The sequence below is a fragment of the Acinonyx jubatus genome, chromosome C2 (genome assembly GCF_027475565.1).
Source record: "Acinonyx jubatus isolate Ajub_Pintada_27869175 chromosome C2, VMU_Ajub_asm_v1.0, whole genome shotgun sequence".
Taxonomy (NCBI): Eukaryota; Metazoa; Chordata; class Mammalia; order Carnivora; family Felidae; genus Acinonyx; species Acinonyx jubatus.
Genome location: NC_069384.1, coordinates 50,281,725 through 50,353,813, shown reverse-complemented (window position 1 = coordinate 50,353,813; position 72,089 = coordinate 50,281,725). Strand labels below are relative to the sequence as shown.

Below are 72,089 nucleotides of genomic sequence, written 5' to 3'. Positions count from 1 at the left end.
GTTTGATCCAACTCTGCAACACAAATTAAAATATAGTATAAACCTGGAATATATTGTCAATTCAGGTAGCAAAGAACTACCAAGTCCATTTAGGTCATGTCAAAAGGACTCAGGATTCAACTAGAAGACACAACAAAAGTAAAAAATGGGACATTCTTTAGCATTAAAAAATTGTGAATGGTTAAACATATCAGACATGTAAATTTCTGATGTCATAATATGACAAAAAATCTAACTTGTTATAATTTTGTCGCATATGAGGGAATGATTTATTATTTTGAAAACTAGTAATTAATGGGGAAGTATCAAGCATTTATTCCTGCTTTTCCTATACAAATTGTACCACTGTGTAACTAACTAGTGAACATAAAAGGTACTTATTATAGAAATATGCAAGTAAACAAATATAAAAGGAATGATAAAATTAAGGAACATTGTTTTGTAACTCCATTAAACTAATGGAGCAAGGCGTTGATTATCAATAATGATAACAGAAAAAAACACAGTCAAACAGACATTAGTGTTTGCTGGTGGAAGAACATAATACCACCTATAATTTTTTAAAAAAGAATTGAAACAAGAATCAACTCAAGCCTCTAGATCTAATAACAATTTACAGGACATTTCCTCTGTATTTAGAGGGTAATGGAATATATTAAACTATAAAATTGGGAAACATTCAACAGAATACAGGCTATAGAAAATTCTATAGAACAAATGATCTAGTTTCTTCACAATTTGATTTCTAGTGAAAAAATAAATAAAACAGAAGATGAACATATGGATTAAAAGAAAGTTAAAAAGCTTCCAATCGTAATGTGTAGAACCTCTTTAGATCCTGAATCAAAGTAACTATAAAATTAGACTTTTATGAGATAATTGAGAATTTGTCCACTGACTGGATATTTGAAAGTTTATTATTATACATTTTTAAAATATTTTAATGTTTTTTTTAACATTTATTCATTTTTGAGACAGAGAGAGACAGAGCATGAATGGGGGAGGGGCAGAGAGAGAGGGAGACACAGAATTAGAAGCAGGCTCCAGGCTCTGGGCCATCAGCCCAGAGCCTGACGCAGGGCTCAAACTCACGGACCGCGAGATTGTGACCTGAGCTGAAGTTGGATGCTTAACCGACTGAGCCACCCAGGCGCCCCTTTAATGTTTATTTTTGAGAGAGAGAGAGAGAGAGAGAGAGATACAGAGTGTGAGAGAGGGAGGACAGAAAGAGATTGGGAGATACAGACTCTGAAGCAGGCTCCAGGCTCTGAGCTTGTCAGCACAGAGACTGATGTGGGGCTTGAACTCACAAACCACAAGATCATGACCTAAGGCGAAGTCTGACGCTTGACCAACTGAGCCACCCAGGTTGCCCCTATTATACTTTTTTTTTCAATTTTTTAATGTTTATTTATTTTTGAGACAGAGAGAGATAGAGCACGAGTGGGGAGGGACAGAGAGAGAGGGAGACACAGAATCTGAAGCAGGCTACAGGCTCTGAGCTGTCAGGACAGAGCCCAACGCGAGGCTCAAACTCACCGACCGCAAGATCATGACCTGAGCTGAGGTCATACGCTCAACTGACTGAGCCACCCAGGCACCCCATCTACTATACATTTTTATAATAATATTAGGTTTCATTTAAAATATATATTTAGTTTTGTATACATACATACTTAATTATTTTGGGGTAAAGTAATGTCTGAAATTTGCTTCCAAATATTCTGGGAAGGGAAAAAGAGGATGAGGTTATGATTAGGTAGTTGTTGAGGTTAGGTGAAGGTAAATGGAAGTTCAATACACTATTTTTTTCTTTCTTGATGTGTGTTTAAAGTCTCCATGTAAAAAAAAAATAATCAGAGGGGTGCCTGGGTGGCTTAGTTGGTCAGGCATCTGACTCAGGTTGATTTCGCGGTTCGTGAGATTGACACTGCATGGGCCTCTGCACTGGCAGCACAGAGCATGCTTGGGATTCTCTCATTCCCTCTGTCTCTGCCCCTCTCCTGCTTGTGTTCTCTCTCTCTCTCTCTCTGTTTCTCTCTCTCAAAATAAATAAACATTTAAAAAATAATAATCATTGGAATACAAAAGACTAAAAAGAACAGTTATATAATTACTAAGTCAAGCACAAGTTAAAAACAAAAACACAGCAGTATTTAAGAGGTGGTGACCTCGGGCAAGCTTTTTACATGGATAAGTCTAAGTTCTTATATCCATACAATGGTAGGTAATAATATTAAAGTTTTAAGAGACATAAATAAGATAAGATACATAAAGTACCTACAAACAAAGAGGACCTTAGTAAGTGTCAGTTCCCTTCTTAGAAAATGTGACTGCCATTTCTGTCTTTCTGTACGTGTACTTTTTTGTCTCCCATCAAAGAAATGAGATTAAGCATTGTAAGCAGTACTTATTGTATAAAAATATCAAAGTGAATGTCTAGGAGTAAGAAATTAAGGAAAAGTAGCAATGTGAAAATACCTTCTGAAAACCAGATGGGGGTACTTTGAACCTTCTGTTGCTTCATACCTTTTTGCTGGGAAGACCACTACCTCTCATATTAGCTAAGTACTACTTATTTCCCACAATTTACAGCTCAATTAAATCCTCATTTCAGGGTTTCTGGAAGGCTCAGTCAATGATCAAAAGCTCACCTGACTTTTGATTTCAGCCCAAGGCATGATCTCACAGTTCATGGGATCAAGCTCTACACTAGGCTCTGAGCTAATAGTGAAATTCTCTCTCTCCCTCTCTCTATCTCTGCCCCTCTCCCACTCATCTGTGTGCACACTCCCTCTTAACATAAATAAACATTAAAAAAAAAAACCCTGTTCTTAAGCTGCCTCTCCAAGTCATAAAAGTAGAAATCCTTTGGTTTTTGTTTTATTTTTTTTAACATTTATTTATTTTTGAGACAGAGATAGAGCATGAACAGGGGAGGGTCAGAGAAAGAGGGAGACACAGAATCTGAAACAGTCTCCAGGCACTGAGCTGTCAGCACAGAGCCCAATGCGGGGCTCAAACCCACGGACCGCGAGATCATGACCTGAGCCGAAGTCAGACGCTTAACTGACTGAGCCACCCAGGCGCCTCATCCTTTGGTTTTTAACAAAGCCTGGAGGGGAAACGGAGGAGGAGATGATGGGGAGGTGATACAGGTAATTATAGAAAGGAAGAGGGGATTGTCACAGAATTGGTGGTTAATATGAAAGGCACATGGAATAATAAATACTAGTATCTGAAACATCTATTGTCTTTTGAGGAATTGATTATTTTGGCATCTTCCCAAAAGATACATTGGAAGAATTGCTGTTTTGGCTTATTACCATAATAGGCACAAGAGCACTGGTCATAAACTCTAAAATGCAAGCCAATGTATTTTTTTGGTCTTTTCCCAAATCCCTGTCTAATCACCATCTATGTTAAAGGCTGGTAAGGTGGTAAATTCAGGTGCTACTGTGAAAAAAAAGGAAACTTCATTTAAAATGGAGCCAGGAAGGCCTGAAGGGGGAGCTCTCACTTATGCATCACGTATTGCAGCCTGCATAACCAGCAAAGAATTATCTTGACATGGGAGGGCATTTTTCACATAGGAATTTCATCTCCTGCTTTTAAACAAAAGAAGGAAGATCCGTCTCTACCTACTGCACTCTTGTTTTTCTCCAATGAACTTTTCTTTGAAGCAACCCTTTCCCCAATTTTCTCCTAAAACCTAGTAAAAGCTAACCTTCCCTTTGCTTCCTCAGATTTGCCTGTGGTTCACCATAGCTTGCATGTCCCAAATTGCAATTCCTCTGCTATTCTCAAATCAACTCATTTTGCTAGTAAAATAACTAGCTATTTTATTTTTCAGACTGATACTAATAATAAACCTGAACCAGTAGTCCCTCTGATTACTACCATTCAGATATATATTCTTGCATTTACTTACCTGCAGTGACAAACAGCAACTGAAATTTTCCTTAGAGGGAGAAGCCTTGAAGCAAGAGACTAAAATAGTCTTGCTTGTTTTTAGAGTGTTAATTTCTACAACAAAACACAATTGAAAAAAGATCATTTGAAAAACAAAGAAAATGAATGGAGTTAAATAAAAACTGGAGAGTAGTACCATATGGATATGTATGAAAAACTGAGCAGCTGGATGTCACACACACATCCAAATTAAAGTTCGTATTTATCCTGTGAACTGGATTCAAGTCCATCTTTATCCTGTGACTGCCAAATAAAATGTTTTAAGGTAAAAACTTGCTTCTTAAATCCTCAAGCTTCTGGAAATTATGTAAGCCTCCATTTGTACTTTTACCATTAGAATAGAATGGTAAAGAATAAGTGTTGTTTTTTTAAAAGTTAAGATTAACTAGTGAGTGGTATGTGTCAGCTGACTGTTTTATACCCAACTGCCAACAGCACTGAGTGATAAGATGGCATATTTACAAGAGCAGAGCATTCATGGACCACTCAGGAACTAAAGCAGGTAACCGTGGAAATAGCCTTTAATATGGTTAATCAATAACCACTATACACTTATAATGCAAAAAAGTGATATGTGGTATACAGCAAAAAAAAAATCATGATATTTAGCTGCTTGACATTTTAAAGGTGTAATCAGATTATTAATGTGACATTTGTAAAACAGAAATGGTTATCATAAAAAGTAAATTATCAGATGGGGAGATGGGAAACTCAAAGAATTTTGTTGTCTGCTCGAATGTAGAAAAAATGGAAGTAGACACCACATGGGTTTTCTTCAAATGGCATGCCTGTGATAAAGAGCACTGAGGCTTCAAAAGCAGGAAAAAAATCTAGTTTTAGCCATATTTTCAAACTCCATTATTTTTTCTCTTTGTCCTAGAGGCAAACTTTGATTTCAGCTGCTGTTTATAACTGTGGATGAGTAAATATAAAAAAAAAAAAGTGTGTATGTTGTATATTTGAATGGCAGTAATCACCCAGTGAGATTAGTGGCTCAGGTTTATTATCTTGTTAGTATCATGTTCATTTACCAATAATAGTTTGGAAATTCCCCCAGGGCATAAAAATTAGATCAGGTAGCTCATCAACAGTATATCATATAGATTAGGATATCTGGAACTTTCTGTAATACCTGATAGGAGTCATGGAATTCCAATTTATTCTGTCAAAGAAGAATTATAGAGGCTCATCTTCAGCTGGAAGATATCCACAAGAGAACTATAAACTCTTAATTTAAAAGGATGTATTTCTCTTCCCCTTGTATTTATAGGTGCTATGATATCATAATGCTGGGAACCATCATATTTATATGTTTTCTGTAAAGGGATCACTTACAGTAAGACTTACACTATTATACTGACTAAAGTATGGTCACTTTTTAGTGGATCCTCCTATATGGCTAATTTGTTATGTAATGGAGAAATGTCTTTGGGGGTATTGAACATTAGTATGGATTAATTAATCTAATGGACTAGGAAATTGGGAGGAATATTTTCTTAAAGATGTGGTCTGTGTATGCTTTTCTGAGAAATTATATGACCTCCCATCTGTTGTGACACTTACTCATGACAGTATCGTACAGAATTTCCTGAACATATTGACACTCATGATATCAGTGTGAGTCTGCTCCATTTTCCCTGCTTGTAAATATCTATAATTTGCAAAAGTGTTTGTTTTTCCATGCATGTAATAAACTATATGCCATACATTGCAGTTTTGAATGATGCTGTCCATATTCAACAGGAAACAGCAGTTTCAAATTGCAGAAATGAATAAAAGAATAATCCACTTGTATAGGAAATGAGATTTTAATGAAATTGTCATTAATATTTATATTAAATATCATCTAAATCTAAAGAAACATGTTAACATTAGTTTCTGAACACCCCAGGATTTCTTGAAACTACAATTCTGAGGAATTATTTTGTTTTCATTCAAAAGCTCTCTAGTTTCTGCTCAAATGTTTACTGTTTTATTTGAAAATGGTTTCTCATTTTTGCTCCAGATGTTCACAGAGCAAACACAGAACATGGTGGATAAATGGGAGTATACAGCTGTGAGAATAAATTGACTATTTCATTCACTAACAAGTTTCTTCGATAAGGTCTTCTGATACCTGGAAAGCATAGCATTCTCTCCCTGTGGCTCTTCTGGCTCACAGTATCATATACTTGCTCTGCAACATTTCACTTAAATTTCTTCTTCTCCAATAAGCATAGGCTTTACCTTTTATTCTTAAGAGGTTATTTTGGCATTCACTATTTACTGTTTAAGAAATTAAGTTTTTGGAAAATATTATTAAAGTTTAAAATAAAAATGTTTGAAGAATCAGAACAAAATTATAAAATAAGTAATCTTTGAAAAATGGAGGAATGTGATAAAATGCTTGTGGTGAATTGCAATGCAGTATATATGTACAGTATTTGGATATAATTATATGCATCTATCAGATATAATCTATCATATATAATTGACCATGTACTTTTATATTAGTAATTCTCTTTCCCTAAAATGGTAATTCTTTTTATATTCCTTAGTATAATCAAACAAATGTTTCCTTTAGTGTTTTTTTTTCTTTCTCCTAATTCCCTAGTTTTTCTATGTAATCTGAGATGTCAGTAGTCCTTTGCGTTCTTAGGAGTGCCATTATGGAAACTTGCCCAGAATGCTGAGAAGTAATTGCTTTGTCAAATATGGAGAATAAATAAAAAATAATGTGTCCTACTTCTAAATTAACAGAAGAGAACCTACTAAATAGTTTTTTGAAGTATTCATTTTCTCAGTGTTAATGAATTTACTTTAATAGGAATATTATTGCTCAAAATAATTTTAGAACTTTTTCTGTAACTGTCTTCAAAATAAGGCTACTAGACTCATGGAGAAACAGTTATTTCCTTTATATTCATCATTTTCTCACCCAGTTTCTCCTAATAGTCTCTTGATGCTTTTTAAGGAAATGACACTTTGTAGTGAGTTTTTAAAAAACAATCATAAGGAAGCTGTTCTTTCAGTGACCACATTAGTGTGAGGAACCACATGTATCAGGGCAGGTGCATGGAATCCATTTTAGATAATTCCCCAGGTAGTGGATGTTCTAAATACTTCCTAAGCACCATGAAGTATGGAATATAAGTCTTATGCCAAGTATAGCTTGCATTCTATCTAGATTTCTTTTAAAAAGCTTAGAGTAAGAAGTGTATTCCAATTCCCATTTTAATCTAAAAATATAAGAAATATACTTGTTTCAGTCTTTCAAAGGGATATTAAAAATAAATGTGTAAACTCATGTCACAGTCAACCCTTAATAACTATCACACAATAGACAGTGTTAACTTTTCTTTGGAGTACTCCACCTTTCCGTATCACCATTTTTTTTTGTTTGTATGTTTTTGTTTGTTTGTGTTTGTTTTTGGTTTCCCTACCATAAGGCAACAGAGAGAGTGTTATCATGCACAGGCCTTTATCTCAAAATGAACAGTGTAACATGCCACTAACATTTTTTTTTACCCTGACTTTAAAATTAATTGTTGAAAACTCTCTGAGATTTCATGTATCTTGGAAACTAGATCAGGGAAATATTTTAGAATAGATTGACTACCATGTAATATGTCTTCAAAATGACAATGATAACCATCACATTTGCCTTGTGCTGTGCCCTCCTGAAGGAGGATCATTTACATTTTAGGTAAGGTGATAGGAACTGAAGTGGGTAGAATATAAATAGACTTGTCCTATTTCATAGGACAGGGAAGATAGCCTACTATGCAATTGTGTAATTGTGTACAATTTCCTTCATTTTCTCTTTCTTCTTTCTTATTCTGCTCCTTTTCTTCCCTCCCTTTCAGGTTTTAGATGAAGCAGATTTGCTACCTTAGATATCCACTTGGGGAAATAAATGCTATAAAATAATTAAGAATGAGCTATAATCTTTTTTTAATAATTTTTTTATTGTTTATTTTTTTTGAGACAGAACATGAGTGGGGGAGGGGCAGAGAGACAGAGTGAGACACAGAATCCGAAGCAGGCTCCAGGCTCCAGGCTCTGGGCTGTCCGCACAGTGCCCAAGGTGGGGCTCGAACTCATCAACCGTGAGATCATGACCTGAGTCGAAGTCAGACGCTCAACCAACTGAACCACCCAGGCGCCCCAAGAATAAGCTACAATCTTAACCGATAAGTCTTTCTTTGAGCTGAATATAGGTGTAGCTGCAGAAAAAAAAAATTAAGACATACTGGGGAAATAGAACAGAGGTCTTATCTACACTGAACATGAATTTATGAGAGAAAGGACATTTACTGTTCCTTTTATTTATTTATTTTTTGGTTTTTTAAAATGCTTATTTATTTTTGAGAGGCAGAAAGAGAGAGAGAGACAGAGTGCAAGTGGGGGAGGGGCAGAAAGAGAGAGGGAATCACAGAATCTGAAGCTTAAGTCAGACGCTTAACCTATTGAGCCACCCAAGTACTCCTACTCTCCCTTTTAAATGAAATTAATCCTATTATTTTTGAATGCCATAAAGATAAAGTTATTATCTTGATATATATGCAGAGATATATAGATTTACACGTGTGTGTGTGTGCGTGTGTGTGTGTGTGTGTGTATATATATATATACACATATATATATATATACACACACCTATCGTCTAATCTGTCCACGAAAGTGGCCTATATATATTTATATTGCTATCATTTATTTAAATCAAACTGCATTTATAGATTTAAGGAAACTATTTGATTTTAAGTATCTCTTAAAGAGGTATTTTTGTGAAACCTGGGACTTCAAGTTATCTATATAGAGTCAATGGTAAATGATGGGTGGGTCAGCCCCATTTTTTTAATGTTAAATTTATAAGCATGGTGTTTAGTTTTCGAAAGAGAAATCTGGTTTGATCCCTAATAGCACTATATGCATAATAGGATTATAAACGAATTTTTCATTTTGTTTTTCTCAAGTTTGGTCTTCTGAGAATCTCTTTCCAGGTTAAGAGATGTGAAATGATTCTTCTTTTGCTTAACTTTTACTGAACAAAACTAACAGAAGAGTTTATTCTTTAAGTCTGAAACATGGTTGATAGAATTAGGTGCCTGATCAAAGTTTTAGATAATCAGTACAGCACAATTCTAGTGAGAGTTTCAATTAACAATACATATGTGTCAGATGATTTAGTTACTTATATACCTGTGATAATCTGAAATTTTTCTATTCAATATGATATTTCTCTGCATGCTGTCTGTATATTATTATTGACTAGATGTTTGTAATCATATACTTAGTAGATAATAGTATGTACATACTTCTCTAATTCTTTAATTTGTTCTGTTATTATAAAGATTTTATTTTATCCACATAGTACAACTAGCAATATTGATTTCCAATTGTCATGAAGTTTTAACAAGCAGTTGTATGTATCATCATAGCTTTAATGCACCAGTAGTTTCCCAGAAAAACGAAAACAAAAACATATATCAGTTGCTTTTGTTACCATATGTATGTTTTACCTGTAAAGTATTTCAGGTAGCTTAAAAAATTACAATTCATTTCTCTTCTTTATATGTAATTTCCTCATCCTTCTACCTGAGTTTAGTTTTGACTCACTAGAGTAGTTGCAGTGTTTACAATTTGGGCCTATCTAATAGGGAAAGTCTTTAGAAGTAAAGATCCTGGTAATATTGAGAGGAACAGAAATTCCTCAAAAATGGAGAGAAGTGGGGCGAGGGGGTAGAGGAAGAGCAAGGGTAGGAGTACTGAGGGAGAGAAGGGTACTGAACAGATGGGAAGGGAAAGGAAAAGGAAGGCAAGCCATTATCTGCTCTTTAGAGGGGAAGTTCATTTCAGTCATTAGTTGCAAGACCACAAGAAAGTCTTCCCTCTTCTATTAGATTTATATAATGATGTTATCATTACTCTGATACAGGAGCTACCAATGTTGTAACTGTACAAAATTATAAAATGATGACCTCTCCTTCTCCAGAAAAAAACCCAAATGGCATCATTTTCATTTAAAAAGTTCTTCACTACATCCTCAGCTCTATTAAATTTGTTATGCTTTACTTTCTTTGCTTCGTCAGTATCCCAAGGTTAATGTCCCTGAACAAAATGGATATGGATAGTAGCCACATCCTGCAGGCTGTACTTTATAGAAAGAAGGATAAAGAAGAGGCACAATTTACATTCCTTTTGAGTCGTGTGGAATCTTTTCTCCAGGAATCAATTTAATCAATCCTCAGTAATACTAACATAAAGACTAAAATGTTCTCAAAAAGTAAATGCTTAAAAGGATAGCAAGTCAGGTATGGACACACTAAGTGCTGTGATAGCCTTGTCCATAGAGTACTTACTTCACAGAACATGCAACATCTTCCTTTGTGCAAAAATTTTGAATGTCTTAGAATGTGAATTGTTTTAACTCACAGCGAGTCTACTTCATTGTATGTCATTTTGTTATTCATTCTGGCAAGCTAATGCTTTTTGCGTGTGTGCAGTCAGTGGAGCCATCCATTTAAAATATTTATGGATGTAGGATCATTTATTTATTTTTTATAAACATTCTAAAACACAGAGCCACAGCCATTATCTGGTACCAATTATATTTTTAATTCTCAATTTTTCTGAAAATGCAAAGTGATTAATTACTTAAACATTATGGACCGACCTGGGGAAATAAGATATATTTTAATTCTGTGGCCCAAGGATGAATCTCCTTGCTTTTATAAGGGATCTTTAAGTTTATTTGGTTGTCTGAGGGTTAGAACCTCAGTACGAAATATTTCACAACTCATTTCTATCTTAGAAAAGTAGAAAACAAAAAAGTCAAACTAAAAGGAATAATTTGCATGTTTCTCCAATTGTCAATAAACCTAAATACTTGTAAATCATTCTAAGTCCCTTATTTAGATTCAATACTTTCCTGTGCATTCTTATCATTTTATATAAAATTGTAAACAAATTTGGCTCTGTGCAGCTCAAAACATCAAAACAGGGCCACAAACCTTAGTACTGTTAATTCTAATAAAAATATTAAGTACATGATCAACCCAAAGTACATTTTTTTGGACATGGGGATAAAAACCCAGTTTCCTCTGGAAAAATTTCTGACTTCAGATAGAATTACAAATACAAGTACATAACAGTGTGAGCCTCACTAACCAAATTTTGCAATACTTTAGTAATGGGGTTAAAGAGGTAGAGTGAAATGGCAAATGACTTGCAGTACCTAAACCTTCCAAGTACATACAGTTTACATATATAACAGGCCTTTAGTTGTACAAATACCTACAAATGCCAGCCACTACAGCTGGCACATCAGGGACTTTTTTTTTCTGTTTTGTTCATATTATTAATTATGAATGAAATGAAAGTGCAAGACCCATATTTCTTGAATCATTAATTTTAGCCACATGATCAGGGGAGAGTTAACAATCTTAGTAGGTTTTAGAAATTTGATGCATAAGAATAGGGTGGAACAATTTATCACTAAAGTGGATCTCCATGGTTTCTTTTTCTTTATGGCAGGGAGAGGGTGAGATTTAGTAATTATCATTAGAATTATGAATCATTTATAAAAATTTGAATTTTAATGACTGCAAATACCACATTCATCATTCAGGTTGAAAATATTTTATTATTCAATTATTAAACATGTTATGCAGTATTGTATTCAAAATGAGAAATTATCCTGTGTGAACTATTATGCAAGGATATTAGTCCACATGTGTTTATTTATGCTAGATTATACACAGTTTTACGCTTTATTTCCCCAAAATATAAGAATTAAACAAAATGGTTCACATTATGAAAATTCCTGCTGGTTATCCAACATCTGCAGAGTTTTTGTCAGTATATCTACTTCATAAGGATAAATTTAACCATAACTTTTTTTTCTTTAAGAATTACCTGTCATTTCAGATTCATATGCTTTATAATGGAGACCCCTACATCAAGAGGTCATAATACTGAATTTTGGCAGAATTATGGATATATGCTTCAAAATCATGAACTATGTTTACTTCATGGTGTTATTTCAAAGACTCAGTGATGACCTGGTCTTGAAATTACATATTTCTGAGATTTTATAGAGTATCAGTTTACCTGTGGTAGACAAAATAATGGCCGCATAAAGATGCCAACATCCTAATTCCAGAAAACTATGAATATGTTACTTAAAGTAGCAAAAGAAACTTTGCAGATGTGATTAAGAATCTTGAGATGGGAAAACTACCCTGGATTATCCAGATGAGCCTGATGTAATAAAAAAGTTTCTTACAAAAGCGAGGCAGGAGGGTTAGAGTTAAAGAAGGAGGTATGATGATAGAAGCAGAGATTGGAGTGGTGCCATTTCTGGAAGGGACCATGAGTCCAGGAATACATACAGCCTCTAGAAGCCAGACAAGGTAAGGATGGAATCTTCCCTAGAGCCTCTAGAAGGAACATAACCTTGCCAGCATAATTTTAGCTAGTAGGACTCATTTCTGACCATTAGAAATATAATAAATCTGTATTGTTGAAACCACTAAGTTTGTGGTAATTTATGACAGTAGCAATAGAAAATGAATACATCCAAATCCATAAATAATTTTCTCTCTTCTCATTTTCAAGTTAAGTATATATATTTTTAAATATTAATTTACAGATAATTCTTAATTATTAAAAAAAAAACATTTATACAGGTGCCTGGGTAGCTCAGTCAGTTAAGCATCTGACTCTTGACTTTGGCTCAGGTCATGATCTTAGGGTCATGAGATCAAGCCCCATGTCAGGCTTCATGCAAAGCCTGGAGCCTGCTTGGGATTCTCTCTCTCTCTCTCTCTCTCTCTCTCTCTTTCTCTCTCCCCCTGTCTCTGCCCCTGCCCCACTCTCTCTCTCTCTCTTAAAAAATTATAGTTTATGTCATCCAGAAAAGAAAGAAAATACAAGTGGATAAGCAGTATGGTAACTCTGCACATGTTGTTCAGTGTTATACTTTCACATTCTAAGATATTTATCTATAGGAAAGAATGACTTGTTGGCCCAGCTTTTTTTTTTTTTGTAGCTCTACTATGCCTTTGTTTCCTTAACTGTTGCACTTTCATAATATTACTTATGCCTTTTCAGTTACTTGTAGGAATTAATAAAATCAACATCAGTTCAGGCAAATAACTAGTAATGAGAAGATTTTTTTTTTAACTTTGTACATTATTTGCCTTGATCCTTTGCCAATGTGAAGGGAAGAGAGTATTAGGGTAGAAATGATAAAAAATGGGCTCCATTTTCTTTTCATCCCTCAACAACTCTGCAAAAAGTGATAAAACCATTTCTCTTATATTTCAAATTTTAATGTAATTTTAGATTCACATACACTTGTAGGAAATAATACAGAATAACCAGGTATAACCATCCCCATATTGTAACAGCTTGTCAAAGAATTGACATTGGTATAGTCCATCAATCTTAACTAAGATTTTGCCAGTTTTATATGTACCTTTTGTGTGTGTGTGCATTTAGTTCTGCATAATTATATCACATTTGTATATTTGTGTGACAACCACTGCAGTCAAGATGCAGAAAAATTCTATTACAAGGATCCTTTTTGCTACATTTTTGTAGCCACTATTACCATTCTCCCCTCATTTCATAAATCTACCATCAAGTTTTATAACACCCAAACTGCTCAGCAACCTGTTGGACAATACGTCAAGTATTGCTGTAATGTTTTCTATACCTATATAATGTGGCCTGGTAATAAATAGTTAGAAAATAGTCTTTGAATACTGGTCCCAGTGAATTCTCTTAATCTAACCTAACTCCCTTCAAGCCCAGTGGCAAAGCAATGACTAAGGCCATGTGGTGTAATAAAATGATGTGCACATGTTAAACCTAAGAACCTCTCCAAACATTATGGAGTTCCTTAACATAAATTTTAGTGTTCACATATGCATAATCATTGGCATCCCCAGAAGGGTTTTCAGTTATTCTCTTGGGATTGGAGCTATATCAAAGTGGTAGGTCACTAGACACTTTGAGTTCTACCAATTTTGTTAGAAACGTAAGTTTGGGACCCTTAAAGACCATGGTAGAGCTGTGGACATACTGTGAATACAAAATAATTTTCTGTGCTGTGGAATGAGATACCTTTGACATTACATGATTAAAAGGTACTTTCCAGGTGTGAAGATACATAAAATCTGAATATATGAGGATTATCCTAAATCTCTTACATAAGTAAAAAAGATACCTATTCAGTAAATTCAGGGGAAAAAAAAACGAGCAGGCTGAAGCTAGCTTAAGAACATCCAGATGGAGCAGTTGACCCAGCATATCAACAGGACTTGGCCATCACCGACTGTTTCAATAGTATTCAGTTGAGGATTATACTTCTCAGAGGTGTCCAATTTAAGGAAGTCAAAATCAACATATGTAGATAGATTAAATCTATTACTGTTCCTTGAGTCTTTCAGACTTTGTGCTGTATCATGGGAGATTAAATTGGAAAAACAGGTTTTTTTATAAAAATGGTGCTGTTTTACTTCTTTCTAATTTTCTGGTCGTAAAAACACATTGAATTCTATTTTTGTCTTTTATTTTTTATTACAAAAATGAATGGGTTATGAGTAACTACTATTATGATTATAGAATTATAAATATCCATTATCATTTCTAGTAATGATTTTAGTAAAATAGATACAGAAGTAAAAAGAGGCTGAAACATTCCTCAAATACAAGGCTACAGCAATAACAAATGTGAACACTGTGGCATAAAAGTCGAATGGCTGCTTTATCCCTCTCTAGGGGACAAATCCAATGCACAATAAATATGAGGTTAGTTCTAAGAAAGAGTGGGCATAAACTGCAAATATCTGATCATGTTTCTTGGAGGCATTTGATAATATTGCATTTAGAAAATTATTTTGCTGAATACTTTTGATGCCATACTCAATTCTTTAATATAGATACTTAAAAAACATTTATATCAGTGTATATAAGTATGGGGCTTGCTTTATCCATAGTATTATTTTTTAATGACCTGTCTGTCTATCTATCTATCTATCTATCTATCTATCTATCTATCTATCTATCTAGAGAGCAGGTAAAGGACAGAGAGAGGGAGAGGGAGAATCCCAAGCACAGAGGCAGATGCAGAGCTCAATCTCACAACCATGAGATCATGACGTGAGCTGGCAAGAGTCTCACACGTAACTGACTGAGCCACCCAGGTGCCCCTCCATAGAATTATTTTTTAATCTAGCAAAATTTGTCTTAACCAATTAATTCACTAGAATCTGATGAATTATAACTTTATATCCTAACAGTAAATAAAGAAAACTTTAAATAGTAGAAACTGCCGAAGATTTTCATTCTTTCAATACTACTTTTGCCGTCTACAATTTATAAAAATATCTATTTTAGTTATCAATTTTCTGTCTACAACATGGTGAATTTAATGATATACTACACACACATTTATATATGTTATGTAGTTGTAAAACTACTTTTTACTTTTTATTTTTAGTATATGAGATTAAAATAAAGTAAGAGAAAAAAGATGGCAACATGAAGATAAATATGCAAAATTATAGATATTTTAATGTTCTTTTCCAGATAACTAAATTTTTATTATAAATTCAAATACAGTGAACAATCTTGGTTTGTGAGCATAATTCGTTCCAGAAACATGCTTGTAATCCAAAGCACTTGTATATCAAGCAAATTTCCCCGTAAGAAATAATGGAAACTCTGATGATTTGTTCCACAACCCAAAAATATTCATATAAAAATGTTTGCAATACTGTAATATAATACAAAATCATAAATAAAATACAAAATATAAAGAAAAATAAATTAACCTGCACTTACCTTTGAAAACCTTTGTACCTAGTGTGAGGGAGACAAGAGAGAGAAGAGGGTTATTGTGTAGGATGACTTTCACTATCACTAACATAATCACTTCTGTCTATTGACTCAGTGGGATCTTTTTCTTTTCATGGAACTTTAAAAAGGAACCTATCCAATGACCCTTGCTTTTTCCTCCTTTTGAGGATTACGTGGAAATGTGACATTGCATTGTTGTTAAATAGGTTCATTCCTCACACTGCTGCATCCTTATTCAGGTTGTGCTTTTCTATAGAGTTTTACATGGTTTCCCACATTTTACACATTTCCCTAATCTCATTTGAAGTGACGGACTCCTCTGTCTTTTTTCTCCTCCTCCTCTGCAGATGACATGCACATGTAGACTTTTTTTTCTTAAATGTAATTTTGGCCATTTGCATATCTTGTTCATACTTCTCAATGATTTCCTTCTTAACTTCCACCATAATTATCTTTTCCTTACCACCTTTCTTTTCAGCCTTTTTCTGTATGGGGGCTATTATATATGCTTGCACCTATGTTGACTATAATACAATGTTAATAAACTCTGGTCATATACTGTATTTAATGGAACTGGCAATAAGGCAGCAGAGGAAAAGGTCTATATCCGCAGGCAGCCTGACCTAGAATGAAGCAAAGCATTTCTAAGCACACTCGTATGTGGAAAAGCAAAAGACTGTCCATAGGTGCTTTGAAATGACAAAAACACACTAGTGCCAATTAAGGGCACCTTCCAACGTTCTGAAAAATCACTGATTTCTGCCAAACACTGCAGCGTGAGATGAAGCATCCAAGCATGGGAGACAATCACCCATAATCCCAGAGAAAGAGAGAGAGACAGAGAGAGAATCATTGGCTCAGCTGTGATCATGTGACATTTGGCATCGCATACTACTCATATTGCAAGACATCAATAATTATCAAGTTAAAATTTATTAGAGATATTTGCTCATCTTGTATATAACACTTACAGAACAAGTTACTCACAATTCAAGGTTTTACTGTATTATTTCTAACTTTATTAAGAGATTTTGAAACTATATATATATATATATATATATATATACACACACACACATATATATATATACATGTACATATATTTTTTCTCAATTTTTTATTTAAATTCTAGTTAGTTAACATCTAGCCCATGCCTCCATCCACCTCCCTCCATCAACCCTCAGTTTGTTCTCTGTCTTTAAGACTCTCTTATGGTTTGCATCCCTCTCTTTTTTCCCCCTTCCCCTATATTCATCTATTTTGTTTCTTAAATTCCATGTATGAGTGAAATTGTATGGTATTTGTCTTTCTCTGACTTATTTAACTTAACATAATACATTGTACCTCCATCCATGTCATTGCAAATGGCAAGATTTCATTCTTTTTGATGGCTGAGTAATATTCCATTGTATGTTTGCATGTGTGTGTATACACACATGTATATACATATGTATATACCACATCTTATTTACCTATATACATATATTAGTTAACCTGTATATTAACCTGTAAAGGTGTTTTCTTGACTATGTTACCCTCTGTAACTAATATACTGAAGATATTTCAGGCCTGTCTGTTGCTATAATCTACCAAATTGAAAACAATATCTGACTTCCTAAATGTGTATTAATTCTCTGCCCAAATACTAAACTTTAGTAGGCATTTTAATTTCAAATCACTTTAAAATTATCTTACATTTTACTTCTGAAGTCAGTATTAGTAGAACTGTGAAAGACAAGAGTAGGAAACGTTTTTAAAGTTTGTGTGGAGAGTAGAGAACTCTTCTCTAATCTCAGAAAGCATTTAAAATAGGGATCAACTTAAAGACAAAAAAGAAGCAAGTGCTCCAATGCAGCGGAAACCTTAACAGAATAGGAGTAATAGAAAAGAACAGTTAATTCAGCTTATCTGACTATTTTAGCTCTATCCATTAGAAGAGATAAATTCTTAAGAGGATTTTAAAAATTATTATTGCTTTCAAAACACCTAATTATCCCTGCATGATACACGTTTAATAATATACATACAGCACAACCTTATTTTAGTCATTTGGATAGTAGAATGGATCACAGAGAATTCTAAGATACTCTGATTCCTGCTAATGGGCTGGGTATTTAAAGTCACTATACAAAGTTCACTATAATCATATTCAGTTTGGGAGTTTCACCTTTTCATTCCTTTAAATTTCACATTATGCCTTATTCAGCTCATGTTTAAAACTTCTACATCTCAGAAACACATTTCTGAATCATCTTACATATGCCTGAAATGACCCTAATTATAGATATACAATATGGACACTTCTAAATAAAGAGATTGCGAAGATCTTTGCTATCTCCAATAACATGTCTATTTTACAGAAGAGAGTTAAAACATGACACCAAATATGGGAAAGTATTCGATGTAATACACCTAATATTTTGCTAGGGAAATAACCAAGCAGTTTATGGTCTCTAATGAGGCCTAACAGGGTCTTCAGAATTAGGTGACAACATTTTGGTCAGGATAAGTTTTCATTTTGTCAGTCTCTACTACATGTGGGAATGTGCTCAATGTTTCCTGACCCAGAAAACAAATGCCAATAACATTCCCCACGCAAATTACAACTATAAGGTGCCCCTGCATATTTCTGAATTTCTCTGGGGGGATGGGGTTTAAACCTGACTGAAAGCCACTGGATATGAAGGGACACACATATCTTCCAATCTTCAAAGTTTCAAAGATGAAGAGTTCTCCCTGTCTCCCTCATCTCCCTCATCCTTTCCTAATGAAGAAGCGTTTGGAGAAAGAGCTGATCAGGTGTACTCTGTCTCGTGATTCCTTTCTTTAGGAGTAGTTTGTCCTTGCTTAGCCAACTTCTCTACTTCTTTGAGTAGTAAGCTCCTAGGGGGTAGGCTCAAGGCTAGCAAAAGGTCTATATTTGTCTAGATCCATCTGAGACTGGGAGAATAGTTTACTTCTGGGGACAAATGCCAGGGTAAATGGCCACACATTTATATTACTTTAATCTTCATCTCTCTGGCTATTATTCCTCATTCAATTTCAAATTTGGGTGGGGAGAGAAGTAAGTTAGTAATTTCGGCCCTCAAGTCCGCAGAGGGGCTGAGAACCTGGCTATCAGAAATCCATCTTAGAATACGATGTGTCCATTCTGTTAGGAGGGTATGAGCCCATGCCACGTCTTTAGCTTTGCAAGCACAGAGGACACATACACTAATCTTATCCCAGGGCTCTGAGATTCATTGTCATTCCCAGTCTCTATGAATGTCTTCTTTGGTTCTTAAATTCCTAAAGGCATTTTTTTTTCCTAAAGGCATTTATTGCCTTTTGGTTATTAAGAACCAAAAGGCTAGAATCTGACTTCCAAACAAATGAAGTATTTCGGATAACAGTGAATTGATATTTATGTGAGGTTGATGGGAGTTAAGTGTAGCAAGAAATAATTTTAATAACACATCTGGGGACAATGTGAATTTATAAGGAATGAAGAAGAATTTGTAAGTAACTTATGCTTTAGTATAAGTGTCACATTTAGAGATCATAAAATGTAATCTCATTTTTGCTTTATTGTTATTTTTGAAGTAATAAGTGAAATTACCACTTACGTATTTATAGATAAAATACATCACAATATCTGTTCTTTCCTCTCAGTATCTTCTTGTGTTTATTTATATACAGTTCTCCAGATTGGGCTAGCTGGCTTTATTGGCCCCACTTTGTTCAAGACTTTATCACCCCCAGTCTGAATAATCTGCATTCAACCTCTCCCCTCTCCTTTCTACCATGTACACTTCTCCTTGAGTTATCTTCTAAAATATAGAGCTAGTAATGTCACCCCATGCTTGGAAAATGTTCATAACTCCTAATCACCTATAAAATAATATTGAAACTCTGTAGTTTCTTTATGAAGTGGCCCATTGTCCTCTTCTTATTTCACATATGTCCTCTTTATCCTCTCCTTATTTCACAACTGCGGTCTTTGGTTCTAGCCATTCAGAACTGATGTAGTCATTGAGTGTGTCCCCCTACACCCCATTGCTCATGCTCTTTGGTCTGTATTGAATATCTGCTCCCTCTGAACTGCCTGAGAAGGTCTTGAGGATACCACTTAAGCATTCTTTTTTCTATGAAGCATTCCTTGGCTTTCCCCAGGTGAGCTTTAATGTCCCAGTGTTGTGTCCTTCTGCTCCTTGTTGTAGGTTCTGTGCCATATTTTAATCGCATACATGAACCATGAAAATTGAAGTCACTTACATCTTCTTCTTACTTCTTTTTTTTTCCTTATGTAACAAAATTTGTAAGAAAAGGAACAAAAAAGAAAGAAAGAAGAGATATTGAGAAAACTCTTCATGATTAGAGTAATCCGAAGTAAATGAGCATCTTCTTGTAGAAAGTGATTTGGGGTTTTTGCAGAAAGAAACATCATCTCATTACTTCACATCCTCCCATTTATCCACTTGATTCCACTCCATTCATTAATTTATTTTATTCAACAATACTCTGTGCCAAAGAAAAAGAGATGTTGGTCAAAATAGAACTGTGTTACTGTTCTCCATATGGAGAGAATTATCATTTGTGACACTATTTTATATGTAGAATGATTTAACTGTGACCATGACCAGGACTTAGAATTGCACAGTATTGATTTCATTTCTTATGTGGTATTTTAGGAATGCATTTAGGAACACATCCTAAAAACAATATAAGGAAATACTTGAGATCCTGACATGATATGTTGAATATTCAAGAAACACTGAATTTTAAAAGTAATTAGTATGTTCTAAGTGTGAGAGATATATAAATAAGAGTAAGGCACAATTTATGATCACAAAATACTTTTCACTCTAGGTAAACTGGCAAAGAAAAGGAAAGTATAAAATGAGAGCAAAATAAGTCAGATATTTTAAATATTTTTTGTCATACGCATGTCTTTATAAGCACTAGAATGATCAGACTTCTGTTTTGGAAAGATAGATCTGCCAGTAATGTGGAGAATAGACAGAAACACAAAGCTAAAGAGAGAGCTAGAGGCTCATCACACTTATTTAACACAACCAACTAGTTGTTGATTTGTATGGAAATAAATGTCAAGCCAAATTTTGAAGTCCCGCTTATGGATCAAAAGACTTTAAAACCCATCTCTTCTCTGGTTGGTATTTTTAGAAAGGAAAACACATCAGTGGTGCATTTATATATCATAAATAAGATTGGAGTCATGGATTCTGATATCAAAAAGGTGAGCTCCTTGCAAAATATGGATTATATAGCATGAAGATTAGAAACACATTTTGAATAGAAAGGTAAGACATACCCATATTAAAAAAAAACTTTAATGGGTTTCTACACATACATGCATAAAGAAAGGACAATTATTTTTAGTAGTGAAAAGCAGAGAAGAGGGGCTAATAATAGTCATTGTGAGTGTTGAAAGTGCAAGTTTTAAAGTGAGAGGGTGAGTAGGATTTCATAGGTATCACCAAGGTGTAGGGTAATGGTGTTTGTGACTAGGACAGAATATTAAAGAACATCTTATTCAAAGAAACAAATCTATGTTTGAGTCACATACTTAAATGTGATATGCTTAATATGGGTGCATTGTGGAAAGCATATGGATTAATGCAAAATTAAGATTTAGAATTATTTTGGGAGAGTACTTTAGTACCTGTTCTGAAATAATAGCCCAGCTTTTATTTCAGGGGGTATTCTAGAAAAATGCAGGGAGAAAAGCCAAGAGAGCACCTTTATGTTGTAAAGGTAATTAAAAAAAAAAAAAGGATGCAGGGTCCTAAATGGGAAAATACAAGAGATTTTCACGAAAGTTTTAATGAAATTTTGATAATGAAAACAAAGGAGTGGTCATTTTATTTGATATGTGGCTCAAATAATTAATTTGCTATGTTGCCAGAATCTGAGATTAAAAAATGTCTCTATTTTATTGATAGTATAATTAAATGATACTATATTTTAACTCTAAATATATATACTTTGAAAATATATTGAGGACAGTCATATTGGTAAGAAATATATTCTGAATCATCAAAAATGTAGTTTTTGCTTTTATACTACAGTTTTCAAAGTGTTAGTAAGAATAAGATGTCATGTAGACTACACTGTATATTAAAAAACTTGAATTTAAATTTAAAAAATGACAAAAAAAGATGTCATGCAATATTTGGACACAGGAATAAATCCATGGACTTAATAAAACAAAATAAAACAAAACTATATAGGAAAAGGATTACATACAAATAGCTTAAATTTTATTAAAAAAGAAAACATATTCCTAGCATTATTCAAAATAAAAATGTAAATTAGTATATAGAATAAAATTTGGGAGTCTTTTTTTTTTAAAGTAAAAATGAAGTAATTCATTTATTTATTTTTTTTAATAGATGAAATTTATTGTCAAATTGGTTTCTATACAACACCCACTGCTCATCCCAAAAGGTGCCCTCCTCAATACCCATCACCCACCTTCCCCTCCCTCCCACCCCCCATCAACCCTCAGTTCTCAGTTTTTAAGAGTCTCTTATGCTTTGGCTCTCTCCCACTCTAACCTCTTTTATTTTTTTTTCCTTCCCCTCCCCCATGGGTTTCTGTTAAGTTGGTGGGAATGCAAATTGGTGCAGCCACTCTGGAAAACAGTGTGGAGGTTCCTCAAAAAATTTCAAATAGACCTACCCTATGCCCCAGCAATAGCACTGCTAGGAATTTACCCAAGGGATACAGAAGTACTGATGCATAGGGGCACTTGTACCCAATGTTTATAGCAGCACTCTCAACAATAGCCAAATTATGAAAGAGCCTAAATGTCCATCAACTGATGAATAGATAAAGAAATTGTGGTTTATATATACAAGGGAGTCTTTTTATATTCCTATTGGACTATATAAAGGAATTTCCTAATTTATATATGAAGATTTTGAAAAAGTAGTCTGTGGGGATATGCATTATGTACACATATATATGCCAAGGAAGAGTATACTTTGAGTATCTCACTTCTTATTGGAAGAGACTCTTATATTATCAATTTTTATACTTTTTGTGTCTCTCCTTAGTATATAATTGAAATGATTTATTATAAGCCGTTTTTCTCAAAGTTTATGAATGTAAGCCATGGTGTGTGACTAATTTGAAAATTATCCCAGGTTTTATTTTTCTCTCCTGATATTTTAAGATGAAACTCAATAAAGGTTTAAATTAAAAAATCTAAAAGAAAACAGAAAAGAGAATTTAATAACATTAACACTCAAGGAAATTGAAAAAACTCGCAGGAGAAAATTAAAATGAAATCAAAGAAAAATGACAAAAAATATAAATGGGTCACAGAGTATCAAATGAAGAGTCAATTGAGGGAATATGACTACAATGAAATAAAGAAATTAGAGAAAACTTTTAAAAATATAAAAATATATAATATGAAAAAATTAAAAACAAGTGCATATAGAAAGGAAATAATGTAAACCAAAGTTTGAGAATATTTTGAATTTATATAGAAATTCAATGAGACTTTTCCCTTATTTCCCTTCAATATAATCCACTTACCTTTTCTCTCACTGGAAAAAACCATTACTGTCAATTGGAATTACTTCTCTAATTATGTATGTTACGCTTTTCCTGTGGAGATGTATGGGTAAAATTCATAAAATGTTACCAGTGTTTACAATTTATGTAAATAACAAATTGTATGCACTGTTCTTCAATGTCCTTTTCTTATTCAGTGCTGAGATTTAAAAATATATCCTTTTTGATATGTAAAAATGTAATTTATTTAAATATAGTACATTTATATTAACCGTCATGTTTAAGTATGCCATCATATCAAAGTATATATTTAGTTTTGTATTTTAAGATTGATTCTGACATTAACACACATGCACATATTTCTTTCTTTCTAGAGATTGAATTGCTGGATTAGTATATTTGAAATATATATTTTTAACTTTGCAAAAGTGTTTTCCAAAATAATTCTGAAAGTTTATAATATTCCTGGAAGTGCAGAAGTGTATGCAAGACCCAACTTTCTTCAATCTTCCTAGATAATCGCTATGAGAAATTTCACTTTTGCCTCTTTTCAGATATGCAATAATAAGTTGTTTTAATCTGCATCTCTTTGATTATTAGTCAGGTTGAACCATTTGCATATATATACTGTTCAAAAATAGGTTCTCTTCAATGAAATGCTTATTCTTTTCCTCTTGGTATCTAGAAGCTATTTACATAACCTGGATTTTACCATTTTCTCTGTTTTATTGTTACAAATATCTTCTACTCTATTATTTGTCTTTGTGTTTATACATTTTAAAAAAATAATTTGGTTTTAAATGTTTTATACTTTGATGTAGTCAGACTCATCAATCATTACTCAGTCATGTTTAAGAGATTTTTTTTCTCCTATTCCAAGAAATTTCTATTACATGTAACAGATTAATATCTCTTCTTAATGTATTTAGTATTTAATACAAATGTATATTAATTATGCGTGTGATGTGAGGTAACTTTCCTGGCTCAATGTCATGCATTGAATAATGTCTTTTTCTTAATGTTTTGCATTGCCACTTTCATCAAATACAAGTACCTATAAATGTTTATGTCTGTTTTTAGATATTCTTTTCTCTTCTGTTCTACTGATCTCTATGTCTAATTCTGTAGTAATAACCATTTTTTTTAAATTTGTGTAGTTTTACCAACATTCTTATATATGATAAGAACAGTTTTTCTACCTTGCTCTTCTTTCCTTAAGGATTATGCCTTTATATATTAATATTAACTTACTATGATTTCTTGATTTCTATTAAAAATACTGATGATTATGATGATTTTATCATGGCTGAAAAGCTCTGTTACATTTTATAATATTTTACTTTCTCATCTGCATAAGTCTAGCATTAATATCTCTCTGAATATTTAGGTTTTCTTTTATGTCTCTGAACAATATTTTTAACATTTTTCACTAGATTTAGTAATATGTTTTGCTCTTTATCAGTCATTTGATAGATATGTCTAAACAATTAATCTTTAATAAAGGAACCTAGCTTTTAATTTTGTTGATCTGTACTTGCTACAGCATAAGTCCATATATATGTTACTTATGGAATTATTAGTGATGACTTCCATATGTCAAATTCATTCATAATTTGGTCTTCTTGAAGCATAAATGCTTCTAAGATTAGCACATTAAGAGCTTAAAAAATGTTTATGAATTAATTTTTTTTCTCTATAATTATGTTATTTCTCTTTTGAATCTATTAAGTTTATATTTTTAAATCCCTTAGGTTAATGATTCTTATATGTGTTTATGAATTTATAATCTTAAGTAACATGCCTGTCCCTCCTTCTTTGTTATTATTGGTGTCTTCTCTATTACATTCTAGTTTTCATATGTTAATGTGACTGTGTAAACTTTATTTTGCATAATATGTGCCTAATACATCATTTTTGTTTGTTTTCATATGTTCAGTTTTTCCGGCTTCTTGTCATAAGTCTGGCTTGGGTGCTTTCACTCAGAACATTCAGTTTTCAAATCTTTGCCCTAGAAATCCTGTAATTTTATGGTTTTGTGTCTGTTTACTATATTGGATTTCAATTTTTAATCTGCGTAGGTGCTTTTAAGTGTTACTATGTATATATTTTTAGATATTTTGAATTTGCTCCATGATTGTTATATTTTGGGGTGAACTTTTCCTTTAGTATCTTGTATATTTGTCTATAACAGAATGCTTCCAAAGACATAATTTCAAAGACATAATTTAGGTTTTAAAGCTATAGAATCATTCATTCAAAGTATCAAACATATGCTCTGTCTTCTAAGATAGAAGATGTATATTAATTTTTTTCTAGGTAGATTTGTTCCCCAGTATTTTTTTTTCAGAAAGAGAAGCATGTTCCAAACCTTTGTTCTCAAGAAAACCTTGAATACAGTGAAGCAATCCATTTCTTAGATTACACCATATGAAAATGGTCTTATTTGGCCATTATATTAGTCAAGGTTCTCCAGAAAAACAGAACCAGTATGTGGGGGGAGAGAGACATGTAATATTATATATTATAATAAATATACAATATATTCTGCAAGCTGGAGACCCAGGAAAGCCAATGGTATAATTTCAGTTTAAGTCCAAAGACCCAAAAACCAAGATTGGTGATCATCTAAATCTCAGTTTAAGGGCAGGAGGAGACCAATGTTCCAGCTCAGCAGTAAAGCAAGAAGCAAAAGGGGTGAATTTCTTCTTCCTCCACTTTTTTGTTCTATTCTGGTTCTCAGTAGATTGGATGATGCTTACCATATGAGGAATGGGAATCTACTTTATGGAGTCCACTGATTCACATACTAACCTCATCTGGAAAACACTTACCCACATACCCAGAGATAATGTTTAATCTGGGCATCCCTTAGTCCAGTCAAACTAACGCATAGAGTTAAATAGCCATCACACTTAACATTAATAGAAAAATGAACTAAAAATAAATATCTTAAAAATTTTCATATGGTTCAACCTAGGAAATGTGAATGCTTTAGATTGAGTAGTTTAACATTCTGTTTGGGAAACAAACTATACTAATATTTTGATTTTGAAACTGCCTAAAATGTATTGTTTTATCTTTATGTTTTCTACCCATCTTAGTTTATGTGAATGCATGAATGTATCTGGAGTTTGTGTGTTTGGATCAGAAAATTGCTAAGAGAATACTTGTAAAGAAAACTGAACTAAAAACAGGATATTAAGATTTCATCTTCATTTCATATTTTTAATAAAGGAAAGATGGTGATAAACCAATGATATTATTTGTTTTTTTAAATTTTTTTAACTTTTTTTTAATTTATTTTTGAGACAGGGAGAGACAGAGCATGAACAGGGGAGGGTCACAGAGAGGGAGACACAGAATCTGAAACAGGCTTCAGGCTCTGAGCTGTCAGCACAGAGCCCGACGCAGGGCTCGAACTCACGGAACGCTAGATCATGACCTGAGCCGAAGTAGGTTGCTTAACCGACTGAGCCACCCAGGCGCCCCAACCAATGATATTATTTGAAATTCAACCATTCCATAAAATAATTTCCAATAAAAATATTATTTTATTATTTAATAATTAAGCTATATGTCAGTCTCATTAGAGGCAGAATGCATTATTGGGAGAGAAAAAGAATTCTCTTCTGAAGGAAGTAAATTCATTATATGTCATTCTGATAGGGTTTAATTATTAAGCACAACATGTGTACCAGGTCTTAAAAGATGAAGTTTATATAAGGAGCCATTTAATCTTGGAAATTTCTTATGGTATAGAAGAGTCAGAACAAATCTAAAGGAGATCATTCATATAGTCTTAGCTATTACCAAGCTTTTACAAAAGTGTCATTAATACTTACACTTGGACTCAGCTGCAATGCAGAGAATTAGCTAAATTAGGAAAATGATCTTCCATATCTTACAGTAGCACATGGAAAAGAAAAAAATTAAAAAGTCTTTGGGAATTATACTGGTGACTATTTCTAGTGAGTAGAAGAATGGGCCAAACTAATTTGATCATAGAATGATAATATCTGAAACATATGTGATGTAATATTAACATTTGCTAATTCATAGTGGTAGTTAAAAGGGCATTTGTTATATTACTATCTGAACTTTTTTATGTGTGAAAAAATTCATTATTAAAAAGAAATGTAAGCTTCTTTTAGCATATAGGTAAAATTATAAAACCTTCGTTATAGTACATATCACTTTATAGTAAAAATATTTACATGGTTTCATGTCCGTGACTTCAGAATACAACAGAAATCATGACTTATTCATTTTTGTATGCACAATAGCTGCAATAAAATATGAAATAATAAATAGTGATTGCATACATAAGTAAATGATTGAATTAATGCATAATACAGATCCAAAGCAGAATGTGTATGACATATTTTTTAGACTTGAGTAGAAACCCTCATCTAAGTGAAGTGTCAGGTAGAGGTATAAAGAAAATATAAATTGGTAGAACTAAGTCTACCTGATGAAAATCCTGCTTTAGACATGTAGACTTCATCATGAGAAAATAGCTGTTACTCCTGGATTTTTTTTTTAATCTGGCACATGGATGGTTTATGTGTAAAATAATAGCATGTATGTGGCTATGCTTTATAAGATGAAAGTAAATTTTAGAGGAAACCCCTTTCCCCCCACCCCAAGGGATGTAATGGAAAACAATTGGAATAATCCAGTTATGAGGAGTTGAAAGTCTAGACTAGCTATATACTAGAAGAAAGAAATATGTATAAATAGTTCACAAATATTAATTCAGAATAAATCCACAAAGTGGGTACCATAATTGCTTTCATTTTAAAAGGAAGAAGCTGAAGCACAGAGCATTTAAGTAATTTCTGATAGTTTTGTAGCCAGGACTTCTAGCTCTGGAGTCTGTTTTTCATCAGTGGTTAAATAGCATATTATACTCAGGTGAAGAGCAAATTGGTAAAGTAAAAGATCACATTATTGAAAATTACCCAATGGGTTGGAAAATATTAAATCAAATTTAAAGAATGGAAGGTAGACCCATAAGTTTAACATGTGATAAGGGAGGTTCAAAAATTAGTAAAGAAATAAAGTGATAGAAGGATGCTGTTGGAAGAGATAATGGTTGAGAATTTTCCAGAACTAGAGAAAGGTGTGAGTAATCAGGTTAAATCTCAATAAATGCCACATGGGATTGAAATAAAGTTTTAAAAAAAGTCTCTACCCCTAGATACATCATCATGTTTTAGAAAACAATATGTAAAAGAAAAAAAAAAAGCTAGACCAGGAGAAAATCAGATTCTTGGAAAAAAATGTTAAAATTGACCATGGATTTATCATCAATAGCACCAAATGTCAGAGGAGGAAAAGGGATATCTTAACTATGATGTGAAAAAATAGCTCTGAGTTTATAATTTCCCCCTTAGCCCAACTACGATTGAAGGGAGTAAGTAGGAAATATCCTTCATGAAGGTGCACAGAAAATATGTAGAATCTCCCTTGCCACCCCATACACTCAATGCTATTAAAAAAAAGTACCAATTTGAAGTATAAAAGGAAACTCAACAGTGAGGAGAAGTTGAAGGTATGCGGCACGCAGAGCAGCCAGTAATTAACACATGTCTTAGTTCCAACAGTGGCACTTCTACCTTGGGAGGAATTGAACCTGCTGGTAAGGGCAAGGCAGGTAGGTGTATACCTATTACATAAAGCCAAAAACAGAACAACTGTTGCCAGAACAGCTATAGTAGAAGTTAGCACATGAGTTTTACTCCATTCTTTTTTCACCCATTTGTTTAAAAAGTTACTACTGAAGCATCATAGCATGATTGGCATTATCACTAGATAATTACCAGAAAGTAAATGCATTAGACATATCCACTGTCACTAAAAGAAGTTAGGTTTAGGAGGAAGATGGACATGTAGAAAATGATTTTTAATGCATCATCTGATAAATATTTATCCCTGTCTGTTAGTGAAGTGCAACGTGGAACCCCATCTTAGAGTCCTAGGAACCTCAGCGAGGAGTGCATATCTGAAGTTAGGTATCAGGTTGCACAGTGCAGAGCTGGCCAACTCTAAATTCTGTTCAAGAGTGAAAATGGATTGGGGGCTTGTGTGGCCCAGTCTCTTTAGCGACCAACTATTGACTTCGGCTCAGGTCATAAGTTTGAGCCCTGTGTCAGGATCTGCTCTGAAAGCACAGAGCCTGCTTTTGATTCTCTGTCTCCCTCTCTCCCTGCCTTGCACTCCTCCCTCCCTCTCAAAAATAAATAAACATTAAAAAAGTAGTGAAGCTCGATTAAGTAAAACTTTCTGTGAGACTTGAGAGAAAGGTAGAATACAAGTACTATAAAAAATGGCAGGGGCGCCTGGGTGGCTCAGTTGGTTGGGTGTCTGACTTCGGCTCAGGTCATGATCTCGCGGTCCGTGAGTTCGAGCCCCGCGTCGGGCTCTGTGCTGACAGCTGAGAGCCTGGAGCCTGTTTCAGATTCTGTGTCTCCCTCTCTCTCTGACCTTCCCCCATTCATGCTCTGTCTCTCTCTGTCTCAAAAATGAATAAACGTTTAAAAAATCTTTAAAAATAGCATAATGGGATATTTGGAGATAAGATTTAAAGCATAGCCTAGAAAGAATTGCCTGAATAGATCTCTTGAGTCTAAAAGCAAATTTATGTTTTTTTTCTTTTGGTTTGACTTAATAGAGGGTCTTCATGTGTAACTCTGAAGGGATTAAAACATGACTTAAAGATTCACTGAAAATATAAAAACCCAGTCTGCATAGGATGTCTACAGTGATGTTCATGGCGGGCATCAAAGAGGAACTAGCATTTAAACTATTTGGAGTTTACTAGTAAATAAAAGAGAAGAAAGAACATGCTGAGACTTGGAGGGACGATGTTGCAGCGTGTTTGTGGCAGTGCAAAATTTTGATAAAGCTGAAGCTTAACTTGTTGGAATATAAGTGATTTGGAAGAAATAAATAACGAGTCAATTTTCAATGTGAAATAACCATGAAACATCAGGAAGGTATATAACTCATAGGTGGTTGAAATACAAGTCTGATACTCAAGAAGGAGACTTTCGCTATTTGGAAGGCAGCTTATAAGTGAAATGAATGAATTCACTTGGAGAGATATATGTGTATACACATACATTCACATACATGACATACATATGCAGAGAGGGAAAAAAAGAGAAACAGAATTTTGATACTATCTGAGCACTAGCTATGTTTGTTAGTAATATTTTGTAACAATACTATGATGCAAGTATTCATATGATATTTTAATACACGATGAAACTGAGGATCAAGTAAGTTATGCTTTTCCTAAGATCACATATAATGTTTGAAACATGAAATTAAAATCAACAGTTTGTGACTTGAAAGCTATTGTCCACCTCCCAACTCCACAATACTAACTATAAGACTTTTGTAAAGGACAATGTGAAAGTAAAGGGAATAAAGTAAATTTAAGAAACAATGATTAGAGATGTTTCTCTGCAGCACCTTGGCACATTAACACTCCAACTCCCCCTTTTCCTAATTTGTTTTCCTCATCCCACCAAAAGTAGCTAGATATCATCACACACCATTTTAATTGCCCTCTTCCAAATACCCTGGACCTCCTTGCTTTTATCCATTTTACTGCAACCACCTGGTAAAATTTTGATCTTTCATGAAGGTATCTATCTATCATCCTTCAACATAACTGAACCTAATTTGAAATTTTGAATTATCACTATAAAGTAAGATCCAGCATCATAACCTGGCTCGTCTCAATACTAATTGCTGAAAAATGCTACCAGTTTTATTCAGTCATATTTTCCACATTTTTTCTTGATAATTATATAAAATCTTGTCAAAACTTAGAATTGCCATTTGGAGACACACATACGCACAGAAACACACACACAGACGCACACACATTCCTACTTTTTAGAAAATAACCCTGATTACTGCCTCAGAGAAATCAGAAGCCATCAGAGAGTGTCTTCCTCAATATACTATCACCATGTCTATAAACTTATAAGGACACATGACCATGTTCTCCTTTACATAGTTACAATGCAAATCGTACTTTTCTCCAGGCCCACTCCTTACATTTCCAGAACTGAGGGAAAGAAAAAATAAAACTAGAAAGCTGTTAAGTAAAATGTGTTCTCTCCTTCTTCCTTGAAAAGTGAAACTTTAGTGTAACCCGGAAATCAGACTTGAATTAAGATTTTTCACACTCCACAGAATCCCTTAGAGGAACCTGGCAATACTAAAGCCCTTGGATGCTCTTAAAGCTGCCCTACCCACTTTGTCTTCTTACTCCCTTTTCCTTACCAACTTTCATCCATTTTCACCTGAAGATCATGTATGTGGAAAGACATCTGCACATCCAAGATGTTTCTACAGTCCCACAAGGACCCATCCCTTGGCTGTACCTTATGTTTTGGGCGGCTTATGCAGAAGCACACTGATAGTGCAGTCTTTTACAGGGAGAAGGGATATGAGGAAGAGACACAAGCAGCCTTGAAAGTGGGTTTTCACCCCTACTGGCAGGGATTTGCAGTATCTCTGGTTTTAGAATGGCTAACTAAGCGTGGGTTCCAAATGGCCATGTCCTCTTGGGAAAGACTCCTCACTTTGTGCTGTCAGTTATGGTCAAAGAAGGGCCAAAGAGAGGCTTTCCAAACACCATGTGCAGAAAAATGGGTGGGGACTCTTTCATTTGGGTTTCAGGTTACCAGAAAAATGTAGGATGTCTAACTAAAATTTGAATTTCAGATAAATGATAAGTAGAATTTTGGTACTATTTAGTAATAGAATTTATACTATTGAGTACTATTTAGGACTAGAATTTATGGCCCTAAAATACCAAGAATATTCATTGGTTGTCTGAAATCCAAATTTAATTAGAAATTATATATCTTTATTTGGTAAATTTGTAAACCCTAATCTAAGAGCCGAAATGTCTCCATCAATTTAATGTCCATCTTTCCTCTTAGGTCCTATGTAACATCATATATTATCTTCTAGGGAACCTGACTTTATTGATTATTGCTGTCTCTTTTTTTATTTTCACCCTTCTTACTCTGTAAAAACATTCCTATCATTTAAAAATTCCCCTAAACACTAACAACTTCTATTATTTAAAATATTTTTATTTTTTAAAATTTTTGTGTAATATAATTTATTGTCAAATTCGCTTCCATTTATATAAAATATTTTTAAAAACATAATGTAAATGTTCCTAATTCTGTCTTTTTAATATTATACTATCAACTCATTCTCTCCATCACTTTTCAAAAGAGGTATTTATGTCCCTTGTATTCCTCCTGCCAACTCATTCCATTTTGTTACCATCTTTTTTCACTCCACAGAATTTTCCATGTTCTGTCAATGACATTAAATCCAATGCATGTGTTTTAGCCTCCTGACTTTTCAGTGTACCATGTCTTCCTTCTTTAATTATATTTTTTGTTTCCATAATGCTACACACATCAGGTATTATTCTTTTTTAGCCTCTGGTCAGTGTTTATCAGCTCATCTAACCTCATGTTTAAATATTTGAGTTCTTGAGGATGTTGTCTTAATTTTCTTTTAACTTTTTTCACAATTTCCCTAGAAAAATATATGTACATATAATGATTTCCAGAAAGAATATATCCAATCTAAGTTGTCTTTTAAACTTGATACATGTTTGTTGGTTCCTTGACATCTGTTCTTGGAAAACATTTGAACTCCAGTTTCCTACTCCTGATCCTTTATTCATTGTTTGAGCTTTCAGAAAATTGGACGAACAATCTCACCAAATATTCATGATGAAAGCAGCAATAATTGATCCCTAGTAGAGAGTTTGTTAATGGGTTCAGAATAGAGTGAGGATTTGAAAAAGCAAATTTTTGAAAGTATGCATTTTCACCTAGTTTTCCTGACGGTGTTAGCCATTATGAATTCTAGTTTCTGTACTTTTACTTTTCTGTGTGATAACTAATTCTATCCCCTTCTCACTCTGTCTCCAACCCTAAAATTATTCAATATATATCCAATTTCTAATGCATAGTGTCTTAATCTAGGATAATTTGATTTTCAGAATCTTTTATTGGTTACTTATAAATACTGGTTTGATTATAAGTAACAAATGGAACTACTATAATTATTAAAAAGAATTTGAGAGGATTACTGAGATCCAAAGTCTTAATATGATTCTAAAATATTACCCAGAAGACTACAACCAGGAATATTAAAGCTACCAGGGGTCAACGCTCATGTTTGTTTGTTGTTTGGTATTTGTCACTCCACATGGTCTCTTTTCTAATTTGTCGGGGAGTGTACCTGGTAGAAAATGGCTGCTTGGCATTATATTGACTTTATGTTCCTATGCTCAACAGAGCCTGAATGCAGTTACTGTGTGTGGTCTTTTCATAGAAAAGAGTCTTCTCTCTTCAAAGAGAATCTCAACTGTCTCGACTTGGGACAAGTGAACACCTGTAGTTCTATCAGTGATTACCAGAAGGTGGTATCAAGGGCTTCCTTGGGAAGAGTTTTCAGAGCAGACTTAAAAGGGCATAACCCATGTTCTTGAAGAAGGAGGTGCAGGAGTGGGAAGGAAATGATAAGCAAATGAAATGATTACCATCTTTTACAGAATAGGTGGAAACATATTTCAAGTTTTGTCATTTGGATTCCTTATCAGAGCCTAAAGGCACATCAGAAAAACAGCCACTGACATTATTCATCATTGAATTTATTTTAGATAATTCTTATCTTGTGTAACCTATAATGATCCTGTTTATAGAAAATAGAGTATTTGTATACAAACTAAAGATGGTGTTATTCAGTCTACTTTTTATTTTCAATCTGTAGGAATTCTACTACCTACTAATGAACTTTCATGGGGAGTGATTAGTAAACATAATAAGCACCTGATACAGTATAAGCCACATAATATTTGAAAATGGCCAAATTGTGGCATATATTGCTATAGAATGTTAATTCAAAACAAAGTCTGAGTAATTCAGTTTTTTAAAAAAATGTTTATTTATTTTGAGAGAGAGAGAGAGAGAGAGAGAGAGAGAGACAATGTCCTTATGCAATCTCTGTGCTGAATGAATCTGCATCTGTGCTGTCAGCACAGAGCCCCATGTGGGGCTTGATCTCACAAACCATGAGATCATGACCTGAGCTGAAATCAAGATTCAGGTACTTAACGAACTGAGTCACCCAGGTGCCCCAATAATTCAATTTTTGAATTTTCACTTATACTTTATTTTAACTGACTTTAGAAATCAATGTAAATGCCCAGCTTAGGGGCAGGGAGAGCCTATAATTGTTCCAAATTTAAAATAGATAATTATAAATTTGAAACACATGAACATTAATATTTTTTCCTAAAGAATACTCCAGTAGTTTGCCCCATAATCAAAAAGGCCATTATAATACCATTATCTGGATCTTGGTCTTAAGTTTCCTGTGATCTTTCAGTATGTTATTCAGGAAAAAACAATCATTGCATGTGAAATACTGTATTTTCCCCCTTAGAGCACTGCATAGCACAAAGTTTGTTAATAAAATACTATCCAGGTAAATTTATATGTATGCATTTTATCTATATAAATTGCATGTGTGCCTCTGTGTGTGTGCACATGTGTGTGTGTGTGTGTTCATCTTGGACAAAGACTTAACGTCTAGAGAGTTAAATAGCTGTGGTGTTCTGCCTTTTATACATAAGTAGTGCATCATTTACACATAAATGACCCAAATGATTCTTAAGGGCAGAATTACTTACAGTTCAGAAAAATAATCAGTATAAATACATATTTAGTTGTGTTTATTATAAATAATTGGTAGTTCTTTGCCCTTAATCATATTAATTTTGTATCACTATCCCAGGTACTTTAAATATTGTAATGTATGAATTTCAAGGATTAAAACCTACATTTAAACTGGATGGCGCTTGAATGTATATTTTACTTCTATACGTGAAAAGAAAATCTATGAAATAACCAACTAGAAGTTACTGATCATAAAGTATACAGCAACTAAGATCACACTTATATTTGAAATAAGAAGCTCTTCTTACTTGAGTAATAATTATAATAAATAATAACTACAATCATAATGAAAATAATGATAACTAAGTTTATAGAACATGAATATGTATCTTACATATCTTAATGCTTTTAACCTTTGTAATATTTTATTACTTCCATTCCATAGATATAATAGCTGAAAACACCAAACTGTTAGGTAAGGTGTCAACGAAAATCATTGATAAGGCCAAGATTGTAGCCCCACTGATTTGTCCCTAAGGTTTCATTACTTTTATAAAAACAGGAAGGGCTCCTTTGCATGTTTAGGCTGGAGAGTGTTAGCTCTTTGATTTACCAGTGCATCTCAGCATCACCAGGAATTAATTATCTTTGAAACAGCAAGTCTATCACAGAAATGTCAGTGAACACCCGCCATGGTTCTGAAGCCCCATTCCACGGAAAACCCTGAATTTCCAAATCTTACAACTTCCATGCTTTCATGTCACTCTCCTTGAGTACCATTACTGCTCTCCTGCTATTGTTTTTCTCTCACACCCAGGATCAAAGCTGCTGCTGCTGCTTTGTTCCTTTACCTCATCTATACCTGTCCCCATAACTGCTGATATTATTGTAGAAGTTCCCAGTGTCCCCTTATACTTCTCATACCCAGTTCTAGAGTTGTCAGTTCTGTGCCGATGAGAGGGGGGTCTCTGTCCAGGAATGTAATATTCAATTTATGTGTCTCTCCCCAAAGCAATATCACCTCATTAGCTTTCTGCCAATCTTGTAAATCTTTTTCTTTCTACTATAACTTTTAACAAAATTGTAAAAATTCCCTTCATACTCATTCTGGCAGTATTTGCTTGGCACCACCAGTGCTAGATGGAAAAGTATTTCTCCATGTTAGAATTCACTAATTTACCAGGTTACTCAACTACCTCAATCTTTCACTGGCCCTCCGAAGATCTGGGCCTGCTTCTGTCCTTTTGTGTTTTGGAGTTTAAACTCTTGGATATTCTTAGTATCACAGACTTTATTTCTCATTCTTCCTAGGAGACCAGAGTGTTCTATTGTAAATCAAGTGGAAGAAGAGGGAAATTAGTATGTATTGAGTACTTAGTATTTAAGCACTGTGTGCTTATTGTTAAGTGCTCATTGTTCGTCAGGTACTTTATATATATTTATGTCATTTCATTCCCACGGTAATCCTGGAGGAAAGGTATTGGCATATCAGTTTACAAGATGAGACCTAGAAAACTGAATAACATACTCATTCTTAACTGTACCCAAATGGGAGCACAAACCATTTTGTCTACCTCTAAAGAATGCATGCTTTCTTTTGTCTCCTACTCATTACAAACATGTAGGGACTTGCACATTTTTGTAGGTAAAAATTGGATCACCTGATTAACTTCTGTAGCCCAACTATACTAAGAAGGCAATATCACTGTGACATATTATGTATTCACCCCCTTTCCAGTTACCCAGAGCTGTAGTTTTCCATGAAGAAAATTCCCATTAGAAATAAAGGCATTACATGCAGACACATGTGTTAGCACTATCCACACTTTAGTAGCAAATGGAAACATGTTTCTGAGGCTCACCAAGAAAATGTTTGACTCAGCTTTCTTGATGTGTGCTAAGAGTGAATTGCGAAATCAGTTCTTAAGTCCTGTCTTTAGTTCTCTTCTTTACCCCCAATCCAATGGCCAATTACATCTATTACTAATTACAACCAAAACTTTCACTTTCTGTAACTTGGTGACTCTACTGGAATTTATGAGGAAAAAAATGAATAAAATATATGGGCATAATTTATAGGCTATAAGCTCAAATTTGAATAATGTAGGACACTAGGAAGAAAGCATCAAAAGACACCAAGAAACTAAAATTTACTTATTTTTTTTCTCTATTCACTCTTCACATGCACATATGAAATAAATTATTGTTTTATGTTATGCAATGGAGAGATTATTTTTTTATGTTTAAGTGCACACATGATTATGCATAAAAAGGAAAGGAATATATTACAATATTAAGAAATGTGTGGTTTGTCAACATATTCGTATTTTAAATCATATACCTTTATGTGTTTTCCATAATATCTCTACATCAGCAGTCATTAAGATATGTGCATACACACATATCTACACACATTTATATGTGTTTATATATATAATTATATATAAATTGTATGTAACATATAACATATGTATGTAAGTATATATATATAGTTATTTCTCATTTATAGCTGCATCTCATTTTGACCAAATGTAGCAGTATCCAACTTTCCTGCCAACTTCAGTTTTTACTAAATTCTCTTATCATCTTTACAAACCCAGAATGACCATATTTTCCCAGTTGTATTGAGATATAATTGACATATAACATAATATTAATTTAAGGTATATAGCATAATGATTTGATATTTGTATATATTGCAAAATGATTACCACAATAAGTTTAATTAACATCTGTCACCTCACATAGTTACAGTTATTTTTTCTGATGATGTACACTTTTATGATCTATACTCAGGAATTTTTAAGTATACAATAAAGTATTGTTAACTACAACCATGCTGAATATTACATGACCATATCTAATCATGTATGACCTTTCTTAAAATGATTTCATAGACCCTTGCCACATATGAAAATAAAGCCCAAACTCTTAATATAACTATGAAACAGGCTTCTCTGGCCATATACATGTTCACACTTAGATATGTAGACTCAGAAAATATGCCTGACTATACCTGTCCCTACGCTAATAGTCATACTTTAATCCATCTCATTTCTTGCTTTAATTTGGTTCTCTGCTCAATACCACCTCCAGTGAGAGGTTCCTTAATTTCTTATTGCTCTTTAATCAATAGTAGCTTATAATATTTAATGGTGAATTTCACTGTTTCATCTCAAACCCTTAATTATTCTTGTTATTTCAGTGCTTGTGAAAAGATTATTGAGCACCAGTGGGTTCTAATATTTGATGTGTTTTTTTACTTTAAATATTTTATATATAATTATTCTGCTGAAATAAATTTTATAAGTACTACATTGTGTCAAATAAAAAATATCAAAATAACAACAATACCAAACAATATATAAATAGTCATAATATCATGGGGTCCCTGGATGGCTCAGTTGGTTAGGGTCTGACTCTTGGTTTCACCTCAGGTCATGTTCTCAAGGTTGGTGAGATCCAGCCTGTTGTTGGGCTCACCACTGACAGCGTGGAGCCTGCTTGGGATTCCTTCTACCTGTCTTTCTGCCCCTTCCCTGCTTTCACTATCTCTCTTCTCAAAATAAATAAATATTTAAAAAATAATCATAATACTTTAATATATCAAGTGACACGACAATTTCCTAGAATAAACAGCATGGCCGTAATTTATAATATGAAACTATAGAGGTGAAAATCCTCCAAGGAATATCTTACTCCCTACTGTAAAACATCATCTTTTTATTTTTATTTTTTTTAATGTTCATTTATTTTTGAGAGAGAGAAAGACAGAGAGAGAGCACGAGCGGGAGAGGGGCAGAGAGAGAGTGAGACACAGAATCCTAAGCAGGCTATCTGAGTTCGACCCCGCATTGGGCTCTGTGCTGATAGCTCGGAGTCTGGAGTCTGCTTTGGATTCTGTGTCTCCTTCTCTCTCTGCCCCTCCCCCACTAGCACTCTGTCTCTCTCAAAAATAAAATAAAAACATAAAAAAATTAAAAATTTAACTAATATGTCACTTTGCAACTTATGATGTAAAATTTAGATAAATGTAGATTTTTGTATTCATTAAATAGTAGGGCCATGAGATTTTCAGAAGGCAGAGTTTCATTAAGACATAAAGAGTTACACAGAGAACTGCTGTTGCTTTCAAAATAGCCTATGTATAAACTGTTGACCCAGGATGATAAACTATTTTTTGTTTTTACAAAAAACCAAGATGACATTTTTAATATAAATGTAAGTATATTGAGGCTGTAGTCATACATTCCGGAGAATAATGCTATTGCAGCTGAATTAAATCTTAGTTGGACCGAAACAAATCGTTTTTCTTGCCTCAGATGCAAGTCAATGGGCCACTTTTATTAACTGATCTATAATCTCATACTATTTCATTTGAATGAAATGATCTAAAATTTCTAGTTCTGAATATGCAAAGACAACATTTTATGGAACTATTTTATTAAGGATGCTTTTTTTGATTTTCTTTTTTAAAAATTTTTTTTTAATGTTTATTTATTTTTGAGACAGAGAGAGACAGAGCATGAGTGGGGGAGGGACAGAGAGAGAGGGAGACACAGAATCTGAAGCAGGCTCCAGGCTCTGAGCCATCAGCCCAGAGCCTGACACGGGGCTCAAACTCACAAACCGTGAGATCGTGACCTGAGCTTAAGTCGGACGCTCAACCGACTGAGCCACCCAGGCGCCCCTTGATTTTCTGTTTCAAAAGAAACCCTATGAATAATATGAGCTTTATGTAATTTGAAATTTATATTTTATTTTAAAACATTCTTAATAAAAATTAGCTTTTTTCCCTTGAAAACCCCTTTTTTAAAATTAAAAGTTATCTCATGTATCATGAAATGAGTAAATACATGCATGTGAGGCAATTGACCATATACATGCCATTTACACTTTCTGTAATAATAGGCAAAGTTCCTAAGAAGCAAATATCATGTGTAATTAGAAGAAATACCTGAGGCTCTCAGTTGAGAAATTTTAAGTTCAAATATTATATGAGTAAGTTAAAAGTGGAACAGTGACAATTAGATTTCATAATGTTTTCAGTTGTTATTTCTTTGATAAGGACAAAAAATAATTATTGCTGGATTTTGGCCATCCTCCATAATAGAAGTAGTCAAAAATAATCTCATAAAAATTTCACATATATGCATGCATTTCATGTTATCAGTCCTGGGTTTCCACTTTATTTCAAATTTAAAGTTCATGATAGTACTTAAGAATAAAAGGAAGTTCACATTTTCAGTGGAGGAATAAAAAGAAGGATCTTCCTCTATAGCAGTGTTTTTCACAATTCAGCGAAAAAAATATATATGCATATATATATATATTTATATAAATATATACAAATATATATTCAATTTAAATGCTAATATGTAAAAAACAAAAGTGAAGTTATGCCCTGACTGCTTGGTCCCTCCTGCTCACATGAGAGCTCCTTCCCTCTGAGAAAGCTAGGATTCTACAAAGCAATTTGAAAACCACTATTCCAAAAAGTATTTGGTTTTTGTTTGTTTGTTTGTTTGTTTTTTGCTTGTTTTAGTAGATTGGTAACTAAATTATTTTCTGCTTATTCTGCAAACTGAAATGCTAAAAATAATACACAGTGTTGTCATAATTGGTAAGGGGAGGTTTATCTCTAATTTCCCTAAAAGCATCATTGCTTTTAATTTCCTAAAAAGTTTTCATCTTGCTCATCTTTTTATCTTCCTTCAATATTTTTTATCTTTTATTTTCTTTGCAATAAGATCATTTGTTTGGAAATAAATTAAAAGTAAATACCTTTGCACCATACATAACATTAGTCTGATATTTCAAGGTGGTTATTTTTATCTACATCATAGTACTCTGAAAAACTCATGGGGATTTGAGAGATTCAAAATTTTAATATGGTATTGCTGCAGCCACAGTCTTTCCTATCTGTCATAATGGTAGCTTCATCCTTCTAATTCCTCTGGTCAAAACCTTCGTGAAATTCTTGTTCACTCTCTTTCCCTCACACCTCATATACATTGCATGAGGATATATATATAGATATCTGCAGATGTATAGATATCTATATATCTAGATATAGATATCTACAGATGTATAGATATCTATATATCTAGATATAGATATATATCTATATGTCTATCTTTGAAATATCAATAAATGAACCGCTTCATACCATTTCTGATAAATTGTCCTTGTACCAAGCTACTATCATCTGTAGTATTGATTGTTACTTTACTCTCTATAATGTATTTTAAACAAAGTCAAAGATTTATGACTACTCATAAATCTGCAGTGGTTTCCCATTTTTCTGAAAATAAAAGCCAAAATCCTTAAAATGCCTGTATTAGTTTCTCTAGAGAAGCAGAACCAATGGGAGATTTTACCTATGTGTGTAAATTATTTCTGTATCTACATCTTGCTATAAGGAATTGGCTCTATGTGATTATGGGGACTGAGAGGTACTGTAATCTGCCATCTGCAAACTAGAGACCTATGAAAGCTGGCAGTATATTCTAGTCCATGTTTTGAGGTATGAGAACCGATGGTTTAAGTTCCAGTGTGAACAGTCAGGCAGAGAGAAGGAAATCTCCCTTCTTCTGCTCTTTTCCTTTCCTTTCTTTTTCTCCCTGTTTTTCTTCTCCCTCTCCTCCTGCCTCTCCTCCTCCCTCTCCTCCTCCCCCTCCTTCTCCCTCTCCTCCTCCTCCCTCTTTTCCTTCTCCTTGTTTTTCCATCCAGACCCTCGCTGGATTAGATGATACACACCAACTTTGGACAGAACAATCTGCTTTACTCACTGTACTCATTCAAATGCTAATCTCATCAGGAAATACTTTCACAGACATATCTATAAACAGTGTTAACCAAATATCTGAGCACCTCATACCCAAATTAACACTTAAAATTATCCATCACATATTTACCAGGTCCTTCATGGATTGACCCCTATTACCTGAATACCTCATCTCTTGCCTTTCCCGTAGTTCCATCTATACTTGTTTGTTTGCTGTACCTGAACACAGTGGACATGTTCTGACTTTAAGATTTTGTATTGGCTGTTTCCTTTTATGAGAACATTTCTTTCTCAGCTATCTGCATTGCTAAGTTTTTTGTCTATATCATGTCTTCTCAAAGATATATTACCACTGAGACTGCTTTGACCACCATGTTAAAATTGCAACTTTCCCTTTCTGCCAGACCACTTTGCACTGCCAATTTCCTTTCCTTTCTCTATTTTTTAGCAAAACATTTATCAACAGATAATATATAATTTCCTTATTGTTATTTATATCCTATCTTTTTTCATGTGGGAGTAAAGTTGAAGAGGAAAGATATTTGACTAATATGTTTACTGATCATTCTAAGCGTCAGAAAAAGAGGGAGCTGGCACATTGTAAGTGCTGAGTGAATATTTGTTGACAATAAATGAAGAGATGGTTGAATGCATATGTAGGTGAAAAGATTTATTTTCAATTGTCCAGTGAAACTGTATCTATGCATTTCTGCATTTGTACATCATGATTTTACATCACTTTTGAACCAAAAGTAACGTAATATGCTGCAGCAGTTAATAGTTAATTAGTGCTATAGACTGCCATTCACTTCAGCATTATGATATACTGAAAGCATGGACCAGTGGACATTTGGATTACATACAGCTTTTTCAGGACAATGGGATCTGCACATGGTCCATTGATATGTGAATAATAACACTAAGCACTGGGAATAAAGAACAGAATATAAGCAATGTTTTTCCCACATTATGTACTAAAAGCTGTTTTTAATAGCCTTGTCTACTGATAGTAAGAGAAAATAACAGTCACGAATTTTTTATTCATTTATTGATCTGTAAAAGAAACATCAAATAGGTTTAATGTCTTAGTGTGTCACAAGTGAATGTAAAATCTGAATTTGTCTGACTTGAACTCATTACAACAATCCCCCAGCATTATTATTGTTATTTAAACAATAGTTGTTTCCCATTGAATTTTATACCATTCAATATTTGTTCTTAATATCACTTAATGTCACTTTTAAGTTGGTTATTAGTACTTTGAACTAATTGCTTAGTTATGAAATCATGTAGGAACGTTTAAATGATCAAGAATAAAATAAAATATTTTTAAAAAAATATTTACATCTGTGGGGCACCTGGGTGGCTCAGTCAGTTGAGGGTCTGACTTCGGCTCAGGTCATAATCTTGTTGTCTGTGAGTTCAAGCCCCGCATTGGGCTCTGTGCTGACAGCTCAGAGCCTGGAGCCTGTTTCAGATTCTGTGTCTCCCTATCTCTCTGTCCCTTCCCCACTCATGCTCTCTCTCTCTCTGTCAATAATAAATAAACACTAAAAAATTAAAAAAAATTTACATCTGTGATATTTACCTCATGTCAAATCTCCTGGTCTTATGTGTAGTTTTTAAAACCATTATAAGTATTTATACCTCTATTCTCTATTTTTTAACTGCTTTCACATGTAAAAAGGTAAACTAGTTAAAAGGTGATTAAAAATTCAGGATTTGAAATATGAAAAATAGGTTTTTTTTTTTAGTGTTTTGGCATTTTTCATATGGAAACATTATTGCCCTATCGTGAAGTTGTTTGTCATCAGGTTTGAAAAGGTTACTGCATGACCACTCAAAGGAAGTGTAAAACACTTAAACCTCTGCTTGCATTTAGAACCAGAAAGCTATTCATTATATTTCATATTCTCCCTCTCCACTTGTCTTCAAACAGTAATCTTAATGGATCCAACATCAGCTGTATTCTATGAATATTTCTGGAAAACACGTGTAGCAATGCCAGGCAACTGCTTAAGGGTGACTTCAGTTTATCTTCCTTCCTATTACTTTTTCTTGTTTTTTGACTTAGAAACTATTTTATAGCAAGTCTCAGTATAAAACACGGGGACCCAAAGCAAAAACTCAATAAAGCTGTTTCATATTGAGTTTTACTGCTCAATACATGAGGCAACCCACAAGTTATAATTTTCTATTTCTTGTTAGCTACAGAAATCACTCAATATGTGCCCCTGACAACGCTGATACTTGTCTACAACCCTGGTATGATTTATGTTCTGTTTCATTTTCTTTTGGATTTGATTGACTGTAAATATTTGTATTCCCCTCCTCTACACAGCAACCTATCATTATATTCGGTTGATTTAACTGTGTCAGCCTTTGACTTCACATCACCACTAGTTCTCTTTTAGTGTCAGAATCCTCAGCCACTCACTGCCTGCTTTTCTTTTTATCTGGCCTTTGAGATGGTTCTCAGCCATATTTAACTGATATTTCTTTTTCTTTCATGTGTGTTTACCAATAGTTGCAAGGTTTCCTATAACATAAGAATGTACATTATTAGAAAGTATTTGCCAAGTTTCAGTATTACCAGTAAGTGAAAAGAATAAGATCTTGCCATTTGCAACATCATCAATGGATCTAGAGGGGTATTATGCTAAGTGAAGTAAGCCAAGTGGAGAAGGATAATTACTATATCATTTCATTCATGTGGAATTTAAGAAACAACAAATGAACAAATAAAAAAAAGAGACAAAAAAGTAGACTCTTAAATGTAGAGAACAGAATGGTGGTTACCAGAGAGGAGGTGGGATAGATGGATGACATAGATAAAGTAAATTAAGAGTATACTAATCATGATAAGCACTGAGTAATTATAGAAATTCTGAATCATTATATTGTATACTTGACAGTATAACACTGTATGTTAATTGTACTCCAATAAAAATTAATAGATTTTTTTAAATAGAAAAATAGAATGTGTTTTAGAAGAAGGGCCAAAACCAGAGGGAGGTCAAACTTTCACTCTTTGCAGATGATATGATACTCTATATGGAAAACCCAAAAGATTCCACCAAAAAAACTGCTAGAACTGATCCATGAAGTCAGCAAAGTTGCAGGATATAAGATCAATGCACAGAAACCGGTTGCATTCGTATACACTAATAATGAAGCAACAGAAAGGGAAATCAAGGAATTCATCCCATTTATAGTAGCACCAAAAACAATAAAATACCTAGGAATAAATCTAACCAAAAAGGTGAAAAATCTATACACTGAAAACTACAGAAAGCTTATAAAAGAAATTGAAGAAGACACAGAAAACAAATGGAAAGATATTCCATGCTCCTGGAAAGGAAGAACAAATATTGTTCAAGTGTCGATACTACCCAAAGCAATCTATGTATTCAGTGCAATCCCTATCAAAATAACACCAGCATTCTTCACAGAGCTAGAACAAACAATCCTAAAATTTGTATTTAGGAACCACAAAGACCCCAAATAGCCAAAGACATCTTGAAACAGAAACCAAAGTAGGAGGCATCACAATCCAGGACTTCAAGCTGTATTACAAAGCTCTAATCATCAAGACAGTGTGGTACTGGCACAAAACAGACACTCAGATCAATGGAACAGAACAGAGAACCCAGAAATGGATCCACAAAAGTATGGCCAACTAATCTTTGACAAAGCAGGAAAGAATATCCAATGGGATAAAGACAGTCTCTTTAGAAAGTGGTGCTGGGAAAATGAGAGCAACATGCAGAAGAATGAACCTGGACCACTTTCTTACACCATACACAAAAATAAACTCAAAATGGATGAAAGATCTAAATATAAGACAGGAAGCCAGCAAACTCCTTGAGGAGAAAGCAGGCAAAAACCTCTTTGACCTTGGCCACAGCAACTTCTTACTCAACATGTCTCTGGAGGCAAGGGAAACAAAAGCAAAAATGAACTATTGGGACCACATCGAAATAAAAAGCTTCTGCACAGTGAAGGAAACAATCAGCAAAACTAAAAGGCAACCGACGGAATGGGAGGAAATATTTGCAAACGACATATCAGATAAAGGGTCAGTATCTAAAATCTACAAAGAACTTATCAAACTCAACACCTAAAAAACAAATAATCCAGTGAATAAATGGGCAAAAGACATGAATAGACACTTCTCTAAAGAAGACATCCAGATGGCCAACTGACACATGAAAAAATGTTCAACATTACTTGTCATCAGGGAAATACAAATCAAAACCACAATGAGATATCACCTCACACCTGTCAGAATGGCTAACATTAACTCAGACAACAACAGATGTTGGTGAGGATGTAGAGAAAGGGGATCTCTTTGGCACTGCTGGTGAGAATGCAAACTGGTGCAGCCACTCTGGCAAACAGTATGGAGGTTCCTCAAAAAATTAAAAATAGAACTACCCTATGACCCAGCAATTTCACTACTAGATATTTATCCAAGGGATACAGGTATGCTGTTTCAAAGGGACACATGTCCCCCCAATGTTTATAGCAGCACTATCAACAATAACCAAAGTATAGAAAGCCCAAATGTCCACCGATAGATGAATGGATAAAGAAGATATGGTGTATGTACATATATATATACATATGTATATATACATACACACACACACACACACACACACACACACACACACACACAATGGAGTATTACTCGGCAATCAAAAAGAATGAAATCTTGCCATTTGCAGCTATGTGGATGGAACTAGAGGGTTTTATGCTAATTGAAATTAGAGAAAGAAAAATATCATATGACTTCCCTCATATGAGGATTTTAAGATACAAAACAGATGAACATAAGGGAAGGGAAGCAAAAATAATATAAAAACAGGGAGGGGGACAAAACATAAGAGACTCTTAAATATGGAGAACAGAGGGTTGCTGGAGGGGGGTGTGGGAGTGGGGGAGGGGCTAAATGGGTAAGGGGCATTAAGGAATCTACTTCTGAAATTGTTGTCGCTCTTTATGCTACCTAACTTGGATGTAAATTAAAAAAAAATAAATAAAAAAACCTTAAAAAAAATAAAAACTAAAAGAAGGGCCAAAAAATAATATCGATAAATGGATATTTTTTACTTAAAATCATTAAATTATTATGAGGAAAACCCTGCCATCTTAATTATTTTATATAAATAAATATAATTCTGTAAACCCATACAGTTATCAAAATTAATAATAACAATGAGGGGTGCCTGAGTAGCTCAGTCAATTAAGTGTCCAACTCTTGATTTTGGCTCAGGTCATGAGCTCATGGTTCTTTGAAATCAGTCCACATTGCACTTTGCACTGACAATGTGGAGCTTGCTTGGGATTTTCTCTCTCTCTCAAAAATAAGTGAATAAACTTAAAATAAAATGTAATAACAAATGTTAACCCTTTAATTTTAATCCTATAACTAAACTTAATCGTAACATTTCAGTGACAGTAAAGTAGGAAATAAATTGTTATTGTCACTCGAGAAAAACTTATCTTGTTTTTAGTCAAATGTTTAAAGATAATTTTCACTCTAATTCAACAGTTCAATCCAAAAATTAATAAAAAATAGAATTCTAAAGTTAGAAGAGAACTCCAAAGGAAGTTATTATAGAAATCATTAAGGGGCATCTGAGTGTCTCAGTCTGTTAAGTGTCTGACTCTTGATTTCAGCTCAGGTCATGGCCTCACCATCCTGAGCTCCAGTCCCTTGTCAGCCTCTATGCTGGTCATGGAGCCTGCCTAAGATCCTTTCTCTCCCTCTCTCTCTGCCCTTCTCCCCTGGGGTGGGTGGGTGGGGGTGGGGAGAATCATTCATTTAAAGGGAGAAATCAAGGATTTAGTGACTGAAAAAGATTTGTTCAGAGTCCTAAATCTAAGGGTCAGAGCTGGAACACAAAATAGTTCATCAAGTTTACAGTTTGGGGATGTTTATTGAATCGTTACTCTAATCGTCCCCAAATAAAATATTGCAGAATAATATGTCCTGTTATTAAAACCAACATCAGTGGTTTTAGTCAGCCAGTGGATTCATTTATTTTTTTAATCTTATATTACGAAATATGCTCAGTAACATGCATGATTCTTTTGTGAAAAGCCTAACATATTTTCACAAACTGGATACCACAATAAAGTATTGAAATATTTGCCCTCATGCTCCGCTCCCCCTCAGTCACAGTCTTTACACCCCTACCACCAAGAATAGTTCCTGTCTTGACTTCTAACATTATAGGTTAATTTTTCCTGTTCTTGTACTTTACATAAACAAAGTAATACACTGTGTGCCCCTTTCTTTTTGTGAGGTTCATCTTTATGTTCTCATTTCTGTATACTAATTTATAGTGTAAAAATTTCAAAGTTTACTTACTCATTTGGTATATGTTCATTTGGGTAGATTATATTTTAGAAATATTATGAATAGTACTACAATAAATATCATTGTGCAGAATGTTTTTAAGCATATGTAGGTATATCTGTTGAGAAATACGGGCTATATTATGTCCCTCAAAATATATATGTTGAAGTCCTAATGCAGTGTGTTAGAGTATGACTATTTGGAGATAGGGTCTTAAAGAGGTAATTAGGTTAACATGAGGGCATATGAATAAATCCTAATCCAATATAAATGGTGTCTTTATAAGAAGAAGAAATCTGGACAGACACAGGGAAGGAAGACACAGGGAGAAGATCACATCTACATGCCAGGCTGAGTCCTAATAGATGTTTCTTCATGGCTCTCAGTAGAAATCAACTCTATCAAAACGTCTATCTTGGATTTCTAGCCTCTATAACTGTGAGGAAAAAATATTTTTGTCATTTAAGCCTAGTCTGTGTTACTTTTTTGTGCAGCTTTACTTAGCAAACAGTATAGGTATATTCCTCAGAAAGCATTTGCTGAGCAAAGTATGTATATATATATATATGTATGTATGTATGTGTATATATATCTATATATATATATATATATCTATATATATATATATATATATATATATCTCCAACTTTAATGACATTTTCTAAAGTTATTGTATAAATAGACATTTTTTTCTAGATATATATAAACATTCCATGATACCTAAAACTTCTTTAATATTATGTATTTCCTTTTCCATTAACCCTTTCTGGTTTATTATGAAGTGGTTACATTTTGCATTCCAGTGATTACTGCTGTTGAGTACATTGTACATTTATTAGCCATTTGGATGTCTTCTTTGGTACTAAACTTCTTTCCGTTACTGTGTACTCATCCACATGTCTTAAATTTAAGGAACATTGAATTCAGCTTCTTTTCTTGTCTGAGCTGTAATCTCTTTATATCCAGCCTGCTGTCAGCTGCACAGCTTATTCTTTGCCAAAGGCTCTCATGTGGGAAAGGCAAAAAAGTCCTAGTTAATCACTTTTGGTTATGTTTTATCTTTGACATCACCCCTTCACTGCATTGTATTTTCTTCCTAAACTAGAAAGTTACTATAGATCCCTTTTTGGTATTTTCCATTGAATTCCACCATGCTGTACACCATAATCGTGCATTTCACTCTCATTAAACTATTCATAATCCCTTGCAGAAAATGTGTTTTTCTCTAATGTTGCAATCCACTAAACTTTTCTTTGAATTGTGGTCACTGATCTCCTCTTTCCAGTTACAAAAGATTTGCAGGATTGTTTTTAATCCTGCTGCATTCAGACTTTTAAAGTATCTGATCATTATTATGATTTGCGTTAAGTTGGCTAAATAACTTCAAGATGAAAGATGGCTGTGGTGTGAAACAAATGGTTTTCTTCAAGAGCTCTTGGTTTAAATCTTTATAAATAAGCAAATACTCATTTGAAGCTTTGGTATGGATATAATGAGTTAAAAATAAGGTGTAAAAGCAAAGATTTCTCACTCATAAATTATTCAATAGTTTATACTTAATAGTATTTATAATTTATTGAAACCATTTTTTAATGTCATGGCAAACATTTAGGAAGGGTAATCTTATGGGGAGGGATGCCTAGCTGTGACTCTTGATCTAGGGGTCTTGAGTTCGATCCCTACGTTGGGTGGAGAGATTACTTAAAAAAATAAAATATTAAAAAAAAGAAGTGCAGTATTGCTCTTGAGGGTACCTATTCAAAATTAGACTACACACTCTAGACACAAAACACCTGAGTAAAGCAAATGGAGTCTAATTTCAAAGCAGTACCATATTAAAAAAATATATATATTTTTTACTCATAACAAATAATTCATCATTATTATACTAGTATTCAAAAACATACCAGGTGATATCAAAACATTACTTACTTTTTTTTCTTTGCTTACCCTTTTCTGAACTCTGAAATGTATCATGCGGAATTGTCTAAATAGTTTACAGATTTTTACTTTCTTTTCCACTTAGTTTCCTATAAAGAGTGTTTTGATTAGCTTTCTGATAAAAACTTGTTGCCTTTTGTAAAATATGTATCTTGTTTTTTAAAATGTTATTTTAACTAAACAAATGTTTAGAAAACCAGGGCATATGTGTATTCTTTTCCTTTCCTTTCCTTTCCTTTCCTTTCCTTTCCTTTCCTTTCCTTTCCTTTCCTTTCCTTTCCTTTCCTTTCCTTTTCTTTTCTTTTTTTTTTCTTGTGGGGGGGGGGAGGGCAGGCACAGATACTGCTTTGAAAACAGAAACTGAAATTTGTTTATGGACGTTTTTAAAGATGAACAATTAGTATTTCCATGTACATGTAACTGCAATTTTATTGCTGTCCCATCATGCCCTCTTCTCAACTATTTCCTTATATTAGTAACTGTAAAAAATTATTATGATGAATAAATGTAATAAAAACAAAAAGTACTTAATGAACTTTATAAATAGCATGTGCAGTCTTTCTCTCAATATGTAGTATTATATGTAAGTGTATAAGGAAAGGAGTTTCTTATGAGACCACTTCACCCACGTAGTGTATCCCCTAATTCGTAGCTCTTGCTCAAGGATGAGAACAATTAAAGTTGTCCAGATTTGGCAATACTGGGTAAAATGCTGTGCTTCATGGAGTCAAATTGGTGTATGGTGGTTTCTGTTATGTTTCTCGCTATTGCTCTGTTAAAATAGCAGGTATTTTGTTGTCTCAAGTTCTGAAAAGTCCTAGTAAGAGAGTTATAGCAGGACACATCGGGGTGTTAAATGGCATGCATGTCTTATTTCACAATTAAATATAATTCCTTGGTAATACCTCTTGTTCTGCTATTTGGCATTGTTAGAAACTGATTATTCACCATGGAATACCAAATAACCAGGACACTTGATTTGCCCTTTAATAACTGAATTTTTTATAGTCCACAAAGTGACAAATTTCAGTGAAAATAGTGGTGCCCAATCTTAAAGAGGAAGTGGTATATTTAATATTGGACCTGAGTGGTTATGATAACTCAAGTTAATTACATGAGCAAGTTTCTCATATATCCACAGTAACTATTTCTACCACATTGTCATTCCTCCTTCAACTGATTTTTATATCCTTGTGGGAAGTTTGCTATGATCAGGTAACAGAAAAAGAGATGGTGTATTAGTTTCCTACTGCTTAGTGGCATTAAACAACACAGAAATATTATATTACAGTTCAAATGGGTCTCACTGGGCTAGAAATCAAGGTGTCACCAGGGAGGGCTGCATTCCTTTTGGAGGATCTAGGCAAGATGGTGTTTCTTTGCCTTTGCTAGGTCCTAGAGGTTTCCTGTATTCTTTGGCTCATGGCCCCTGCTGCTCCTTCAAAGCCAGAAAAGCAGCATTGTGTCTTCAAATCTCTTCCTGACTCTGATGGTCCTGCCTAACTTTTCTCTCAAAAGGATTACATTGTGATTTCATTGAGCCCACCTGGAATATCAAAGGTACTTTCCTCTCCTCAAGGTTAGCTGATCAGCAAACATAATTCTATCTGCAACTTTAATTCTGTCTTGCCATGCAACAATATATTCAAAGATACCACGTGTTAGTATGTGGACAGACCTCTTTGGGACCATTATTTTCTCTAACACAGGCTTTGTTCAGTCTTCTGATACCAGTCAGATCTAGATTGCCAACATAATATAATCACTTCCAAGTACAGTCCTTAAAGGTTTTGGGTAAGAGCATCCTTCCCATAAACAGAGTTTCATGCAATATATTTGGTTGTCACTTCATATGGGTATAGAAAGGACCAGATGTATAGTTATAAATATAACTATACAGTGGTAGTTATAGACAGTGGCTATATACATAGTATAGACAGTGGCTAATAATTTTGCCATATGATCATGGATTTGAAAATTATAAGGCAGGGGAATTGGTAACAGGTTGGTCAGAGGAAGATATGTGTAGATGAATCTTTCAAATTGGCAAAGAGTGACAATGTTTATGTCTAAAGTAAATTATAAATTACTGAATTCTATGCAGATGATGCTGTCATCAGTTATGCAATCAACATTACCCGGACACATTGGTACTTTCTCAGTGGACTCTGTGTACGAAGTGGAAAGTGGTCATGGTAGCAGAGATGGAACTTACTCATGAGCTCAGTAATACAGATTACCTGTCACGGAGTCTGACTGGTTTAATGTATTGCTAAATGTCTACCCAATATACAGTTCAGGGTAACATTAAACTTTGAAATAATTCTTCTGCAGTGGTGGATCCAGTCTGGTACCTTATATCAGGTAGATTATATTGGATCTATTAAAACAGAAAATGAGTCAGAATCAGGCCCATTCAAGACCTACTGTTCAAAATCTGCAGTCTGACAAACTCCCCAGGTGGTACATACTTTAAGTTGGAGAAGATGTGGCCAGTGGGATATTTATGAGTAAAATGACATTTCATCATATAGGTGACACACATTAATGCTGTGCACACTGGACCACATTAAGTGATATCATGGATGCAAAACAAAAATAAACATTTTTTTAAACACACATTGAAGCTCCAAGGTGCCAGTTAGAGGGATTCTTATGATGGCAATGAAAGTGATGATGATGATAAGATATTTTCAAAGTTTAATGTAAATGCATATTATCTGAAAATTTTGTTAGAATTCAGTAGGCTGGGATAGGACCTGAAGTTAATAATTTTTAAAAGCTTCCAAGTAATATTACTGTCTATAGTCCAAAGGCCGTACTTTAAACAGCAAGGATGGCGGTGATAAAATGCTGATTATTTCAGTTATGAGTACGTGGAAATCTAACTTGCCCTAGTGCATAACAAATTTTGTACTTTATTAATATACTTTCTCATGATTCAAACAAATATTTGCTCATGATTTAAAAAGCAACTCATAATAAAATATTTTACAATTATTATCAGTGATTTTAAAAACCATTATGGAAATGTTACTGTAATCAGCATATATTAAACTCATGTCAGAAAATCACCATTCTAACTGGGTTTATTCATGGAAACAATGATGAGCTTTTCCTCACATTAATTAAGTACAATAGCCTACATAATTCAATATTGACAAGAATTAACCATGCAAAAACAGGAAAAGGGCAAAGCTATAAATTTAGTTTATCCATCCAAGCCTTGTCCTCATATAAATGCTGTTACAATATTGAACCATTTTAGCTTTGATATTTCATCTCAGTGATGTGGACTTTTTATACCAATTTGCCCATTTTATTGAGTAAATATTTTATGCTTTTGGGGCTGAGGGACAATAAATTGTCATATTTTGTTGTTCATTTTCCTGATAATAATTCCTTACTTGGGGTGTGTTCTTGGAAAATAGACCGCTATCAGAGCATCAGAGGCTATTTAGAAAATTGCATCTCTGAACAGTGCTTCTTAACTTTATAAAAGCCTAACAAAAATATAATGGCCATAATACTCTGGGTTCTGAATTAGAGCAGAGTTTCAGTGAACCCATAAATAGACCATTTCAATAAGTTTATTCCAAAATAAATTCCTGGGAAATTGCTGCATTATAGAGACAAATATCAGAAAGATATTTTCAATGAATCAAATAATTAACCAACTAAAAATTAAACTGAGAATCTTTAATTCTATATCAAAATCCATATAAGTCACTGTATGTCAAAAATTAATTGGTTCATAGTATTTATTAATACCCAAGAAAACAAAGAATTACAAATACTCTCTGACCATTTCTTTTTAAAGAGAAGCTGTAGAGAAATAAACATTTAAATAGTAATACCAGCTTGAATATAATGTCACAATAATAGAATTCAGAGAAATGAGAGACAGCTATGGGCCAAAACCATTAGGGAAGAAGATTAGATTCAACTGAGCTGTTAAAAAAAAAAAAAAAAAAAAAAGATTTCACTGGGTAAAGAATTTGGAGTGTGTGTGTGTGTGTGTGTGTGTGTGTGTGTGTGTGTGCGTGCGTGTATTTTAAATGAAGAGAGCATTGAAAGCCTAGCATATTCCATACTTTGGGCTAAATGTTGGGCATATAATGATTAACAAGATCTGATCCCACTAATTCAGGCACAATGATTTATTATATTTTTTGGTAAGAGAAGTGTTATGATGGAGGCAATGAACAGGATCTAGTTGAGTTGTGAGTCATTGTGTCTGTTATGCTGAAGGAATTCAGTGTGGTTATATATTTGGGCTAAATGATATTGGCTAAAAAATTGGCTAAAATGAAAGGTTAATACATACATATGGGGGGTGGATAAAGTAGGCAAGATTGGTTGGGGTCATCATATTTTTGGAGGGTATGTTATATATTGGCTAAAATGAAATGTTAATACATAAATATTGGGGGATACAGTAGGCAAGATTGGTTGGAGTCAGATTTTGGAGGGTATGTTACAGTTTTATTTTTCTCTTGTATCTTTTTTGTTTTTTGTTTTGTTTTTCTCTTTTTGGGATAACAAATGTTATGCAGAATTATTCTGAGATAGGTTTGGCTGTATGTGTACCTGTGTGTGTTAAAAAAATGTAAAGTTTACTATATTAACCAGTTTTAACTGTATGACTCAGTAGTGTTAAGTATATTCATGTTATTATGAAATAAATCTTCAGAACTTTTTTGCCTTGAATAATTGAAACTTAACGTTTACTGAGTAGCAGCTCCCTTTCCTCCCCCTTCCATATCCCCTCTATGAATTTGACTATTTTAGATACCTTACATAAGTGAAATCATGCAGTGTGTGTTCCTCTGTGACTGGTTTATTTCACTTGGCATGATATCTTTCAAGTTCATTCATATTTTCTTCCTCTTTTTTTAAAGCTGAGTAACATTCCATGGTATGTATTACCACATTTTCTTTATCCATTAATCTGCTAATGACTATTTAGGTTGTTTTTATGTCTTGACTATTGTGAATAATGTTGCATTGAACTTGAGAATGTTAATATCTCTCTGAGATTTTGTTTCAAATTCTTTTGGATGTATACCCAAAGGTGGAATTGCTTAAGCATATTGTAGCTCTACTTTTACGTTTTTGAGGAATCTCCATATTGTTTTCTATAGCAGTTGCAACATTTTACAATCCCACCAACAGTGCACAAGGGTTCGGATTTCTTCACATCCCTGCCAAAACTTATTTTTCCTTTTATCCTTCTTTTCTCTCTCTCTTCCTTCCTTCCTTCCTTCCTTCCTTCCTTCCTTCCTTCCTTCCTTCCTTCCTCTCCCCCACCCTCTCTCCCTTTCTCCCTTCCCTTCCCCTTCCCTTCTTTCCCTTCCCTTCCTCTTTGCCTCCCCCTCCCCTTCCTTTCCTTTCAGTAACCATACTGATGGGCATGAGATGATATTTCATTGTGGTTTTGATTTCCCTAATGATTAATGATTATGATTATCTTTTCATGTGCATATCAGTCATTTGTAAATCATCTGTGGAGAAATGTCAGTTCAAGTCCTTTGACCATTTTTTAATCAGGTTATTTGATTTTTTAGTTGTTGAGTTGTAGGTGTTCTTTATTCCAGATATTAACCCTTTATCAAATATGTGAATTATAAATATTTTCTCTCATTCTATAGGGTGCCTTTTCATTCTGTTGATTATATCCTTTGATGTGCTAGGATATGACATTTATATGGTAGCTCAACTCCCACATACACAGGACATAACAATGTATAGGAAAGATCTTGCAATTATACTGCACAACTACCCACTGTGTAGCTATCTGTTACTCCAGAACAATGATGTTCAAAAGTTTACATACAGAGAAAGATCTTGAAAAATGAAGATTTTGATTAAGTTTGATTAAGTTTGATTGAGTTTCTGCATTTTTAGCAAGCTCTCAGGTGATGCCAGTGCAGTTAATCCAATGACCATACTTTGAATAGCAAGACTTTCTAAAATAGTTGACTTAAAGTTTTTATTCATATGAATTTTAATATTCAATGTGAGTGAAAATGATAATGGAAAGCATAATTTTAAGTTCTGTAGCCTTTTACATGTGCTATCATTTTATGGATTAAAAGACATTCATATTTCAACTTGGACTTGAAGATGAGAGACCCAACATCAAACTCCTTCATGAAACTGGTGTGTTGATGAATGATGTGTTCATTCACTATAATACTCTGCAGATTCATCCAAGCTGTGTGTATCACTAGACAATTCTTTTTCATTGCTGAGTGATATTCTATGGTATGTGTGAGCCACAGTTTATTTAATATTCAGCTATTGAAGTCATCTGAGCTGATTATAGTTTTAGTTACAAACAAAACTACTAAAAACATTTATGTATACATTTTTGTGTGAACATAAGCTTTTTCTAGGATAAATGTCCAAGAGTGAGATTGCTGGGTCGTGTTGTAATTACATGTTTAATTTTCTCAGAAACTGCCAAACTGTTTTTCACAATGTAAAATTTTCAGGCTTTATATTTTATATTCCTACTGACAATGTATGAATGATCCACTTTCTCCACATCCTAGATAGTATTTGGTGTTGTCATTACTTTTTATTTGGCCATTCTTATGGGTGTGTGTTGATATCCTCTGTGGTTTTAATTTGCATTTCCCAAATGGCTAATGATGTCATACACCTTTTTATGTGTTTACTTGCCATTTGTATAACCTCTTTAGTGAAAAGTCTGTTCTTATCTTTTGCTCATTTTATAATTGGGTTATTTTTTAGCTGTGTAGTTTTGAGACTTCTTTATATATTCTGGCTTCTGGTTCTTTGTCAGATTTGTAACTTGCAAATATTTTCTTCCACTTTACATGGATTTCTGTAAAGCAAAACTTTATACTTTTCATGAGGTCTAATTTATCAGGTTTTCATTTTATGGATTGTGCATTTGATGTCAAATTTAAAACCCTTTGCCATATGCCAGTGATTTATCATCATTTATTATTTATAGTTGTACATTTTGTATTTATCTTCATTACTCATTTGAGTACATTTTGTATAAGATGCAAGATTTAGGTTGAGGGTTTTATTTATTTTTTGTTGTTGTTTTTGTTTTTTGCCTATGAATACCCAGTTGTTCCAATACAATTTGTTGAAAAGGCTAACCTTCCTCCATTAAATTACTTTCATTAGTTTGTGAAAACTCAGCTGAGTTTATTTGTGTGATTCTTTTTTGTGTTATTATTTTCCATTGATCTGTGTACCTAATCCTTCACCAATATCTTATTGTCTCAATTGCTATACCTATAAAGTAAGCTTTAATTTCAGATAGAGACTCTTTTTACTTTATTTTTATTTATTTATTATTTTATTTATTATATATATTATTTATTTATTATTTAATTATTACAGATCCTGTGCCTTTCCACATAAATTGTAAAATAAGCTTATAAATGGATACAAAAATCTTGTGGAACTCTGGTATGTATTGGATTAAACCTATAGTCAATCTGGAAAGAACTGTCACTTTTCCTATGTTGAATCTTTCCATACACAGACATGGTTTATTCTCCTTTTACTTAGGTCTTGTTGATTTCTTTTATTAACATTTTGTAATTCACACATAAAGACTCTAAACATGTTCTACCAAGTATAAACTTAAGTATTTCTTTTCTTTGGCATGATTATAAATAACATTTTATCATTTATGTGATTGGTTTTTCTGTGTCCCTTTTATATGCTGCAATTTAGCTGAACTTACTACTTCTAGGAGCTTTTTTTTATTATTAATTTTTTATGTACACAATGACACCATCTGCAAATACAAAGTTTGGTTTTGTTTGTTTGTTTGTTTGTTTGTTTGTTTTTCCTGTCCTATCACCATGGCTCCTATTTCTTTAGCTTTACTTCTGTGGCTGGAAATTCTAGTACTTTGTGGAATAAGATTGGTGAGAGCAGGCATTCTTGTTTTGTCCTCAATCTTTAGAGGATGTCATTCAGTCATACACCATTAAATGCAATATCAGCCATAGGTTTTCTGTAGATATTCTTTATTAGGTTGTGGATATTCCCTTAATTCCTAGTTTTTTGGGCATTTTTTTTTTTTTCTTTTTTAAAGTAGGCTTCACACCCAGCACTGAGCCTAATGTAGGGCTTGAACACAGAACTTTGAGATCTGGATCAAGATGTTGATAGGGTAGGATTGCATTGATTTATTTTCAGATATTGAACAAGCCTTGCATGCTTATAATAAATTTCACTTTGTCATGTTGTATAATTATTTTTTATACATTTTAGGTTGGGTTTGCTTACATTTTGTTGAGAATTTTTGTGTCTATGTTTATGAGAGATAGTGCCCTAGCATTTTTTTCTTCCTCCTTCTCTCTCTTTTTTCCCTTCCTTCCTTCCTTCCTTCCTTCTTTTCCTTTCCTTTCCTTTCCTTTCCTTTCCTTTCCTTTCCTTTCCTTTCCTTTCCTTTCCTTTCCTTTCCTTTCCTCTCCTCTCCTCTCCTCTCCTCTCCTCTCCTCTCCTCTTTCTTTCTTTCTTTCTTTCTTTCTTTCTTTCTTTCTTTCTTTTATATTTTATTTGCCTGGTTTTGATATCAGGGAGCTACTAGCATCATTAAATTACTTGGGAAGATTTTTTCATCTTTAATATTCTGGATGAGATTGTTTAAGAATTAGTGTTAATTCTTCTTGCTTTTCAGTTTGGCAAGTTTTTATTGATCTAACTTTAAGCTTACTGATTCTTTCTTTGGCCTTGTGGAGTCTAGTGATGAGTCCATCAAAGGCATTCTTTATTTGTGTTACAGTGTCTCTGTAGTGTTTCTGGATGTGTCTATTACTCTAGATTTCCGGGTAGCAGTTTTCCCTACAACCTCAGTCCCCTGATGCATCCAAGATGGAGGGACTTCTGGGTACTTTTCAGGTCAAAATCAAAGTCCTTATTTTTTAAAAAATTGAGTGTAAAAAATTTGGTAATAAAAATATATATAATTTATTCATTTTTAAAATATCCTATAATTAATTTTTAGTAGATATAGGATAGACAGTTTTATTCAAACAAGAAGTTTGATAGGAATGTCCTAGAAAACACAACATGAATAGTCATTGTAAGCTTTCAAAATAATTTAATCAGTCAAATGCACAGAACTAATCCAAAAATTGTTTTCTGAACGTTCTCAAAACTAATTAACAATATAATCTGTATAACCTAGTACAGTGTTTAGTTAAATATTATATAATGCCATCTGCTTCATGTGTGTGCTAATTTATAAATTCCTTGGAAGATGAGATATGTTTATACATTTTGTATATCATTTAAAACAACCAAATATTTCCAGACACATCGTATGTTCCGTAAAATACTGTGAAAATAGATTAGGAGGTGATATACCCAAGTATGTGTCTGTTGAATGTTGGAGAAAGCAACCCTATTCTTTCTATTGTGTCTTTTATCTGTTCTCTCAAAATATACTTGATTCTTACCCAATTATTAGAATGCTGTTTTGTAAAACATCACAGTTTTAGCTTTGCACAAGGATATCAGTGGTTTATGTATACATTTTAATGGTGCATTTCTTTATACTTGTATATTTTGCTCTATGTTGACATTATTTATCATACTTGAATATTGATTTGTTACATATATTCTGTGTAGAAAAAACACTTGGTCATTCATTAAATTTTTCATTCAATTTCATATATCATGAAAGGTAATGATTTTATATGCTGAGTTACTGATTGTAATTTATTTATAGTTATATGTGCAGGGGTTCAGAATGAATTGTCCCAAGATATGTCACTTTTGCATGCAAATTATTTTGAGCTGAAAATTATCAAGGCCTAAAAGATTCATGAAGAAATTTTGACCTTCCCCCAACTGGCTAAAATAATTTAGATAGAGTATCTGCTCCAGAAAGGGAGCTATCACCATAGAGACTTACATTATAATATGAAGTAGGTGTAGTAGACAGGGAGGAATTTAGCAAAGTCTGTTTGTTAAAATTCTTGTTCCATTGTTTCTGTTAGGCCCAGCTAACAAAGATTTCCTCTTTTTAATCTTCCTGTGAATCACTTTCTTTCCCTTTGAAGTCCCAGACCCCTACCTACTTCTTATTTCAGAATGACATATACACCTCATTTTGCCTGGCTAATTGGTTTGTACAATGCAAGGCTATAGAATGTAAACATGAAAGATCTGCCTTGTTAAGTATAATAGACAGTTTCTATTATCAAGTACTTGTGACACTTTCAGCTTTGATATTTTCTCTTTTGAAAGGAAGATAATATTCTTAATTTGTTCCTTGGAAATATTTATTCTGATTACCAAAGCTAATTAAATAATTATAAATATTTGTAGTGGCTCTTTAAGCTTAGAAAGCAAAAGTATTATTAGTTGTGCATTATAGCATAACCAGGTTTATGTCCATGAAAATGGACGTTTTCAGAAAATGAACCATATTTAACATTTAGTACAAGTAATGTGACAGTTTTTAAAGAAATGAAGAAAGAGCTAAAAAAAATTACCTTGTAGTTCAACAAATATTTATGGAGCATTCATTACATAGAAGGTAATAGATTAACTGCTGTGGAAATTTATAGTGATAGACCAGTCATGGACCATAAAGTAGGGAAAGATGATGGAAGGAAAATGCTCTTGACTAAGTACCTATTAAAATAGGGTGTACACTGTTAGATGCTTTGCATAAATGTTTTTGTATTGTTTTTGTTTTTGCTTACGTATAACAATAGTTCAAGTAAATAAACACTCCCATGTTTGTTAGTTGATAAATATTTGTTAACTAAACAGATTTTAAGGAATAAAACACTTTTATCAAATAATGACAGGCAGAATTTTAGCTGCATTCACAGGAGGGAAAGTTTGCTTCCAGAACAGGTGTGAATTCTAGGAACACTTAAGAGGTGAGTTGGCACTTTAAATAGTCTCAGAGATGTGTAGGATTTGCACATATCTTGATGGAGAGAAAGCCATTCCAGTAATTAATGGAAGAGTGATTGCACTACAGTGATTAGTGTGATTTTCCTGAAAAGTGAAGTCTTTGGAATACTGGGCAATATCGATGAACAAGTGGGTTTGTATCATTGTTTTGAAACAGTTGATTCAGCTTAAGTGTTTCAATTCTAAGTTATAGGAAAGTGAAGCCCCTGGAATATTTCAGCTGAGATGAGCCATGAACACAAATGTGTCTCAGGTTGTTGAGTCTAGCAATGTGTGAGAAATGAACTAAGTCAGGAAGTGGCTGGAGGTGAGATGAGTTGAAAGATATTAAAATATCCCAGGATATAGGTAATAATGACCTGAGCTCTGATAGCAACATAGGAAGGGAGATGTGGGCCAAGGCAAGATAAATTATCAGACAGTATGTCTCAGACTCTATCTAGTCCCATTCATATCTATCCTGCTAAAATGCATGTTGGCTTTTCTTCATACAACTGTGTGTGAAGGCAAATTTGCAGTTAATAATACTCTAACTTTCCAGCATTGTTTCTTCTTTAATTTCATTATCACTATGTGGAAATTATCTTTCATTTCTCCATTTTTCTATGTTAGCAGTGGTAAAACATAAATCAAATGACATTTTACAACAACCTAAGTATATACCACAAGCCAAGCAGCATAGTTTGCAATGATAGTGATAAAATGCAGTCTATTTTATTTCATTTTATTTTATTTTATTTTACTATTTTATTTTATTTTATTTTATTTTATTTATGTTTATTTATCTATTTTGAGAGACAGAGAGAGAGAGAGAGAAAGGTAGAGAGAGAGAGAGGAAGAGACAGAATCCACACTGTGAGCGTAGAGCCTGACACGGGACTCCATCCCAGGAACCATGAGATCATGATCTGAGATGAAATCAAGAGTCAGATGCTTCACTGACTGAGCCACCCAGGCACCCCCAGTCTCATTTTAAATCTCCTAATATGCTTGATACAGAAGCCTGGATTTATAGAAAAGTTTTTTTTTGGGGGGGGTCTGTCATTTCTAAATTCATTTTGCATTATGTTTCTAATCAGGTTTGTCACAAGTAATTTTCTTTTCTAGCCCTCTTATTCAAAATGTCTATGGTTATCATTATAAAATTTTCCTTAAAGATAATACTTTGATCCAAACATGCTAAGGGGTTATCATGAATATATAAGTCAGACAAATAAAGCAAATGTCAAACTCAATTTGGCAAATCGACAGAGTGTCTTACACAGACACAAGAGGAGTATTATCAGATTGCTCCTACTCATTGAAATATGTCATAAGGTGTGTTACTTCTAACATGATTAATGAAAATGATATATTTGTGCCATTACAGTTTCCTGGAGTTTTAAAATTTCCTATACAAGCTGTAAAGGTGTCAAAAAAGGAAAGGAACTTGAACAGTGATGCCCCTTTGAGTATTTTTGAAGCAATTCAGTAATATTTAGATGTTTATAAAAAGGTGGGTTCCAGGCCTCTTTAGGATGTCTCATCCACCCTCACTTAGCTGTTTTCTCCTATACTGAACTTCTAGCGATGGGTGTAATGGAGAGGTATTGGAGAGGAAGAGAGGAATAATGTGTGTGTGGACATAATTAATCTCTTCTGCGTTTTATATTTTCAAATTTTTTTCAACACTTCACAACACTTCTTTACATATATCTCATATCAAGAGAGTTGTTAAAATGGTTTAAGTTTCATTAAGGGGTAAAGCAGCATAATTTTCAAGAAGATCAGTGTTATGTTAATTTTTGAACCACTGGAATCATACTCAGATGAATATATATATTATTATATATATGAATATATGTATATATGAATATATATTATTATATATAACCAAGAATTAGAAAGGTTTTGATACTTTTACTTCTTTATACAACTTCTTTATATTTTCAGGCTTCTCATACTATTTACATAGCCAGAGGATAAAATAGCATTTTCTATGTATATGTTATATATTGAGACAAAAGACATAATTACTGTATACAGTAGTGTTACTGAAGTGATCTTTGCTTCAATCTAAATTGCTTCTTAGCACTTAAGTTCAAGGGCATTTTGCTAAATGAAATAAGTCAGACATAAACAAAAATACTGTGATTTCTCTTATATGTGGATTCTAAAATAAACAAAACAAAACATCCAAAACAAACAAACAAACAAACAAACAAAATATGCAAACAAAACCCAAAGTCATAGGTACAGAAAACAGATTGGTGTTTGCCACAGATGAGGGTTCGTGGGTGGAATAAATGGATGAACTACTTTTTTTATTTGTTTGTTTATTTTAGTTTAAATAAAAATATATAGTATATTTAAATCAAATTAAATATTAAGTGAAAATGTCTATCCATAAACCAAAAGAAGGACAGACTTGTTGAACTTCTTTATATCCATATGACTAAATTCTTTGCAAAGCTTATAGTAATTATACACACTGTATTTCCTATAACATATTTACCAAATTTCTTTCTTTAGTTATTTTAACAGAAATATCTTTTGTTATATTTATTCAAAGATAATTCAAGGATACTTACAATTCATTAATTATATTTTTATTACCAAACTTTTTTTCTGCCCAATTAAGCCTGATAGTCAAGCTTCTGAAGTGCCATTAATCTTATTTATTGGTGGAGGTAATAAAGTCAAATGTTTCCAAGAGTCAGGCAATAAGTAAGATGAAGGAGGTAAAATAGTATTATAGAGACATTATATGAAAACCGGAAGTCCAAAACTCATGTTCAAGCAGTAATTGCCATGTTATAATTTAGGACTAGCATTGCTTGATATACTGTTTGGTTTTTTTTCCCCCAAAGAATCCAGAAATCCAGAGCTTTATAGATGAAAAGTGAAATGTCAAGATTTTATTATTTTTTTAATTCAAACAAAACATGCTGTGTGTCATATCTGTCTCCTCTCACATAGGCAGCCAGTTTTTCTGGAATGTCATGGGTTACTATAATTTCTGGCAATAAAATTCATGAATAATTATGTAATGAAGGCAAACACTGGATCTGCAAACTGACAGTTACTCCTATTAAAATTTATTTTGTTGTTTGTTTTATTTTTTTCTGTTTTGTGTGTGGATGTTTGTTGTTTTTTGTTTGTTTTTGCTTTACTCTTCCTTACTTTAGCTTAGTAGTCACCTATCTGTCAGGCATTATATAACCATCTTGCGTCTGACTTGATGTTAAGGACTGAAATTAATGGCAGTGAACCAACAATGACACAGTTCAGCGTCTTTTTTTAGAAAAGCTAGACAATAAATAAGTAATTAAAAATCATGGTAAGCCCTGAAAGAAAGGAACAGGGAAGATAGCAGCTGTGGTGGCAAATGCGGTGAAGCTTCTTGATGACCAGAATTACAAAGATGCCATGAGCAATGCCATAGATATAATATCCACCTCTGTGCTGAGCCCAGTGTGTGCCTTCCTTTCTTGGACTCACAGCCTAGAGTATTCCAGAGCAACTGTTATCTCTGGATGGGAAAGAGACACCAGGGTCCAGGATTGGCCTCTGGGTACCTGTACTCCTACCCTGTCCTACATATGGCTACCATATGTACTGTGCCACCAGAAAAGAAGTGGTTCCACCCTTGTGAGGATCCGGACTTTTTTTTTTTAACCATCTATTAAACCAGACACAGACTAGACCCTGAAGAAAAAGGGGTTGATCTCTCAAGATGGCAGCAGTTTAGAGGCTCTATTGCGCACTGACCCCCTGGAGAAGTGTGGTGCTCTAGATCCGGAGAGGATGATGACAGCCTGGGTAAGTTTCCTGTGACTGACAGTTGAGCAGGGACATGGATTCTAGGACCAGATGACTTCCTGGATGACCCTGATGATGAGGACTGTTAAGAAGACATTCCCAGGTGTCTGGGTAAGGGGGAAATCCAAGGATAGAGGTGTGGACAGTGCCTATACAAATCTGGACACTTCCATCCAGGGATCGGGACAAGCCCTGTGCCTGTGACATTTGTGGACAATGTTACAAGAACTGACCGGGCCTCAGTCACCACTCCCACTTGGCTAAGGAGCAGGGTGAGGATAAGGAAGACTCACAGCCACCCACCCCAGCTTTCTGAGATCAGAGGAGCAGAAATCCAAGAAGGGTCTGGACAGATTGGCCCTGCCCAACACTATGGTGACTTCTGCCTCAAAGATCAACAAGAAGACAGGGCAGTCCAAGGAGCTGGTGTCTTGTTCTGATTGTGGCCACTCAGAGCACCTGTCTTTCCTGAACTTCACCCTGGTGACGATGGCAGCTGTGGAGACCTGCTGCTGGCAGTGCATCTAGCACAAGTGCTGCAACATCTGCAGCACCTTGGAGACACTGTGCAGCACCTTGGAGACACTGTGCAGCACCTTGGAGATCACTGTGACAACTGTGATGGTGGCTACCATATGTACTACCTCACCCCATCCGTGTCTGAGCCTCCTGAAGGAAGTTGGAGCCGCAGCTTGATTCTGGAGCTGTGGAAGGAGAGAGTTTCCATCTACTGGAACCAGAACTCCTCTTGATATGCTCCCCACCCCCACTGCCTCCATACCTCTAGGGCTGTCGTTCTCTTCCTCTCTTGTTTTTCATGCCCACCTTTCCCTCTTCTTTTGCAAGTGCAGAGAACCTCGGGTAGTTGTGCTAGTCTGCTTTTGGCAGCAGTAAGCTCAGGTGGCAACTCTGCCCCCCTCTGGCCACCGGGAGATGTTGGATAATGTGCCTGTTTTTTAACTCCATGAAAAAGTCTACCTCCGAAATCCCCTTTTGTTCTTCCTAGACATGCAGCTCCTGCCCCTAACTGAATTGGGAGCCTCTGCCTCCTGCTCTGTGTATCTTGGCTTCTGGGTCACAGGGAGGCCACATAGACATCCCTTTCTTCCCTTGCATGCTCACTAGCAGCTGGGAAGATCTTCACACCCTGATCCCTCAGTTTTTTGCCTGGTGACACTGAGGTGGAGTAGTTGGCATGGGTGTGGGGGTGGGGCACTCCATGCCAGGACACTCTGGAGTGGCCTTCCCCTTGGCTGTGGGCAGGCCCTAATTCACTGTCACTTTGGAGTTGAGGTGTCTTTTTTCTTTCCTTACTTTCTTTCTGTATTCTAAACATTTGTACAAATAAATACTTTTACACGGAAAAAATCATGGTAACTGCTGAGAAAGATATAGAAGTTCCTACCACTCTCCCCACTATACTGTGGATCGTTATTTGCTATATAGTATTCTTGGAAATCTGTTAGTACTATTTTTGTGTCTATGCAAACTTATGTAATTAAATTTAACCAAAGTATAGGCCTCACCATTCATAGGTGTGAATATTATGCTATTCAAAAAGACCCAGAAATCACTTGAATGCTGTTCATTTTCCCAATAGCTAGTGAGAAGTGTTTTCAAATTCTTGAAAATCTTATCTTGTTGCTGGAGTCATATTTGAATTATAAAATATTTCTTGGGGGATAGTGACATTTTTTTCCCCTAAAGCCATTTGGGGATAATAAGATAACTCCCAGCCTGGTTTTGTTGTAAGCATGGTCCTCAGCCTTTCAAACATGTTATCAGATCACCTCTCCTGTGCTTTCATTTTAAGGTGCTTGAACAAAATAGTTCTCCACCAAAGTCTGTAAGGGAGTATTTGACTTGTTTAAATTAAATCTATGCCGTCAATAAGGAGCTCATATAGGGAGGAGGTGGAGTGGGGAATCAGTTCTATTTTATTCTCTTTTTTAATACTTTGCAAACCTCACCATGGTCTACAAGGATTATCTGCTTCTTAAAACACTTCTTTGCTGTTCTGAAATGTTTACTTCCAACAGGAACTTGATGGATGTTTAACATTTCTGCACATTATATTACTTTTGCTCATCCAGTTAAAATCCCAACAAGCCTGGGCTTGACATTGAGTTGGAGGTACTATCACAGCTTTCTGTTCTCCTTATAAAAAGTGAGCAGTTCACTATGTTTTGTCAAAATGTTCTATGTCAGTGCTGTCCTCATTAATGCTGTGCCTTCTTGGTGACTCTGTAACAGTTCAAATTGCTTTAAAAAGTTACTCTTAAGAATGCCAAAAAGGAAAGGAATTCATATATCTTTATGTATCTCATTTTGGATGGTATATATTATTGTTTCCCTAGGGAGGCAAACAAACAAATATTGAAGATATTTGCAACATGAAGTGAGGAGTGAGTTTGCCATTATAGGCCACTAGGTTATCTTGGTTAAATTCTCTAATTTGTCTGAATCTTAGTTTACTTCCCTGTAAGGTGAACACAATAAAATGTATTGACTTGTTGAAGTTGATGCCATTTTAAAATGTGTGTGGAAATATTTTTTATAAAAATACTGAATTAAGTATCAGGGAATATTGAAATATTGCTATATGTTTTTATTACTCCTTTACTCTCTGAAAATGAAGGCTTGGGTATGGGGCAGTAGGAGATCAAGTTAAATATATATATGCCAAATATATATATCACAAAGATACTGAGATTACATATTATCAGCTTTCCCATGTCACAGATTCAGTTGTCTCTAAGGGATCTTCTGACATAAGCTAGTTTACCATAAATGTTTTGGTGGCTTTTCGTCTCATCTTTGACTCCTAAGGCACAGAGAAGCATAATACCAATGGCATTTAGAAGAAACCCTAAGACATTGAGTATCACTTAAGATGATAGAACAGCTATTCTGCCTGAATTGTAAAATGTCCACTCACATGTTCTTCATTGGTATATATACAAGAATATATTAATTGGTATATCTTCATTGGTGTATATATATTTAAAAAAAAAGACTAGAGGGGCGCCTGGGTGGCTCAGTTGGTTAAGCAGCCGACTTCGGCTCAGGTCATGATCTCACGGTCCGTGAGTTCGAGCCCCGCGTCGGGCTCTGTGCTGACAGCTCAGAGCCTGGAACCCGTTTCAGATTCTGTGTCTCCCTCTCTCTCTGCCCCTCCCCTGTTCATGCTCTGTCTCTCTCTGTCTCAAAAATAAATAAATGTTAAAAATATTAAAAAAAAAGACTAGAACTAGAAATAGTGACAGGTCTTGGTATTATGTTCAATAGCAGAGCACTTCTCAGATAATACACATTCACTTGATTGGCTGTTGCTGTCTGATGACACTGTGGACATCTCTGGGCTTTCAGAACTGTACTGTAGAAAGTCAGTCAGGACCCCACCAACAATTGGAGATCTTTGTGTTTTCACTGTACCTTACTTCTTCTTCAATGCATGCTAAAAGAGCTCACTAGAAACCATTAGTACATGATTCCATTCTTCAACAGGGATAGCCATTTCCAGGTTAATTATTGATATTTTTGTTTGAGACGTATTTTCCATCAGTGGTTTATATGGAACAATACTATCCTAAGTAGTATAGTCAGTCTGACATAGATCACAACAAGGGGAAAGTTCGTAGTTTTCTACTGTGGCATCATGTTCAGCTGTATCAATTCAACATTTTAGAAAATGGCACAGCTTCAATTTTCAGAGTAAAAATAAAAAATAAGAGTAAGGAAAGGGAATCTCTATAATATCTGAGCATTATTTGATTGTTGTTCTTTTTGTGATGTATTCTTTCAGTGCTTAATCTGTGCCCAGTCCAAGACTCAGTGTTGTGCAAAGTTCGGGGCGGGGGATAAGAGGAAAGAAAAGAAAGCAGAGTTCTTTCTTAATATGATTAACAGATTCCAATTTTATTTTATTTTGGCTAATATTTTTTGTTTCATTTTCCATTTGCATAACTCAAAGCTAGGCTTTTTGAATTTTCATCCTTGGCAGTGAAGTAAAAGTAAAACAAAGAACAGAAGGTGACATCATCAAAAGAAACTCTGGAAATTGCAGAAACAGGTTAAGTGGAAGCAAGTGCTTCTGCTATAAAGTTAATATTTTGTTAATGTACTTTTCAAAGACTGAGATACTGTGATAGTGCAAGCAGTTTATAGTCATACACTATTCAAATGTGTGTGTGTGTGTACATTAATTTTTGACAGTAAGAAATATCACAGCACTCTTTGAATTACTGGGGTTTTCTTCCACTTGGATGTGTCCAGCAGCTCGAATCAATCCAAAGTTTCAGTTGCTTGAATGCCCCAGATCTCTTTCTTGAGCAGAGAATCAGCATGTACATGAAGCTCACTGCTCTCCAAATCTCCGTGTCCTACACCTCCTCCTTCCTCTCTCATTTCTGATGTAGGACCTGACTAACAAACTTTATTACTGAGAAAAGGAGGGAGCAGTTAACTAAACATATAGACAATTGCTCAAGTGCTGTGGGAAAAGATAATCATGATCTTCTCAAGCACTTGAAAGAGTAATTATTTGGACAAGTGCAGCACAGAGGTGGAGAGGTTTTGTGCAATCCAGTGCAAATAACCAGGGACAGGCAGGGACCAAGTCTAAATCCAAGTGCATTATAAATATTTTTAGCTAGGCTGCCCTTGATGAGTGTCTTCATCTCATCTTCAGTGCCCCTAGGCAACTTCCTGTCATTTAGTTGGTTAAATGGAATTTAAATAACTAGTTAAATAGAATAAGGACTTTTAAAAGCTTCAAAGTTTATAGAGATAAACTAGTCCGTTCCCAGAGTGAGCCTTAAACCATAATTTTCCTTTCCTGTTCTTGCAAACTTTTGTTTGCACAAAGTTTTCTTATTTTTTTCTAACCTTTCCTGTGACTCAGATGGGTACAGATTAAGCACTGTATGAATTCAGTGAAGGTGAGTGCGATTTTCATTTTTTTCTTACAATTATTGTTTGCTTCATTGAATAATTATTAAATGATTGGTTCACCACCTTGATAGGAAAATGGTGTTCACACACCTATAACTTGAGGCTGCAGAAACAGCCAGTAAAGGTGACTAGAAGAAAAAATGGAAAATCTCCTACTGAATGGTGGTAAAAGAAGTCTAGATCGGTTTAAAAATATCTGAGTGAAAAAATAAGAAAATAAAAATAAAAATAAAAAAATATCTGAACGAGGTAATATAGTGTGGTGGCTCAGACTAGAAGGAAAGGAACCGGACTGAAAGATGGAAACCTTGAGTTCTATTCCTATACACACACACACACACACACACACACACACACACACACACACACACATATATATTTTTTACTTAGGAATTAAGTCACCTTAAGCAAAACATTTGCCCTTTTAAAGACTTGTTTTCTCTTGGGTGCTAACGTGTGCCCAGCCAATCTCAGTAACGATTATGTCAGTCAAATGAGGTAATGTATGCTGTATAGCAATATGTTCTCTACCTACATGTATACAGATGTAGGCTAGATACTCTCATTACAGATGAGGCTAGAACTGCATTGAGGAGGTAAGAGTAAAACAATTTTTGCAGTGATATATTTGACTGTTTTAAGTATAAAATTCCTTTTACTTGAATGATATGTTTAGAAGAAGCTCTAGTTCTTTTAAATCCAAGAGGAATATAAAAGTATGGAGATCATTTCTGCCCTACTGCCTAATTTCTTATGGTTTCAGCCTAAGTTATTAGTAGAAAAGGAAAATTCCCTGAGACATTAAAATGTGAATGAGAAGATAAGATGTGGATATAGTTTAATTTAACAATGTTTGTGAAATTATGTTTTGTTCCTAAAATTTAATTTGACAATTCGTATGGGCTTTTTCTCCTTTCTTCTTAGAATACTCTTATGCAACATTGATCATATGGTCAGGTCAGCTTCCCACTATTATACACACACACACGCACACACATATGGGTGTGTGTATATATATACGTGTGTGTGTGTGTGTGTGTGTGTGTGTGTGTGTGTGTGTGTGTTTGAGAAGAAGCCTCACAGCCTTCTGAGGCAACTCTAGACAAAATTTAAAAGTCCATGCATCCCCTTAAGGAGTTTAAGAGTTTAAAAGTCCATGCACTCCCCTTCAGGGAAAGTCCTTTCCCTCCAGGCACCTATGTTCTGTATCACTCTCATAAAGTGATAGTCTTAGCTGGTTATCCTCCCTGTGTTTTCAAATATTATGCTAAGATTCCTTATAGTTTAATGAATAATTCTTGAGATGCTGGTAAATTCCCAAAGGTGAAATTTGAAGCTCAATTATAGTAGTTAAAAAAATATTTTGGGAGCATAAAGGCCCCTCTTATACAAAATTCCAAACTATATCATTTATATATCCTAAGCCTCCCATTTGGTAGCTCACCCTGACAGCTATCTTGTCATTTCTAATAAACAGCAAGGTTTTCCATCAAGGAAATGAATATTCTTGAGATGGTTCCCTCATATAGCACTAGATATTTATTATTGACATTGATATAAATGATAAAGGAATGTTGGTGTTTAAGAAATGTTATTTATTACTTAATGCAAATTGAATTTAATGTCAGACTAATATTACATATCATAAATGCATTTCAGTTGAGATTTAATCTTATTATTTATAACACCTCGGATTTGTTCTTGCATAGCGCTTATTTTTATAATGACTTCTTCCTGCCCTAAGCAAATGCACAACTTATGTATAGAAACTAAATATCCTGATTGGATTCATGTAATGATTTTTGTTCAACAAACTCTAGAGGGCCTCATCCATATTAAAGATGCCCTGACTCTCTATGTGAGCCACTCATCAGCTGGCTGCTCCCCTTTAAAGTCCGGTGGAGTGCTAAGACCCTGAATTCCCAACTGAGAGTACAATTATTTCTATTTAATTTGCTCATTTCCTTTTTATTCTTTTGTGGTAATTGGATGCATGAGGTGATAGAGCCTGCTTTATTTACTTGACAAAAGCTGTTTCTCTTTCATGACTTAAATATGTACTTAGGATGTTCCATCAAATAACATTTCTTCAGGCTATGATACACATTGTAATATATTTTTGAAAAGCTTATTTAAAAATTACATCATGGTTTCTAATTTATCACATGCTTCTGGCTAAAGGAAACCTTTGGGTGCTCACTTCCTTTGAAAATGAACACAGTTTCTC

The 72,089-nt window shown here is 34.1% G+C and overlaps 1 pseudogene; it reads left to right on the top strand.

Annotated features, from left to right (window-relative positions):
- Nucleotides 1–28,899: 28,899 nt before the first annotated feature.
- On the top strand, nucleotides 28,900–66,083 carry LOC106972209 (zinc finger protein ubi-d4-like; annotated as a pseudogene).
- The last annotated feature ends 6,006 nt before the right edge of the window (nucleotides 66,084–72,089 follow it).